Source organism: Acomys minous (genome assembly GCF_964271855.1).
Source record: "Acomys minous genome assembly, chromosome: 2".
NCBI classification, from domain to species: Eukaryota; Metazoa; Chordata; class Mammalia; order Rodentia; family Muridae; genus Acomys; species Acomys minous.
The window spans coordinates 19,812,585-19,881,306 of record NC_140484.1 but is presented as its reverse complement, the minus strand read 5'-3'; the positions used below and the strand labels follow the sequence as shown (position 1 = coordinate 19,881,306).

Below are 68,722 nucleotides of genomic sequence, written 5' to 3'. Positions count from 1 at the left end.
ACCTCCCCCCAAAAAGTGTAAACACCCCATCGTGGTTTTTAATTCTTTCCCCAAGGACTCACTTGTTGATGACTGGCCCAGAGAAAATGTTGTTTGTCACAGCACCTGGACCAACTGCTGGAGTGTTTTGCGTGACCAGTTTTCAAAGTTTTAGAATCTAATAGAAGATATTAGAATGTGCTAACCATGGAAGCATGGTTGTCGCCCATTTCTCTGGGGGCTGAAGGGTTTTACAATAAAGAACGTGGAGGGCCTCTGTGCTTTCCAAGCCTGATCAACATTAGCCACCAAGTGACTTACCTGGTAGCTGCATTGATGGAAAAAGTGATAGCGCCGGGTTCCCAGCTGAGGCACTCTGAAGAACAGGTTTCTCAGGTTCCAACAAATTAAATCACTGCGGCATTGTTCCTCCCTCAACTGCCCTGTAGTTTCTCTTTGTCTTGGTCCTAAGGACCTTTTCCTTAAACCATCACCCAATGTGCTTATTTTGTGTCCACTGTGCTTCCCACATTCTGTCTTCTTGGACACTGTGCCTTCCCGTTGGGATAATAGAGTGACTGTGCTGTCTTTTCAGCCTAAGTTGACAAGATTTTAGTAGCATTTTCCTGTTGGTCTGTGGGGTGCGAAAAGAGCAACGTCCTACTTTGGTGGCATGTCCCCAGCAGGATGGGCTACAGGCTACAGGCACAGGATACTGTGTTCCCTGGGGCAAGTATGAGCTGTCAGGATCCCTCTGGGAAGGCTTGCATGAACACAAGGAATGTTATCCTCACAATCCCTGGGTGGAGTGGGGTTAAGTGAGCATGGACAGGGGAGGGAATGTGGTCAGACCACCACAGTGCCTGGTTCTTACCACCGCTCTGCATTGCCAACAAAACTGCTATCAACCATAGGACAGACATTTTTTTAAAAAATCCTAGAAGCTGTGTGGTGGCCGTGGTGGTGCACACCTTTAATCCCAGCACCTGGGAGGCAGAGGTGGACAGACCCCTGTGAGTTGGAGGCCAGCCTGGTCTAGAGACTGAGATCCAGGACAGCCAGGGCTACACAGAGAAACCTTGTCTCAAAAACAAAGCAAAGCAAAACAAAACAAAACAAAAGTCCTAGAAGGCTGGGAGCCTTTGAGGCTGGGAACGTCATTCTTTTTTTTTCTTTTTTTTTTTTTTTTTTTAACCCTTCTGCCAGGCAGACGACACTGAACTTCTCGGTCATTCCTCCCTTTCTTCCTACCACCTCCCTGACTAGTTGCTGTCTAAAACAATAATGCTAAAAAACCACAGACCCGGGATTCTCACCGGTAAGGTAAAAATTTAAAGCTGATCAGCTCTAAAGAAATTATAAAGATGCAACACTGAAACATTCGCAAGTCTGAGTTGTGTTGCCACAGCAACCAGGCCCCCACAGTTTAAAAGCCCCTTCACAGCCACGGATGCACTTGAACGTGTGCACGTTATGGCACGGCGGCACATGGTGCCTGATGTTTCTGTGCACCGAGGAGAAGTGAGCTCAAAGCAGTTGTGTGTCTTGCTCACAGTTAGTGAGCAGGAGAAGAAGCGGGATGGCGTTCTGATTTGAGGGCCGTGTTCTTTCCATTCTCCCACACAACTGTTTATTGAAGTGTAACGTCACCTTGAAGCACCTTTATTTCTTCTTTTTCCAAATGAGGAGAGGCACAATGGGGCTGTAAGCTGCGCCTGAAGTTCTGACCTCACAGTTTTCTGCTGCCAAATTTAGAAGTCATTGACCTATGTGGATTCTTTCAAAATCTAAGAAGGTTTCAGGCCAGGGGAGGAAATCCAGATTATTCCTTGATAAAAGAATCTAGGACAACCAGGAAGCTCTTGAGAGGAAGAGAAACGTGGGTCCAGTACCATACTTTGTTCATAAAAATAGACTTCAGGGGGTTGATGATTTAAATATGAAAATAAAACCATTTTTTTAAAAACCCAAGAGAGATTATAGGATTCCAGCTCCTGTTTATAATCTCCGAACGAGAAAGGGCTACATGGGATGCAAAGCCTAGACACCATAAGATGCCTGCAAAGTTCTACCACTAGCCGTGTTAAAAATCTAAGAAGGGGGCTGGAGAGATGGCTCAGAGGTTAAGGGTACTGACTGCTCTTCCAAAGGTCATGAGTTCAATTCCCAGCAACCACATATTGGCTCACAACCATCTATAATGACATCTGTATACATAATAAGTAAATAAATCTTTAAAAAAAAATCTAAGGAGGGCTAAGGAGATGGCTCAGTGGGCCCAAGTGCTTACTGTGCACTCGTGAAGACCTGAATTCAGATTTCAAGAACCCACAAAAGCCAGGGTGGGGATGTGTACACCTGAACCCTCAACACTGGTTGGCGGGGGGGGGGGGGGGGGGGCGAAGGCATAGACAGGAGGATGTCAGGGGCTTGCTGGCAGACCGTCCAGCTGAAACGGCAATCTCCAGGCTCAATGAGAGACCTGTCTCAAAAAATACAAATACAAGTGTTGGAGGAAGACATTTGACTTCTGGTGTGTGTGTGTGTGTGTGTGTGTGTGTGTGTATGTGCACGTGTGCGTGTCCACATGCACACATACAGTCTGTGTGAACACCCATATGCACACACACACTTTTTTTTTTTGAGCCAGAGAACACATTAGAGCGATTGTTAGTAAGCAAAACATGGAAAGAAAACTAATTTTTGTAACTGTCAGGTCCAAAGGAAACCCTAATCTCTCAAACTCCAAAATGCAGCTCAAATTATTGACAAACACGCTAAATCTGGACTATACGAGGATTTCTGGTGATTAGATAAGAGCCAGAATTCCTCAGGAACTTTTGAAACTGGTTCCCATCTGCCAAAAGGAGTCATTTCTTTTACCACTGGCAGAAGGGACAGATGGACACCTGCCTACGCAGTATACAAGCCTTCAGTTTGTGTTCATGAGTACAAGTGACATCATTAATGTTTTAATGAAAACACTTAACGGGAAGTTTCAGGTCTTATAGCAGAATTAAGAGGGAGGTAAGGAGGCACTGTACATATGCCAAAACACACAGCCTCTCCCATTACCAATAGCCCCCACCAAAGCAGTATGACTGCTGAGTTGGCGACCCTCCAGAGACATATCAAAGTCCACTCTCTACATTAGCGTCCACTCAGTGTTGCACACGTGTCATTTCACAGATGTGAACAAATGTTTAATGACCGTTCTGCCAATCTCCTCACTCAACACCTTTAATTTTCAAAACCAGGTAGAAGGCAGGTGTTTACCATGCATGTTGTATGTACAAGGAGATGCAGCTATAAGAGAGAGTTAAAATGTCTTACCCATGGTTGCCCAGCTGCCAAATGGCAAAGCCAGGCTGAGCACTAAGCTGGGCTTCCTTTCCCACAGAATGGCCACTTCCAAGCCTTATTTGGCATCCAGAATATCCGAAGCTCTGTAGGACGCGACACTGTGTTACAGGATGCTCTGTAGGACGTGACACTGTGTTACAGGATGCTCTGTAGGACGTGACACTGTGTTACAGGATGCTCTGTAGGACGTGACACTGTGTTACAGGATGCTGCTTGTACATGAAGGTCTCGGGGACAGCTCTGCTGGTGATCTTGGAAGCAGGGGGACCCGAGTTGGATTTCCATAAAATGTGTTTCTAATTCCAGTGTTGGTGGTACAGGGGCAGGAAGACTCCTGTGGCTCATGCCAGCCAGCCTAGTCAGCTTGGCAAACTTCCTGCAAGAGAGTGAGATGAAATCTGAAGGTTGTTCTATGGCTTCCACACACAGGCACTCACACACTCTCTCTCTCTCTCTCTCTCTCTCTCTCTCTCTCTCTCTCTCTCTCTCTCTCTCACATGATCACACACAAAACATGTTGGCTAAATGGAAGCTGGGTGAAAACAACTAAAATTCATTATACATGTATGAAATTGTCAAATTGGTTTTTTTTTTAACAGAATGAATGGTACACACCCGGTATCAGCCTTTGCAAGTAAATGGATGATTTCTGCACATGGAAAAACACAAACAGAACGTGAAGCAGCAGGCATAAAAAGGGTCACTGGAAACCCCTAAAGTTATTTCATCACTGTATAGTTCACCAGATTTTCCCCCTCAGGGACTTGGCTGACAAACCTGAATCCTTCTACAGTGGCTATGCTGACCTCAAGTGGTGACAAGGAGAACTTCCTTGCCTGTTCAGCCAGTTCAGGAAGCTGCTGTGTTACTCTGCAAGTCAGAGCGTTGGCACCACTGATGGGTTCGTTAGCAGCGTTTCTCATGGGGGTAAGTCTGGATTTGCTTCCTGGAAGCTGGCATTTGGCCTCTGCCCAACAGTCTAAGACCAGGCTGGTGCTGTTAATGAAGTCCTTGTTTGCACTGCCTTGGTCTTCAATGTGTGCCTGTGTGTGTATGCCTCTGTGTGTGTACACCTGGGTCTGTGTTCCCGTGTGTGTGTGTGTGTGTGTGTGTGTGTGTGTGTGTGTGTGTGTGTGTATACCTGTGTGTGTGTATGTGTGCCCATGTGTGTATGTGTGTGTTTGCCTGTGTATTTGTGTGCCTAGAGGCATGTGGATGGATGTACCTGAGTATCACAATTTTCTATGTCAGAGAAAGCAAAATCGCTAACCTTAGCTGAGGTGCACAGAGAAAATGTGAGCTTCTTTCTTTTGTCAATAGAGGGCGCTGCTTTTCTTTTCTTTTTTTTTTTTTCCCCTATGATAATAACTAAAGCTTATCCCCACCTTGTCGGTTCAGCCCAGTATGATCGAAACCAACCCATTAAGTGACTCCCTTTTCTGCTTGAGTGACTGCAGGAGATGTGACATCCTTCAGATTCTACCCTAGTGTGGTACCGGGATATGAGCCATAGGAGAGCAGCCATGTGTCTTTGTGACACCGTCTTATACAGGGAGGCTGACACCTTCTTCCGATGTCCTGCCACCTGCCACCTGGTGAGGTCTTGGTGGTGAGAATTTAAGCCACCCAGAGTATTGATGAAAATGACCCAGTGGTTAGGAACAGATCCTTCATTAGCAAGCTCAGGTGTCAAGAGAGAGCAGGGAAGGAGCCTGGAGCTCTATCTTTTTGGATTTCTATTAAGGAGATCAAAACAGAGTTTTCCATCTCAGCCAAGCTCAACAGAGATTCTACACCACCATTTTCCCAACATTGAAACAGGACAGGATAGCCGCAAGTTTGTGAAACACACACACACACACACACACACACACACACACACACACCTTCAGCTTCAGATTTTAATTCCTCTAGTCTGCAACTGGGCCTGGCCACTGTAGGGTGACTAATTTTATTATGTAGCCAGGTTTGTGAACCAAAAGTCTGCGTAGGAAACACGTATTTAATGTGACAGTGTATAAATTTAACAAGCAAACAACATATGTGCGTGTTTGTTTTCTACATTGCTATGGCCTGAGTGCTTATGTTGCACTGGGAGGCGAGGACTTCAAAAATTAGTCAGTTCATAAGGGTGGGGCCCTTAGGGATGAGATTAGGGCCCTTAGAGGAAGAGACAGAGTGGGGCTAGTGGAGATGCATCAAGCCACAAGACCTACATAAACACACACACACACACACACACACACACACACACACACACACACACACACACACACAAAGAAGAGAAAGAAGCAATCTCTTCTTCATGAAAGATCTCAAGGGAGGATCTAGTGTGGTGGTTCTCAACCTTTCTAACGCTTCGACCCTTTAACACAGTTTCACATAGTGTGGTGAACCCCCCAACCATAAAATTATTTTGTTGCTACTTCATAACTGTAATTTTGCTACTGCTGTGAATCATAATCTAAATATTTGCTATTTCCCATGACCTCCGGTGACCCCTGTGAAAGGGTCATTTTACCCCCAAAGGAGTAATCACCAACAGGTTGAGAACCACTGATCTAGTGGGGGGGGGCCCTGGAAACAAAGAGCTGAACCCTCATCAGGGATGATCTCCTGGCACTTTGCTCCTGGACCTCCCAGCTTCCAGCCTCAAATGAGAGATAAACTGTTGTGGTAAGCCTCCTTCCTCCCTCAGCACAGGTTGCTCAGGGTCTCCTGTCTTTAAAAACTATTATGCTTATAACACTTTTCTATTATTATTTGTGTGTTCATGGTGTGTGTGTGAATCCGTGTGCCCCTGTGTGCCAGTATGGAGGAGGGCCTCTAGTGTTCTGCTGTATTACACTCTACTTTGTTCTTTTGAGACAGAGTCTCTCACTGAACCAGGAGCTCACCATTTTGGCTAGACTGGCCGGCCAGCAGGCCACAACAGTTATGCCACTAACCCCTCCCCCAGCTGAGGTTACAGGTATGGGTAGCTACACCTGGCATTTTACAAGGCCACTGGGGATCCGAACTCCAGTCCTTATGCTTACATAGCAAGTGCTTTTACCCACTAATCCATCACCCCGGTTCCTCTTCTATGCTTTCTAGCAGAGTCTCAGCTGACCAGCAATGTAAAAGTTTTCTTCTTCTGCCATGTAGCAACTTGTTGCCTTAGAATATATATATATTCAATATAGAGATGATATTTGGCACATGACACAAGCTGAACTATTGTCTCTATAACTTCCTAACATTGAGTTTTACTTTTATTCAAATTTTAGAAAGGAGAGGACTATTTGCGTTTTGAAAATGACTGTTGCGCTTCTCCAGCCCAGCAAGATGCCCAAGGGAAAGAAGACCAAGGGGAAGAAGGTGGCCCCGGCCCCTTGCCGTCGTGAAGAAACAGGAGGCCCAAAAGGTGGTCAATCCTTTGTTTGAGAAAAGGCCCAAGAACATTGGCATCGGGCAGGACATCCAGCCCAAATGAGATCTCACTCGCTTTGTTAAATGGCCCCGCTACATCAGGCTGCAGTGGCAAAGGGCCATCCTCTGTAAGTGGCTCGAAGTCCCTTCTGACATTAACCAGTTCACCCAGGCCCTGGACCGGCAAATAACTACCCAGTTGCTTTAGCTTGCCCACAAGTACAGGCCAGAGACAAAGCAGGAGAAGAAGCAAAGACTACTGGCCCGTGCTGAGAAGAAAGCTGCTGGGGACGTCCCAACCGAGAGACCACCTGTCCTTCGAGCAGGGGTCAACACAGTCACCACCTTGGTGGAGAACAAGAAGGCTCCGCTGGTGGTGACTGCCCATGACGTAGACCCCATTGAGCTGGTGGTTTTCCTGCCTGCCCTGTATCTAAAGATGGGGGTCTCTTACTGCATCATCAAGGGAAAGGCCAGGCTGGGGTGGCTGGTCCACAGGAGGACTTGCACCACTGTTGCCTTCACACAGGTTAACTTGGAAGACAAGGATGCTCTGGCTAAGCTGGTGGAAGCTATTAGGATCAATTACAATGACAGATACGATGAAATCAGCCATCACTGGGGAGGCAATGTCCTGGGTCCTAAATTGGTGGCTCGCATTGCCAAACTGGGAAAAGCAAAGGCTAGAGAACTAACTGGCCACTAAAGTGAGTTAAATGGACACTGCTAAGTTTTCTGTACATAAATATAATTTAAAAATTTAAAAAAAAAGAAAGAAAATGACCATTGCATTGAAAATGATTTCCCATGCCACTCTCTCTCATGAATTTTTCTTTCTTTCTTTCTTTCTTTTTTTCTTTCTTTCTTTCTTTCTTTCTTTCTTTCTTTCGAAACATTTAAACATTAAAAATAAAGTCTCAAGGTCGCTGAGCTTAGCATCACATTCGCGGATTGTGTCTGCAGGGCGGTTGAACCCCTTTTCCTCCCAGGTGCTGATAAAAGACTTGTATTTCCTGGGGAGGAATAAGAGCACTCAAGGTGGGGGGTGGTGTTGGCTACATCACCAGGGGGGAGAAACAGCCTTAGAGAAATGGTTTGGCAAGGCTGCTTGTGGTCCTGAGCCTGCTGCCCTTCAGCATCTGTGTCAGGAGCTGAGCGAGTTGCTATGGGTCTTTCTGGACATAACAGGAATGGCATCCTTAGGTGTGTAATTAGGATGCCCGGTCCTCCAGGGCATGTGAGGCTACACTCTAAGTGGAGAGAGAAGCTATACTTGCCTGTTTATAGAGTGGCAGGTAGGGGTAAGAGACAAATCAAATGCATAGTAAGGGTGTGTTCTCTGCGGAAGTCCGCCTGACCTGAGGTGAGGGATGTGTGTGGGACCAGCGTCTCCGGAGCAGGGTGAGAGAATTGGTCAGGAGGAACTGCAATGGAGTAGCAACGTGGGCAGCTGCCAGTGGCTTGGAGCTTGGTGACAACTCAGAGCTGCCAGCCATGGCAACGTCCTCCCCTGACTACTGACTGGTAGTGGATGTGGGTTTCTCCAAGGCAAGTCCTGACCTGAGGCAAAGACGGCTCAAACTCCTGGAGCTACAATCATCCCTGTAACCTTAGGTCTCCTCATAAAACTCTGGAGAGAAAAGCCAAGCAAGCCACTTAACAGGTCTCTTCAAACTGCGAAGGTCAAAATACACACCAAGCATAGTTTAATTTTACACACTTTTACTATTTTTGGTTAACAATTCTATTTTGTCTTTCAGTTAATTATCAAAAGACTACAGAAGTCGTTTTTGAAATTGCTTCTTTTCTGACTTGACCCCTTATCCCAGCAAGTCTGTCCTCCAGTTCCCCGTTCTTATGGCTTGTTTCTCAGACTTTTACTTAAATGTCACCTTCTCGGTAAAGCTTCTCAGAGCAACTTGGTTAAAACAGACCCAGTCCCATCTGTGGACTCTGCCCCTTTATTCCTTCCCGTAGCACTTACACCAGGCAGCTCTCATGGTTTACTGGCTTTACTTACTGTCTGATTTTAACTAATAGACTCCAAGTTCCAAGAGGGAACTGTGCATTTCAGTCTGCTTATCTAGAGCCTGGAAGAATTCATCTTGGATCCTGGATCCTGGAAGAACTCATCCTGAATCCTGGAAGGCCCCCAACAGAAAAGCACCCACAGATTGAATTCATGGCTGGACTCTCAGCTTCCATCAGCAATATCTCGGCCTTGGCGACGGTGTCTAGCTGGAGTCACAGCTCTGGGTCTCCATCCTAATCCTCCAGGCAGATCCTGCCAAAGGTTGAAGTGCTTCCTAGCGTGGACCAGCCCTACAGGTGGCCACTCTTACTAGTAACTTCAATATTTCATCAACTTCTCAGCTAAAGGCTGCTTACCCCCCAAAAGTTGGGAGCCGAATAGAGTGGAATTTTTCAGGTGATGGGTAGTGGCATGGGCTGAGCGCTTGGTCATCTTCATGTGTAGGAGCCACCTGAGCACAGCCACTGAGCACCAACAGCTGAGAGTCCAAGTTAGTGAGCCACTTGTCATATCCACCTGCTGTGTCCGCTGCTCTCTGATCCTGTGCTCACGCCTTATCTGCAGTGTGGAGGGAGAGGGTGTTTAGCTGCTTGCCACAAGAGTTTACTGAGCAAGAAAGAGGCTGGGAAATATCTGGGACAGAGTGGAGAGTGGCGGGGGAGTAACTCTGTCCTGGGGTTTTGGAAATGTTCCTAAGTGAGATGTGAATAGTCCCCCGGAAGTCAAGACAGAGATGCAAGCCAGGCACTCAGGCTCGTGTTTGCCTTTTCCGCACACAAGAGGTAGAGACAGAAAGATGACAAGTTCAAGGTCATCTCTGACCACACATTGAGTTCAAGGCCAAGAAGCCTGGCTATGGGAGACCCTGCCACAAAAGGGAAAACAAAGAGAGAAAGGAGATAGGCTGGAGGTACAAATGTGAAAGGGGCCCCGCCCCCCCCCCCCCCCAGGCTCCCAGGGGCCATGGCTGACAACCCCTTCCTCCCAGCCAGTGACCAACACACAGCTCAGCCTGTGTCTGGGGCTGTCGTGGGACCTGAGACTCCATTCCTAGTCTCTTTGTCTGGCCCTAACGTACACCTCACCACTATTAACTCTCACCCGCTTCCTTCTCCTCTTCTCTGATTCATCCTTGCCTTGTTAGTTTTCACAAGGCCCCACATAGTTCAGTCGGTTGCCGCCCAAACTTATTCAATAGCTCCTCTGCCAGTGAATGAGGCCCAAACTCTCCTAGACTTTTTTCTGTGGGCAAATGCATGCTGTTCCTCCTCGCATCCATGGGGAAGGTGGGGGGCAGTGCTCAGGGTGCAGCCTGCTCATTTTGTGTTCCTCTGGACTTTAATAAATAGGGTGGAATGAAAACTAGATGCCACCAGTTTCTCACTTAATGGATAAAGATGAAATAAAGCACTAAAATATAGAATATTCTTGCATTTAGGTACTCAGAAGATATATATTGCTATGGATGGCTTCTCAGTGAGAAAAAGCATACTGCCTGAGAATTTTGTCCTTTGAGGAACCCTACAGCTTTCCTCAGCAGGGCAGTTCTACACTCCAGAAGACACCTGCTGTGAAGAACCCAAAAAAAAAACAGCTGTGCAGGCAACAGAGGAAGCTGGCACTCACTCAGAAGAAACCAAACCAAAACAAGCCCTTGCCTGCAGTTGGATGGCAAAGTTCCCAGATGGGCAGCCTGAAAACAAGAGGTATTGCGAGGTGTTTGATATAAAAGAAAATAAAACTGCCGGAAACAGACATCTCCTCTCTTAAACTGACTCCCTCGATGTGTGCAAAGAGCAACGGGGGCTCAGGTTAAAAATAGTGTTTGTTGATGAGGGAGGAGGTATTTGTCTATCCAGGGCAAAGCTGAAGCTTGCCAGCCTCCTACCTGCCTCAGTGGAGAAGTCTAAAGACCATCCTGTGGGTGACCAAGGAGAGGAGGACAGACAGACGTGGGATCAATAGTAAACTCAGAAGAGAAGCAACTGCACAGGAATATCAAAATGGTGGCCCTCTGGCCAGATGTGCCCTTTGTTTGCTCACACCTGTCACACTACATCCAGGCAGGACCTTCTGTCACGTCAGTTAGAATCTGGGAGTGGCAGCGTGGGAAGGCAGGAAGAACAGTGAGTGGCACCCACATGGCTGGGCAGGCAGAGGAAGTTCTGTCTTAGAAACCTATGGAGGTCAGTGCTCTGACGGTCATCTTACAAGTTGGAAGCTGACAGTCCCACTGGTGACAGAAATTGCTCAGGTAGACACACCCAGAAAGTGTTAGGTGGCTCAGACTTGTCTGAATCCAGGGTCACTGATATGCCTGACTGCATCCAATAGAATGTGTAAGTATTGTGCAAAACAGCGAACAGAATAGGACCAAGTTGACCATGCTCCAGACTCAACAAACAAAGCAGGATTCTTTAGTGCAGGGCTTCATGGGAGTGTTTGACGGTCTAATACGCTCTGCATAGAGCTTCTCTGATCTTCCTGACTACAGAATCATCATCAACAGTCTCACTATATAACCCAGGCTGCTCCCAAACTCATGACCCTTCTGCCTCAATTTCCTACTTCTTAGATTATAAGTGTGTGCCACTACACCCTGCATGGAAGAATGTTTCGTTTGTCTTGGAACATCCTCCTGAAACCCTGGGGTCCTTGCAGATCTTTTCACCATTAGTAAGAGGCAAAGTCAGCCTTGAGTGGCTTAAACACCAATTCTGGAAGGATACACTCTACAGAAAGTATCACAGGCACTGGGAAAAAATAGTAGTGAAGTGTGTAGGGACACAGGGAAGTGAAGGGGGACAAAGAAAAGTCACAGCCTTTTAGCTAATAGCACTGTCTAGAGCAAGCGTCACATGCCAATACTCTTGTTTTTATGTAGTCTTCATAAGCACTTGTAAGACAAACTACTGGAACCTCCACTGTGCAGATAACGGACTTGAGGCACAGAAAAGTCTGGCAACACACCTGTGGGTGCATAGCTCATAATGCTGTGGGTGCTGTATTTGAGTGGCCTAGCTCTTTAACGCCTCTTGATAGTTCATATTGAGATGACACTTAGTTGGACTCCCGGTGGGTAAAGAAGGGTGGCTGTGGCAGAAAGTGGACCACTGCCCAGTGTAAAAGCTTAAGTTCATGTGTCAGCTGATGCTTGGAACCTAAGCTGTTCCATGAACACTTGGTGGCTCTTGCCTTGTCAGCCACTGTGCTGAGCATGGCAGGTTCGCCTGTGAACACTGAACACACAGGACTTCTAACCCAATGAAAAGCGCACAAAGAATTAGATCGTGGCAGCATGACGTCAGAAATGGGTCTGGGGTCTCAAGAAAATGTCTACATAATCCAAAGTTTTTAGCAAGGTCAAAAGGTTTACTTCTGCAGAAGGGTGGAAAGCCCCTCTAGATCCTGCAAGCAAGCACACAAGGTGGGGGTCCTGCTTCTTACTGTAGAAAGGTCCTGTGTTTCCTTCTGAGTAGCCAGACCTTGGCCTCACATCTTTACACAGCTGCCTAACTCAGCCGAGAAACACAGGGTCATCTTGGAGACCAGGATGCCACCACATGCACATACTTTTACCCTGAAAAAATGCTAGCAGAGGAATTTTTGCCAGGTGATACCTTTCCTAATTTCTTTAAAGATGGGGCACTCTTTGTCTCATTTAGCCCTTTGATAGAAAAGGCCGTCCATCTATCTCACTTACACTTCATGCATACAGGATGGTGTGGATGGTTATGGGCAAAGAAATAGAGATGGTAGGGGCAGGAGGGGCCATGGCCAAGCCCAGGGAAGCCTCTTCCATCACTCTGTTCAGGAGGCTCCCTCCAGATCATGTTTGGAAGCACTGGTCGGTGTGGAAGGAGTTCCGGGAGACACAACCTCCTTGTTTGTTCACATCAGCAACTCAAAACTCTAGTCTGAGAGTGGCCTGAACACAGGAGTGGGTTCTTCCCCTGGGGTGGGAGGAGGGTGGTTCTGGAGCCTCCTTATTCTCTTCCCTGGCTGGGTGAACATTTACTAAGCTCCCCTTGACATCAGCCAGCGCGTGATCCTGACCTGTCAGGAACATGGGTTCTCCCACACCCCACATGCTCTACTGCACTTCCCGGCCCTGCTGAAGAGAAGGAGAACCTTGAGACTAGTCTGACCAATGGGTGATGGACAACAGCAACGTGCATTTGAGTGTGGGTACAAGGCAGTCCCAACTAAGATCTCTCTCCAGATGCAGCAGTGGCTGAGTCAGTCCAGATGTTGCAGGCACAAACACACCAAGCCTCCATTTAGCTTAACTCTAGAGCAGAGCAGAGCCCTCTACCAAGTATCCTGAAGCAAAAGACTTTGATATGTTTAATCAACACAAAAAACTTGGACATTATTGGCCAGTGGACTGGAGCAAGGAGCCACTTAACACCTGATGTAATTAGTGCAGAAAATTACAGTATGGAAGGAAGAAATGATCAGGAATGACAATGGAATAACAAAACAATTGACTTTTGTATAGTGTTTCATAATATGTGTGCAGGTGTGTGTGTGTGTGTGTGTGTGTGTGTGTGTGTGTGTGTGCATGCATGAATGTGTGTGTGTGGGGGGGGGGGTGCATGCATGAATGTGTGTAGAGATTAGAGGACAGCCTAAAATGCCATCCACCTTGTTTTTGAGACAGTGGCTCTCACTGTGACCTCTCCAATTAGGAGAGGCTGGCTGGCCAAGAAGCTCTAGGGATCTGCCTGTCTCTGCTCCCCATACCGGGTTACAAAGCCTGTGCCATCACATCCAGCTTTTCATATGACTGCCATGGATCAAGCTCATGTCTTCATGCTTGCGTGGCCACACTTTACTGACTGAGCTAATGTTTCACAGTGTTCAAGGTACTTCATGAGCAGAGTTTAGCTAATTCCTAAAGTTGCCATCGTGATTCCATACCCCCAAACCCATTTTAGAGTGATCCTGAGCAGTTTTCCAGCCTCCCTCCACTTTATGAAGCTGTGACCGTGTCATTCACTTTCAATTGTTAGAGCAAATTGTCTGAAACTGAGTAATTTATCAGAAAAGGGAGTCTGGGATGTCAAAGAGTGTGGAAGGGCTGCATTCTTCTTCCCATGGTGGAAACAGAAAGGCAAGTGTGTGTGTGTGTGTGTGTGTGTGTGTGTGAGAGAGAGAGAGAGAGAGAGAGAGAGAGAGACAGAGAGAGAGAGAGAGACAGAGAGAGAGAGAGAGACAGAGAGAGAGAGAGAGACAGAGAGAGACAGAGAGAGACAGAGAGAGACAGAGAGACAGAGAGACAGAGACAGAGAGAGACAGAGAGAGAGAGACAGAGAGAGAGAGACAGAGACAGAGAGAGACAGAGAGACAGAGACAGAGAGAGAGAGAGATAGATGAACTGTGGAGGGTGGCTGCACGTTTAATGACCACCATCATGGTACCCAGCCTCACCCAACCTGCAACAGAAGCACTAACCCCTCTTGATGTCCAGTCACCCTTCACAGACCACCTCCCAACAATGCTCCCATGGCAGTAAAGTTCCCATATAGGTTTCGAGACTACAGGCTACGTTTAAATCATATACAAAGGCCTCAGACTACACGATGCCATTACAAAGAACCCTGTGAGTCAGAAAAAATGGAATTAGAAGTCTCAAATTTCCTCCCCAGAGCTTGTCAGGTCAGGTGAAATGCTGAAGCAATTCTAACTCTGAGCCTCGTTTTCCTCAACATAGGACCCCTTGATCAGTGGAGTGTCTACTGACAATCAGGTAGGACTATACACGGAGTGGAACCGAGACATGTCCACCCTCTAGTCAGCTCACTAAAAATATTCTCACCGCCCTTGAGTCACGAAGGAAACATGGTGTAGACACAAGATAGTTTTTTAAAAGTAATTTATTATTGTGGTTCAAATACAATTCCCGTCTATGGCAAGAATCTGTTAAACAATAGCCCGGCTTGGTGTGTAGTAGTCCAAGTTGCTGCGGGAGGTTGAGTTGGGAAAGGCCTGTGAGCTGCTAAGTTAGACCAGCCTGGAGAGCATGTGAGACTCTATATCAAAGGGGGAAAAAATAAAGAAGGAAAGGAAGGGGAAGGAGAAGAAGAAGAGATGAAATAAATCTGTACAAGAGAAATGCACAAAGACAAAGCTAAAACTCCAGCCTAAAGCCCATGAGCTGTGGGGCTCAGTGTCCCAGTGTAGCACTTGCCATGGGCCTCCCTGCTCTTCTCACCTAGGATTGGCCACAGCGTATTTGTGAGCTGGTTTTGTAATTGTTAGATTGTGAACATCTACCCATGCTGCTTATTAGCACATGGCATAGGTAGCGACAAGTGTCCTGCCACGGTTTATCCAACAGCTGGCTAGTAGACACTCATGTTGCTTCTAAGACCTACTGGTACGGACCAGACCACGATGAGTTGCCTGGTATGTGAGTCTTTGCGAGTCTCTCTCCAGGTGGATTAGGCCTCCAGTGGTGTGGCTGATCCCCTGTCTGCCCCTCTACCCTCATTGGAGGTTGTGTTACAGATTCAGTTGGCTATTTCATATAGTGGCCATGTCAGAGAGGAGAATTTAGCTTTAATGGGCATTGGAAAACTTGGGGGCTGGAAATCAGAAAAGGACACTGGCACAGCTCAGGGTAACTACAGGAAACATGTCCCACCCTGGGGTGTGACAGTAGTTAATATTTGGTCAATATGATACTTTGATAATTTAATAATTTAATAAAATACAGATCCGATTTTAGATTGAGCTAGGATGACCCTCTGAACAAAACAGAAGTTACTATTGGCTCTTCGTCTCTGTCAAGCTTTCTGTAAGGGGATGGGTTGGGCTATGTCAGTTCTTTAGAGATGTGAAAAACAGGCGTAAAGAAGTGAAGGAACTGTGAGAGGTCACAGCTTCCCAGCTGTGCGGATGGGAGGGATCTTACACATCCCTGGCTGCATCCCTGTGCTGTCATCTCTCCCTGTTGCTTCTTCCGTGGTCTTCCATTGCTATGGAGATGATACCAACCCCAGGCCCTGGCGAGAGTCCTGCACTCTGTTCATGCAGTTGGACCACTTGGTAGCTATGACTAATTCCATCATGTAGCTGTCCAAAACCAAACATCTAACAGAGGGCCCAATGGGATGCCTGTCTCCACTTGTTGATCTCAATCAAGCAGTGGTACCCCAGTCTCAGGGAGCTGCATGAAAAGCCTTTCAAGACATTTAAGTCCCTTCTGTGACACACAAAGAGCTCATGCTGTCCTGTTGACAGGTGTAGTTAGTCAAAAGTTCTTACTTGCAGAGAGCCGAAACCTGTGACCCTGCAGCTCTCTGCCATTTCTGATTTCACCTTCCTGAGTTGTGGATGCTTGAAAGGAGCTGTCATATCACCCTTCCTCAGCTGTGCTGAGGCACTCATGCGCTCATGTGCTCCTGCAGGCAGGAAAAGTCCCCAGTGCTGTGGCAGAATGCATGAGAGGAAACCAAATGTCTTTCTGGGTAAGGCATGACGGAAGGATGCTGTGTGTGTGCATGTGTGCATGTGTGTGTGTGTGTGTGTGTATGCATGTGCCTGCACGAGCTTGCACATGAGTGGTCCTTCTGTGGAGATCAAACGACAACTTGTGAGAGTCTATTTTACTTTCTATCATGCTGGTTGCTGAGATGGAACTCTCGTTTTCAGGATCAGAAGCCAGTGCTTTTACTTACTGAGCCATCTCACTGGCCCCAGGAGTCTATGGATTTTGAAGTCAGGCAAACCTGACTCCAAATCCTGACTCAGTTTCTTAGTTGTGGCAACTTATTGCTCCTGTGGCTTTGAGCAGGTTGTTTAGATCTTCTCTGCTACGTCTCGTTGCCCATATGGTACTTTGTGGGCATTGGCCCCCTGCTGTACTATGTGGGTGTCTAGCTGACAGTGTGGTCTTGTAAGGGTTCAGTAACAAAGGCTTACCTACTACCTAGGTCCTGTAATAGGTATTCAGGAAGTGAGACTTGTGACGTATGTTGACTAAAGATGCAAATTCCATTTTGCACAGAGTTATGAAAATGCCCCTAACTTCATGACACTGACCCTTATCTAAACGTCATCTCAGAGATCTGTTAATTATATAATGGAGCACTCTGTGGAAAACCTCAGGCACTGAAAAAACTCAAACCAAACCAGACCAAACCCAAACCAAGCCAAACTAAACTAATACCCCCTTATTCTGTGATGTGCAGTGACACAGCCTTCGCCTTCCTTATTTATAAACTGTGCGCACACACGGGAACCTGTGGTCCTGGACCCACCACAAAGCAACAGTAATTAAAGCAGCAGAGTGGAACATTCATGTAAAACCAAGACAGCCACATGTAATGGGACACCAGTGCAAACTGCAGGCATCCAACATACTGTAGCGTAGGTCCAAGCGAAAGAGAATAAAAGTAAAGTAAAAGAGGAATCAGTAAAGAAAGTCAACAGGAGCCAGCAAGGTGACTCAGTGGGGAAAGATGCTTGCTACCAAGACTGACAGCCCAAGTCTGATCTCTGGGACCTACAACTGTGGAAGGAGAAAAATGATGACTGATTTCCACACTCATGCCATGGTGCGCACGCGCAATACCCTCTTGTCCAGTAAGTGAATGCAATAAAAGAAAAGTTTTAAATATCTTTTAAAACTACAACATTAAGGGCTGAACACATTCAGAGACAAGCAATAGCACAGAGCCGATGGTGGGCTCCCACTCGCTTCACAAGTTTATCGTGAGGTGCTGCAGAGATCAAGCCTATGAAGACAGAAGTTCAACTATTCCTTTTGTCAAGAGCACCAACTTGGGCAAAGGAGTCGATCAGAGTTAGACATTCCTGTGGCAGGAAGCCGTCACCAGGGTGGCACCATGGCTTCAGAGTCTCCTGATGAGATGACATCAGACCCCTCCCCCTACAACTCAGGAGACACCACTTGATGGCACAGGCAGAGACAGACAGTCTGTGTCCATGGATCCACTGCAAGCAATCCACCTGGGTCCTCGGAAGAAGAGACCCAGGCACACGGGCACCTCAGTGGCCTCCATGCCTCATGACATCAGGTTCCGAGACTTGGTCCTCTTCATCTTGGAGAAGAAAATGGGAACCACTCGAAGAGCCTTCCTCATGGAGCTGGCCCGAAGGAAAGGGTTTAGGGTGGAAAACGAGCTCAGGTAAGACAGTCCTGCTCCCTTTGCAAGCATGCGGGGGGGGGGGGGCCCTGAGGACATCTCCAGGGGACCCAAGGAGCCAGTTGGCTAAGGGAGACAAGATGAGTAGGGGATAAATCAGATTATATAGAAATTAATTGTGACCAAAAAGGTAATTTTTTTTTTTTTTAGAACTTTGACTGACTTTGAGATGAACTACCCAGGGGTGATAACCAGAAAACTAGTCAGACAACTTCACATGGAAACCACTCAATTCTATTCTTTACTAAACCAAACTGACACCACTAGGCTCAAGTTTTTAAGTGGCTCCTTTGGGGTAGGGCAGGTGGCCTGACTGGCTCTGACTTACACATACCGGTTGTGTGAAGGGTCTGTGGTGGACTAGGCTGACATGGTTTACCACAGGCACCTAAGTGGCCTTGGTGATGGTTTTCCAAAGAGTGGTCCAAGTGAGCTTTGGGGAGAGATGCCGGTTAAAGATGTTAGTCTAGAGGGTGACAGATGGCACCCCAGTGTGATATGATCAGAGTCGGTGTAGAGAGGCAGTTGAAACTACCATTTGGACCCAGCTAGACAGAGTCACTCAGTAAGCAGCAGCTGGCACTCTTTTCTCTGACTATTCTGTACGTCCACTATCTTGAATCGGAGATTCCAGAAGCTTCAGTGGAGACCCTGATGTGCATGACGGCTGCAGAGAGAGCTGCTGGGGATGCAGTGGGGAGTGTGGGGGAGCCATTCAGCTCATTGCCCATGACTGTGCAAGCGGGGGCTGGAGCATAATGTCACACGTGATATGACTTTCATGTGGCATTTTGAAATTTAAGTCTTTGAATTTAAAAGGGAATTGGTCAAACATTCCTTGCTGATGAAATGCTGGCTTTGGAGCATTGTGGGGACACATTTCCAAGGTCAGTCATCAGGTAGGTATGTCACACTCCACAGTCCAAGCCGAGAGGGTATCTATTCTTTTACTAAATATCTCCAATCAAAAATTCCTGAGTCTCTGGGGTTCTCTCTTTTCTGAGTTTTTGTCACATGCTCTCCTATTTTGTTCTGTTTTAAATCATTACAGCCACTCTCAATTTTGTTTCCTCATGTTCTTTCCTCACAATCCTATGTTTCATCTAACTAATCTGTTAGACTTAAACATATATAGTGTTAGCTTTAAAAGAGAAAGAAATTAGATAGGTAAAGGAGGAAGGCAAAAACAAAGAACAATTTTAAGGAGAAATTTAAAAACAGAAATAAAGTTTTTTAGCGGATATGAAGCTGCTTTCCATAGTAAAGAAACGGAGCAGGGGCCAGCCAGGGAGGGGAGAGACATCAGATGGGGTGCCACTTACTCAGAAAGCTCTCTGGCAAAGGGTCCAAGCTCGGGTGGAGGTCACTGACTGAGTAGCCAGTGGAGCAAATTGGCTGAGGCAGGTGATCAGGAAGCAGAGAACTTGGTTGCCAAGGTGAATTGAGAGGCGGAGCGGTGGCCCAGATGCTGGCTGCCAGCACTACACCAGCTGCTCAGGAGACTGAGGAAGCCGGTGCCTGGTGAGCAAGCCACTGCAGTGCACATGACAGAGCCAAGTTCTCTGGCTGAGAGCACTGACATATTCAAAACATGTGTGTGCTGGAGAACAACGAACCACAGGAAGCAGAAGCAGGGCAACCAGCAGAGTCATCCATCGCTGTAGGCAGAACCTCTAGACTTCCCCTTGGCACGTGGGCCATGCTGTAAGTCCCCCTTTTCTCCCTAACATTCAGGGCAGTGTTCTGTCTGGCGTGAAGCTGAGATGAGAGGAAGGTTGTCAGTATCCCTTGACAAACCACCGTCGTTCAAGGGTGACTCTGGTTGACTAGTTAGATCCACTGGTCTGTACAGCCAAAGAGAAAGAAGCTCATCTTTCCACAATATAAACGAGGTCCGATATCAGAAGCCAGCAGAGCAAAGACAGGAAGGCAGTCCATGAAAATGCTATAAGCAGCTATCTGGTGTGGGAGGGTATAGGGTTATATTTCTGTTTTCTTTGTTTGTTTGTTTGTTTGCTTGTTTGTTTGTTGAGACAGGGTCTCTCTAGATACCTTGGCTATCCCGGATCTCACTATGTAGACCAGGCTGACCTCGAACTCACAGAGATCCTTCTGTTAATAGGGAAAGAGAGAGGTGAGGGGGGGAGGGAAAGAGAGGGAGAGAAAGAGGGAGGGAGAGAGAGATGGATGGAGGAAGGGAGAAGGAGAGAGAGGAAGAGGGAGGGAGAGGAAGAGAGAGAGAGACAGAGAGAGAGAGAGAGACAGAGAGACAGAGAGACAGAGAGAAAGAGACAGAGACAAAGAGAGAGACAGAGAGAGAGAGAGAGAGGGAGAGAGCGCTAAGGGCTCAGCAGGGGAAGGCCCTTGCTGTACAAGCCAGACAGCCTAGGTTCAACCCTTGGAACCCCAGGTAAAGGAAGAGGGGAACCAACTCTACAGAGGTCATTTCCAACCCCCATATGCGCACCATGCCATATGTTAGTGTGCATGCTCACATACAATGATATTAATTACTACTGGTTAATTAAAAGGAAAAATGGCCAGGGTACTGATTAACAGTGGTGGCTACACTTCTTTCTTAGTTTGTAAAAGTCAGGTGCTAGCGGAAGCTGGTTCCTGAAGATGAATGAGAAGAGATGCCAAGTCCCTTGTATAGTTTTGGACAGTGAAGAAAATGATACTGAATTTACTCTGTGACCTGCATCCTAGACTTTAGAGCGCATTGCTACCTTCAGCCTACCAGATACAGCCTCAACAAGGGGAGCCCAACCTCGTGTTTCCCAAACCCTGATTGCATCCTGAGTTCTCATAGACGAGGATACTTGAAAGCTTTCATCTGTCACACACCCCCTTCCCTATAAATTCATTTGCTAATCTCCCCTATGTCTTGAAACAAATCACTGTCATCAAGGCAGAAAGATCTGCAGGCAAGAAGGATGCTGATCCATCTTCTGTCCATCCGGGAGCTTCGTACTTGCTAACGTTGCTCAAGTTGTTGCAAATGCACCAGAGGACAGCACTGTCCTGCCGAGTCCATCACAGCTTGCCTGCAGTGGAAGACGCTGTCTATGCTGAAGGCGAGAATCATGCTCACATCATCACAAAAGCTTCTGGGTGCCTGCTCTGTCCAATACCTGTGGAGCTCTGGAAAAACTAAACAGAGGAAGAGACGAGTCTTGCAAGCAAAGAGTTTACAATGAGATAGAGGAATTAGGAATTATATCTTCATTGCCATTATCTTAGTTTTCAATCTTTATTTTTAAAAAAATTTATTTTTACTTTGTGTATCAATCGATTATTTGCCTGTATGTATGTATATAGTATGTATGTATGTATGCGTGTATGCATGCATTGTGTGCACCACATAGGTGCAGTACCTTAGGACACAAGAAGAGGGTGCTGGATGTTCTGGAACTGGGTTGTGAGTGATGTCATATGTCAGCTCTAGGAATCTAACCTGGATCCTATACAAGAGCAGCAAGTGCTCATAACCATGAGGCCAACTCTCCAGCCTTCCAGGCTTTTTGTTTGCTTGCTTGCTTGCTTTTCTTGTCCCTGTGATAAAGGACCCTGACAAAAGCAACTGAAGGAAGAAAGGGCTTAGAGCTCACAATATATAGTCCGTTGTATCAAGGAAGTCACAGCAGCAAGGGCTGGAGCTGCTCACCTCACACATAACCAAGTACAGAAAGCAGTAAGTACCTTGCGTGCTGTCGCTATCCTCTTCTGATGACTGCAGACATAATGTGACCGATCAGCTAGCGTGAGCCTCCACAGCTCCTTCCTTTCAGCCTGTGTCGGGTGTAGGTTGTCTAACCTGGCTGCCTCTACTCCCCATTTGTGCAGTTTGACTTTTGCAGTGTGCCTCCCCTTCACCCACCCTCTCAGGGCTACTGCCTTCAAAGTCCATGGGGATCTCATGGTAATAAAACCCGTATCTTTTCATTTAAAAAATTACAAGCCTTAAGTTGATGAGAAATTCCATAATACTGCTAAAGGTAGTTAAAGAATCAGGCAAGATGCTGGCCAGGGCTGGAACAGAAAGCTGTCTCTATTGATACCTCTGCTGCCTGGCTTTCAAGGGCTCTGAAATACACCGGTTGCTAAGAGACCTGGCAGAGCTGGGGTGGGCGTGGGTTAAGCTGGCTTCTTCAAGCAGCTAGGTTAACTATAAATACGGCTAAAGTCATTGTGTACAAAATACCCAACCTGATCCCTCCCAGGCAACAAGACTATCACGGAAGCGTGGCCATCCATGAGAGATCAAAGTCACGCTGGAAAGGGTGGCGGGTAACAATGGCTGTCTCCCCTGTTCATAGAAAGCTTCTTTAACTATATGGGACCGAGCAGTGCCAGCCAGGGAAGAGAAAACAAGAGCAGGCAATTGATATATGAAAAAAAAAAAAAACTACTCAGGGCTAAGTTTTGTGACTTAACTCTATAATCTAGTTTCTGAACTCCTGAGCCCACCTGATAATCCTAGCAATATTTTGAATTTCCGCATGCAATTCTATTTGTCATATATATTCTAGTCAACATATAATAACTGCACATATTTATGGAGTACAGAATAATAATTGAATGTGTGTATGCAGCGTGTAAGGACCAAATTGTAGTGCTTCTATCTCTTTATAGTTCTATCATTTCTGTGTCTGGAGCCAACAAGCAAGACTTTCCTGGCTCTCCATGATGTAAAGGATGGCTATTGTGAACTCCTTATCCCCTCTGCATGCGTGTGTGTGTGTGTGTGTGTGTGTGTGTGTGTGTGTGCTTTCAGAGGGAGGTGAACATTACAACTTATTTCTTTTAAATGTATTTTGGTTGTCCAACTCAAATGGCTAGTGTGGACACACACACACACACACACACACACACACACACACACACACACACACACACGTATCACTTTTACAAATGGTGTAGAATCTTTACAGCATCGTTTTTCATGCACCCATTTTTGTCTTTGTTGTTTGTTGTTTCACAGAAGTTCCTCTATGCCCAGGCATTCCCAAAGCCCATGTCAGAGGCATGGTTTTACCTAGAGGCAGGCTAGGTAAAGAGGTGCTGGCCAGAGCCAGGTGGTGAGAGTGCTAAAGTACCCTGTGTGATAGAGGCCGCATTGTTTGCAAGATGGACCTCAGGTCTTCGGCACTTATCTGGCTCCCTCAGAGGCTTAGGGAGAACCAAGAGAGCCCAGAGCAGCTGGAGAAACCCTGATTTGAGAAACAAAACAAACAAACATTCTTCTTCTTACCTGATGGGTAGGCAGTGATGCAGTCCTGAACTTGGCATGACTCTTAGGGCGGATCACACATGACCATGACCGTGACTTTTCTCACTTCTCTTGATTGCATTGGTGGAAGGCTTGCTGTTAGCTGGGATGCACACGTGGATGATGTGGCTCCCCTCTGCTCCCTCTTCGGGGTGTTCTTGCAAGGTGCCCATCTGTTTCTCCTTTGCTTTCTCTTCAAGTGAACCAGCAATCAGTCCACTGTTCCCCACATATCCTCACCCCAACTCTTTCCCTTGCAAAGCTCTGTGTGGATCAGGTTGGCTTTTTTAAACGGCGCACTAACACTACCGGTGCTCTGCTCACAAAAGTCTTATCCCAGCTTCTGAACAAGACATCTAAGACCCTTGCCACTGCTGGCTCAGCCTTTTCTACAACTAGCTCAGCCTCTCCCGTCCAGCCCCACAATCCTCTCCTGTCCCCTGACCGATGAACCCTTTCTTTCAGAACAACTCCCACTTGCCTCACGGCTCACCCAAGCTCCGCTCCTTCTCTAAACCTGACTCAGGTCTCACCCTGGCCTCTTGTCCTTTCAGAATGTCCCCTTTCTTCTGCACCATTTGTCAGGAGCGAGCCCTGCTTGACTTCGAACCTCTTGGCCCCCAAAGCCTCATCTCAGGCACATCCAGCTGATGCAGACAGCCGTGTGTGCACACATACATCTATTTCTCTTTGAACTTTGAGTTCTCATATCAAAAATTTTAACTCGGGTTTCATCAGACAAGTTGGAAAGCTACTGAGCTCAAGTCTTCCATGAGCAAAAATGAAACAGTTCAGCAAAAACCACCTACACTACTTTGAGGACAGCTTTGCCTTCCATCCTCCTGGCGCTTCTGTTTTACACAACTCTTGCTAATATTATTATTTTTTCTATTTTTAATCCAACCTGGGATGTAGGGATGTAGTCCACTGCTGGTTTGCTAATTAAAACAGAGCTGATTCCCTCGTGTGACAACCCATGGTCAGGCCCAGTGTGTGCCTTTAATAGGCTGGAAAACTCTGGGACCTTGAGGAGAGAGGGCAGGGTCTCACCTTAGCAGCTCCCTTTACTGACCTGGCGGCTTTGCCTTCCATTTCTAGTGATTCTGTCACCCACATTGTGGCGGAGAATAACTCGGGATCAGACGTCCTGGCGTGGCTGCAGCTACAGAACATCAAAGCCAGCTCAGAGCTTGAGCTCCTCGATGTGTCCTGGCTGACTGAATGCCTGCGAGCCGGGAAACCTGTGGCGATGACAGGGAGACACCAGCTGGTTGTGAGTGTCTCCTTTGCTGGGTGGCCACGGGTATGGGCATCGGAACCCACATACTTGGGTCGATGACCATCTTTTCTCATGGAGTTCACTTAGCTCTGTTGGGCTCCCTTGACTCCTCTGTCACATAACAGTAAACCCCACCTCCGGGGATGGTGTGAGAACTGAAGTGACATACACGTACATTATCCACAATGCTGGCGTGCTAAAAGCACTGAAAAGATGGGAACTACTTTTTAAAAATTCTTATTTTTAGGGGTCTGTGTATATGTGTGTGTAAGTATGATTGTGTGACTGTGTCTGTGTCTATGTATTTACACATGTGTGCAGATGTGCACAGAGGCCAGAAGAAGGCATCGGATCTCCTGGAGCAGGAGTTATAGGTAGTTGTGAGCCATTCAGGTCTTTGACAAGAATAGTAGTCACTTTTAACCACTGACCCATCTCTCCAGCCCCATAACAAGAACTATTTTTATGAATGCATTCACACAAAGATATTTCAGAATATCCACCTTGATATTCAGAAAAGTCAGAAAAGTGAAGAGTTCCTTTTCTTCTCATTCTGATAACTCATGAAAAAAATTAAAGAATATGAGTTTTTAAACCCAAATCTTTGGCCAATAATGCTATACTCTCTGGGAAAAGGATTTGGATCATCTATAATAAATTCAAACACACAAACACACACACACACAAACACACAGAAGAAATAAATTTTAATTGCTGGTTCTTTCTTATTCTTGTGATTTCAAAAATACATATCCTGTACATACATGACATGTCACAATGAAATTCATTATCTGGTGTGGTTGATATGTTCCAATAAAAAGAATAATAGTACATGTCTATGATAGGACCCTGGAGTGTATGCGACACATTTGAGTCCTCTGTGATTTTGCCCTCTTCCAGAGCCAATTGACATAAATTGTCTTAAAGTAAATGTTTTCTTTATATTTGAGTAAGTATTTATAGCTATATACACTTATTAACTGTCACTCAAAATGGAGCCTAATGCCTTTGTGTAGGTGAGAAGAAACTCCTCCCTGAGTCCCACCCCAGGACCCCAGGACACTCTGCCACCTGCTGTGCAAAAGATCTCCCAGTATGCTTGTCAGAGGAGGACCACATTAAACAATTACAACCGAGTATTCACGGTAATGAGGCTTTCTCAACACCAGGGCAAAAGGGGGAAGGGGGTTGAGGCTTTTTTCCATGACTCTGCAAGTTAAATTATGATTTTTCTGGAAATCTGAGAATGTTTCTCCATGCCTATCTACCTAACCTGACCTCTGGCTCTTAGTCAAGTGAGCCTTTTTCATGGACTCCCAGCTGCTCCAGGGCCAGGGTTCGCCCGACACAGTCAGTAGAGTGTCAAGCACAGAACTTCTTGTCTCTTTGTGAGGAAGAACAGGAAACAGGTGGCAGCCACTGGGCCCACTGAGCCACAGCTGCAGTCTCTGCCAGGAAGGCAGCACACCTCACCTTAAATAACCCTGGCTTTGGGTCTGGGTGGTGAACACACCCTTCATTCCACAAGCACCGGCTGTTTTCTGCCTAAGCTGAGAGGCCTGAATGTCTGGGGATCATGGCAGAACCCTGGCAACAGTCTGCAAAAGACACGGCTGCTGAGCCATTGTGGGCACTAGGCCACTACGTGGTTAGGTTGCTTCTAGATGTCTCGTGATGCTGAGGTCAGTTTCCTCATAATTAATTAGACACGTGCCTTCTCGGTTCAATGGCAGTGTCCCACAGGGGAGAAGGCAAAGGTGCAGGACTTCGATGCTGACTTCAAAGGTACTCCATTAGTAAAGGGGACAGGAGGGGCTTGTGAGTGACTCTGGCAAGTAGACCTGATGATCTGGTTTTGTTTTTTTAGGATGCCTTTGACATCCTGGCTGAAGATAATGAGTTTAGAGAGAACGAAGGCTCCTGTCTGGCATTCATGAGAGCATCAGCTGTACTGAAATCGCTGCCATTCCCCATCATCAGCATGAGAGACACAGAGGGAATTCCCTGCCTAGGGGACAAGGTGAAGTGTGTCATAGAGGTAAGGGACAAGTGGAACTTGCTACACCTCCAAATAGGTGAAGGGGAGACAGGACAGATCACATGGGTATGGGCTCCGCCCTCATATTTATCTATAGATAGATCACATAACACCAAGAGATAGGTATAGATGTGTAAAATCCATACCCCAGGATGACCCAATAGGACTATGTGGACCCAAGTAGTAGGGAAAAGAACTTTCTCAGATACCGACTTTCACCAGCAATGAAAGACTCAAGCCTTAGAGCTCAGAGCAGCAGAATGCTCTGGTTTCCATCCCAGGCAGTGCAGGAGGCTCAAGTCTCACTCAGAGCTCTTCCTGGTCAGCACGGGGTGACATTCAGTGAGTTGGTTCTGCATCTATATGCTCTGGGAAAAGACTGGGCAGTAGTTGCATGTTTAGCAACATTTAAGGATTCCCCCATAAGGCAAGTTTGCCATCCAGTAGCAAGTTTCAATCTAGTCAAATGCAAGGTACATTACTCTAGAAAAATATCTCATCTCAGACAACAAAGGCTCCTGAGGGCTTGACAGTGATGGGCTCTTCAGTGGGCCAGCACTAACCGGGTGGATTGAACAGCTCTCTTACTTCAGAGTGTTGAATGGATTGAAAAGAAGAAAATCATCAGGACTCTCTGGACAGCACTTGTCAGTGAGTGTTTTGTCTTAGGGTCTATGCATGCAAACTCCAATCTTCTGCATCCTGGCTTTCTCCAGAGCAGCCACGGGAAATGCTCAACTTATCCTTCAGTTTCATGAGAAACCATCAAGTCGGGGCCTTGGGTATGAGACTGGCACTGCCATTATGCAGGGACACAAATCAAAGCCTTTTCTTCAACTCTCCTTGCAGGGAATTATTGAAGATGGAGAGAGTTCTGAAGTTAACGCTGTGTTAAGTGATGAACGATATAAATCCTTTAAAGTAAGTGATTTTACATTTGTATATGGTGTGGGAGGATGGTTTTCTATTTGTCTTCTTACTTGCTGTGGGTGGTTATACTAAGTCAGGCTGCTGTGGCAAAACGCCACAAACTGAGCTGCTTAGACATAGAAGTTTGTTCTATGCCAGCTCTGGAAGAGAAAGCTTAAATCAAGTTTCTGTGGAGGGTTTTCCTTGTGGTTTAACAGTAGCCAACCACCTTCTTGATGTGGCCCTCACAGGCAGAGATAGAGGTGAACAAATGTACGAATCCTAGTTTGCTTGTTCTTGGCTAGTTTTCTTTACTCTTAGTGTATTAAGCATGACTTCTTGCTTAGGGAATGGTGCCTCCTACAGTGGCCTTCCGATATCAGTTAACAGTCAAGCTGTCCCCTACAGACATGCCCACAGGCCCGAGTACTAGAGATAATTCCTTATTGAGACTCTTTCCCCAGGACAGTCTAGGCTATGTTGAGTTGATGGTTAAAACAAACAAGCACACTTCCCAAAGATCCCATGTGCAAAGGCCATCAATCACACTGAGATTACCTACCAAGGACTCGCATTCACAAATGTCAAAGGGACACAAGGTAACAAATAGAACAGACTCAGTACAGAAGCACCAACTCCATTGCATCTTCAGTTCTGAGACTCAGATTTGCTCGCCTCCCAACTTTCATTACCTTAGAGTTTTTGGCCAGTTCCTTCAGTTCGTAAATGATACAAGGCCTAACTTAGGGTCAGGACAGGAGCCCAGGCTTGGAGTACAGACAGACCTAGGTTTAAAGTCTGTGCTTGTAAACGGGGTGAGTATGTTGAGCTTCCATGAGCATCCTTCCATCAAAGGTGTGGTACAGGACTGTGTGTAAGAGACTGAGCATCCTGCAGACAGACAGACAGTGACTCACACATTCACAGAGCAAGTGGTCTGTCACTAAGGTTATATGGAAGCCTTACTCAGTTTGCCTCTCACCTCTGTCTCATTCTGTGACACTATAGCCACAAAAGGATTCTCCAGAAACAAAAATCCTCTAAAAGCTACCATCTCTGGGATCAAGAGAAAATTCAATAAAGTGCTGACAATCAGAGTAAGAGCTTTGGAACCAATATAAAAAGCTATGCATAGTAGCAAGCCTATTAATCCAGGCACAGAGGAGGCAGAGACAGGCAGATCCCTGGGCTCATCGGCCAGCCATCCTAGCCTGAGGTTGACTTCTAGTCTCCAAATGCATATTTATATATGCCTATGCATATCTGTGCAAGTACACACACATACACACACACACACACATGCAAATACACCACACACATATACAGATCACACACACATACACACCACACACATACACACCACACACACATACACACCACATACATACACACACACACACACCACACACACACACACTACACACACCACACACACATACACACAGAGACACGCGCACGCGCACATGCACCACACACTACCCATTTCTTTCGTGAGAAACTGGGCCAAAGTTTTGCTTGCATTTCTTATCCAGGGCCTGGGGCTTTGGAAAGTGTCGCTCTGTTGTCATAGCAATGATTTGGGAGATAATGGCCTGCCTTTCCCTCCCTCTTAGCTTTTCACATCTGTGTTTGGAGTGGGACTGAAGACGGCTGAGAAATGGTTCAGGATGGGATTCAGAACTCTCAGTAAAATAGAGTCAGACAAAAGCCTGACATTTACGCGGATGCAGAAAGCAGGTAAGGGTCTCGGGAAAGTAGTGGGCTGCTCTGGGCTTGTCAGGGTTTAGTGACGTGGAAGTCACTTGTACTCCGACTCTAGTCTTGGGAGTCGGGTAAACCTCGGCTTCAGCGCGTGTCATCAAGTGGTCTTGAATAAGCTGGTTAAAACCTTGCATCTTCGCTACCTCATCAATGAACCTGAGACAACCAGGGAATACATCCAACAGCACAAAGCACTGAGCCTGGCCTAGAACAGGGCCTCTTCCTGGGGTGCTGGGATTCCCTTTACTCAGACACTAAACCAGCGTGGGACTTGTCCTGATACCTATAGACTCTAGACACTTGGGTCTGGATGTCTCCCTGCATAAAAAAATATGCATGAAGAGTTCAAGACAGAAGAACATAGAGGAAGGAGAGAAAGGTATCAAAGCCCAGCTTCAATATCAACTGGGGAAACTGAGGAGAGGTATAGATCTTGCAGCCGGCTGGTGACCCTGCACACTTTCCCTGAGGGCAACTTTCCAGGCTAGAACTGATTGTTACTGGCAATGGCTTCCACTGAGAGTGGTGGACTGAGGGACCAGATTTAAATTGCCGGCAGTGGGCCAGTGCTGATAGCATCCTGGCAGGGCCTTACAGCTACCATATAAAGGGGATGGAGGTTCGGGGTGGGGTTAGGGCTGATGGCTCCTAGCAGTGGCTTCTCCTTATGGCAGTAAGAGGCTGAAAAGGAAAGGCAAAGAAGGAGAGAAAAGAAACACACACACACACACACACACACACACACACACACACACACACACCTATACTTAATGATGAAGACAGAGTCCAGAAGATAGATTTCAACAAGCTTCTTCTTTCAAGCCTCTCTTACTGTACATATTTACATACATACACACATAATACATACATACATGCATACATACATACATTCACATATTGGATGGATGGAAATAGATTCTAACAACCTTATGCACATACATATGCTCATACATACATCTTTGTGGATGGAAAAAGATTCCAACCCAACCAGCTATTGTACATATGTATATATATACATACTTGGTGGAGGGAACAAACTCTTAAGAGTGACTCTCAACAACCTTATTATTTCTCCCACAGCTTATATAGCCCAGCAAGATCTTTCAAGCAGTACAAAATCACAATGTGTTTACATTCTATTTCTCTATAAATAAATGATTACAATGGATATATGTAAGAAGATCATGTTCCCCAGTACCTCCACATGGTCAGTGGTTTTACTTACTATGGGTGAGAAACAAACATAAAAAACAAGTTACTTCCAAGAACCCACATACATTTGTAACTAAGCAACTTGTTATATATTAACAGAGTATAAGCAAGCAAGGTGATTTCTCAGCCAGCTTTTCTCTACTGGCAGGCTGCAATTTAAGGTTACAAAGAAAGAATCAATTATCTTAAAAAGTAATCTTATAGCAATCTTAAAAGAATCACAAATCTAAACTTCTATATAAAAAACAATCAGCCAAAAAAAAAAATCAGCCGTTTCTATTTTAAGTCCTAAAGATGCTCATCTACTCGTTAGTATTTTTTATTAATCATATCAGGAAGCTGAGGGCAAAGATAAGAACTCAGCCACCTTGGATGCAGCTTCGGTGAGAGTCATATCAGCTGTGCTAATTGGAGTATTGTCTTTGCTCACCAACCTCAAAAGGTCCCTAGCTTTACTATTTAAGAATTTACTTTTTCTTAACTTCAAAGTGTTCCCTAAGATTTTCTGCATCAGAGCCAATAGCAAAAACAGCTTTACCTAACCTTGCTGAACAATCTTTTTTTTTTCCAAATTCTTTCTAAGGGTCATTGTTAGCAATCTACATCTGCAGGTTCTTTTCAAGGGTGGTGGTTGAATCATTAACCTGCTCCAGCAGCAAAGCCTGAAAGAGATCAAGCATTGCTATTGCTTATGCCAAAGATACTGCCCAGTGAGAGGCTGGAAGCCCCCTTTATAGTACTCACACAACTCACGTATTAGGAGGACTGTGAGGACCACAAGGGTAACAAGCAGAGCTGTGCTTCACAATGGCATGAAGTCCTCAGGACACGGAGTTCTCAGGCTTATGTGAGGCACGCCCATCGCGGGTGTGCTCACTGGTGTGCAGTATTCCATGAGTTCTAGAGCTGTTTTGTTGTTGTTCCTGCATGGTCCCCCAACAGAATGGAGTATCTGAGCAAACTATATTTTCAATGGGTTGGTTCACAGAAGAAAAAATGACAGAAATGTAGATGCAGCCTTGATCTGTCCAACCATAGCCTTATAGCCTAGGAAGAGACAACAGTCCAGTGTGGAGGCATAAGAGCTCCCCCCAAGCCTCCGGCACCCCCAGCCCCCAGCCTCCCACTCCCACAACCCCCGCCTTAGCCACTATAGTGGCCAGGTCACTTTCTTCCATGGCCAGTACTGGTACTTTTTCCAGAAATGCAATTTATAGCCCCTTCTAAATGTGTGAGATTTAAATGTTAGCTTTTAAAATATTTCCCAGCACTGTAGCTTCTGGAGTTATGGAGAATGGTGAAGTTAAGTTTTTAAATATGGAAGCAATGGGGCCTTCTACCAGGGGTATTGGATATGTGTGAGTAACCAACAGCTATCTTCTGTTTAAGTGATAACAACAGACAGACAGGTAGGCAGGCAGGCAGGCAGACCAACCAAAGATAATGGCATCACAAGAAACAGTAGAGGTGGTGAATCATATCTTGGGGTGTCCCACCAGTGACCTCACATATAGGAGATCCTCATTCATCTTGTAAATTTATTTTTAAAGGATTTTTATTTATTTTTAGTTTATGTATATGGGTGTTTTGCCTGTATGTATGCCTGTGCACCACATTTGTGTAGTGTCCATGGAGGCTGGGACAGATCCCCCTGGAACTGAGGTTACAGATGGTTGTGAGCTGCCATGTGGTTGCTGGGAATCAAACCGAGGTCTTCTGGAGGAGTAGCCAGTGCTCTTAGCCGCTGAGCCAGCTCTCAAATTGTCGGCTTCTGAGTGATTGTTAATAAGCTTTGTACAATGCCACACAGGAAATAAACAAATCTAAGAAAAGAACATCCAGTATTTCTACTCTGGGCCCCAGAAAGTGTATATCTAATAAGCGTGTTTTACACCAGCTCTAGAGATGCTTTAAAAATAAATGTTTATAAGTACTAAACGGAAGTGGCGAGAGCTGGTTTGGAATGAGGACTCCTAACCCTTACAGAGGCAGGGAGGAGGCAACATAGTATTCCGTTCAGATAGCCTTGAACTTGTGATCATCCTGGTCCTGTGCCCCGAGTGCTGGGAACACAGGTGTGAGGTGCTGGTTGACAGCGACATACTCTTAAAAAGTCATAACTTCAGGTTCACGCACACCATCGAGTGAGTGGGCATAGGGATTTCCCGGCACCAACTGAGTAGTGCCTGAGTGCCAGTGATGGTGCCAATGTCTGTGTTAGACCAAACTCCCTACACTCATAAAAAGAAAAGCAGGGGGGAAAGCCATGTTCCCCTGCCCAAAAAAAAAAAGGCGACAGTTATCAGCAGAGCAAGAAAAGGTACTGCTATGAAGACGGGGGTTCCTCAAGCAACCGGCTTGGTGGCATCAACATCTTTTTCTTGTTCCTGTCAACACACTTCTGCGACTGTCCCACTTAGAGGTCACAGGTGACTTTGAACCTGGAAACTCTGTTCACAGTGTGCTCAAAACAAATGGTCTCCTGGCCACCTCTCATCCTGGGGTGAGAAACGAGGAGCCAGTCAGCAGCCTCTAGAGGAGCACAGCTCCCATTTATCAAGTGACATTCGGGTGGTCCCCTTTGGGGACCCTAAGTGAATGTAAAGTGCCTCCTATGGCAGCAGGGGCAACTGTCATCAGACTGACTCTACAGACATCCCCAGCTTCCCTCCAGTACTTCAGCCCAGTCCTTGGCGACAAGCCTTCCTCCCTCCATCTGTGCTATGGTGATAGCCAAGGGCTCTGCTTCTCAACAGTGAATGGTGAACAGTCATTAATTCTTAGTCCTCAGGCCAGGAAGCAGCACGCCCATCCCTCCACGGCACGTGACACTTTGCTTTGAACACGGATGCACCCTCTTCCTCTCATTGCCTTTCCTTTTGCTAATGAAGCCATCACTTCCAAGTCCCGAACTTCCCTATCTCCCCTTTAAATAGTAGGACACAGCTTGTTGGTCCAAAAGGCTGGACCCCGTGCTGCACACACACATAAGCTTAGCACTTGGGAGGCAGAGGCAGAGGAATCAGGAGTTCAGAGACAGCTGGGCCTTTGCTGAAAACAGAGAAAGAGGAAGAAGAGGAGGTGGCAGCATTGGTTCTTCATAATAACACCAGACAGGAGCTGTTTAGATTCCAGAAGGATTTGAATGCTTTCTCCTTAATAAGGACATTGTATACCTCTCTGTGAGAAATCAAAGCTCCTTTGTATCCATGAAAAAACCCACAAGCAAATGGACAAGGCAACACCATAGACTACTGTGCTCTGTACAGGGTCTGGTCAATGCCTAGGAATGCTGTCTGAGACAGCATCCTCTCCCATTGACGGCTGGTCATCTTACGTATCACTACTGTCTCTCCACTGGCTTGTCAAATGACCTCTTAGGATTCCTCTACTATGAAGACCTCGTGAGCTGTGTGAACAGGGCAGAAGCAGAGGCCATCAGCGTGCTAGTGAAAGAGGCAGTTGCAGCATTTCTTCCAGATGCTTCGGTCACCATGACTGGAGGGTTCCGCAGGTAAGTGATGTAGCTGTTTTAGCATCCTTCTTCTGCCTGCTTCTGAAACGGTGCAAAAGATGACTTCTGACCTGGTACCAGCATCTCTCCATAGCTTTGCCTCCTGCCCCCTAACTTTCATGTCAGGAGCCCCAAATAGCTTGACATCCCATGCATGCAGAGCTGTTTCTTGCCTCCGTGAATTTGCTCAGGTGAAACTTTCTCATCTCTTAAAACTTATTTACTTACCAAGAAAGTGGATCAGAGCAGAGGACATCCTACTGAGACTTTAGGCGAGAGTAGCATGGAAGAATGGGGAAATAGTAGGACCCACAGGGTCCTGGAAACCTACAAGAAGAGCTTTATGACAGGCAGATCTGGGTCCTGGGGTCCTCCTCAAACTAAGGTACCAGCCAAGGAGAGTATAGGCAGTAAACTTCGAACCCCTACCAAGACCTAGCCAACGAACATGATATTCTCCACTGTTGAGTGGAGAGTGAGATTTGACTCTCACACGAACTCTGGTGCCCCTTTTCTGACCACGTCCCCTGGATGGGGAGGCCTGGCGGCACTCAGAGGAAGGATAGCAAGTTACCAAGAAGAGACTTGATACTCTAAGAGCATATATAGGGGGAGGAGGTCTTCCTCAATCACAGACATAGGGGAGGGGAGAAGGGGGGAAGTGGGAGGGAGGGAAGAATGGGAGGAAACAGGGGAAAGGCTAACAATCGAGATGTAATATGAATAAATTAATAAAAAATGTAAAAAAAAAAAACAACTTAATTTAGATGCTGCAGCCTCCAGCGAGCCCTCCTTGACTCCCTCTTGCTCTGTGCTGGATTGGGGTCTTTCCTCAGTGCTTCCTGGATGCCCACTATGTCACGTGTGCTTTCCCTGTAGAGCTAGTAGGGCTTGGTTCCCACTTAGGTTCCCAATGGGTGCCCACTTGAAACTTTGAGTCAACGAATGACAAAACAGACAAGCCTTCAGGAATGTTATGTCGTCATTGGTTGGATACTAATGTCACTGTTTCAGAAAGGGCCTCGTCCCTCCTGCCCCTCACCCACTGCTAAGATCTTACCTGACCACAGCTCTTGGTCAACTACTTATTATCATACATGTTTCTGTGTGTGTGTGTGTGTGTGTGTGTGTGTGTGTGTGTGTGTGTGTGTGGTGTGGTGTGATGGGTATTATAGTAATATTTGTTACTATATGTCTTTCCACCCATATACAACAATATACATACTGCATACAGCATTTTTCCATCACAAATTTGTTTTGTAAGAAGTAGAGTTGTACAGGCAAGAATTAGCTGGTTTAAAAATACAGTGAGCATTTTGCACCACAAACCTCACACTTGGGACACAGAAACAAAGAGGGTTGTTTTTTTTTTTTTTAAACGAAGGGCTAAGAGTTGAACTGATTTCTTTTTTGTGCCTTTTCAAATTAGAGGTAAGATGACTGGACACGATGTGGACTTTCTGATTTCCAGCCCAGAAGCCACAGAGGAAGAAGAGCAGCAACTCTTACATAAAGTGACAGACTTGTGGAAACAGCAGGTAAGGAGACCAAGACAGGCACTTGCAATTCAAGACCATCTTAGCATTGCTTTTTGTTTCTTGTGTGTATGTGTATGTGTGTTGTGTATGTGTATATGTGTGTGTATATACATGTGTGTGTTGTGTATGTGTATATGTGTGTATGTACATGTGTGTGTGGTGTGTATGTTGTGCATGTATATGTGTGGGTGTTGTGACTGTGTGTGGTTTATATGTTATGCATGTGTCATGTAAATGTTATACATGTATGTATATGATGTATGCTGTGTGCCTGTGTGTGCATGTTTTGCATATGTATAGGCACACATGTATGTATATGTATGCGTGTGTATATGTGTGTCATGTGTACATTATGTGTGTTGTGCATGTGTGTATGGTGTGCATAAGTGTGCATGTTTTGCATATGTATAGACGCACATGTGTGGGTGCGTGTGGAGCCTGAGATGGATGCTGAAAATCATCTTGGATTACTCCTCTACCTTATTCACTGAGGCAGGGTCTCTCAATCAAACCCAGAAGTTGTTGATACGGGCAGACCTTCTAGCCTGTTCGCTCTGGGGCTCCCTTGTCTCCACGTCTGAGGCTAGAACTGCAAGCAGGCTGTCATGTCTACCAAGCATTTAGGTGAGTTCTGGGCATTTGAAACACAGGTCCCACACTTACACAGCAGGCACTTTGACCACTGATCCATCGCCCCAGCCCCCAGCGTTGTTGATTTGATGTGTCACATGATCCCTGAACAGTGACTACTATTCTCAATTCTGGCATGAGACTGACCAGCTTCGGTCCTAGGCAGCACATTCCAGGTATGCATCTTGTTTGAAGAAGGAAGCCAGTGAGGGCAAGCTGGGCCCTGCAGAGGTCATGGCCAATAGCTACCAGCCAGGATGAAATCAAACCTGCCACAGGGCAGCCTATTGCCAGTGGTCAAAGCTGAGTTAAACTAACCCCACAGCCAAAGATTTCTGGCCCTCTAGTCAAGTGCCATTTCCTAGAGAGCCCAAGGGCTCTTCCCTGGGGATCTGTAGGTCTGACTGAGTAGGGGAGGCTGTGCCAGAGTTTTCCTAGCACAGATTTTCCCCTTCCTGGATAGATAGTATCTGTTGAGCATGGCTGAGCTCACTGCTGTACCAGAAAGAAAAGACCAGATAGTGAAAGTTAGAAATAGCCAGCCCGGAGCCATGGGCACTATAAGTAAAAACTAGATTTTGCATTCAGATCCAAATTCATCTGTGAGACTATACCATGTCCCTCTGTCCCCCTGTTCCTCTGTCCTTCTCAAGAGAATGGGCACAGAATATCAAGAACCCTTGAGAGTAGACAAGAGAAGTTCAGCTGGGAGAAAACATCCCAAAGAGTTAGGACACTTGCCCAGTCCTCTGCTCTGGGGGAACAGAGGGAGATGCAAGGCTCTCACTGACAAAGAGTACCTCTCGCTCCAGGCTTGTTGCCAAGGTTGGAAACTCATTAATGTTTGTGACTGTGCCGATGTCCTCCCGCTAAGACTTTCTGTGACTGCTGGGGTGGAGAGATGGCGGGGAGCCCTCTTTGTATGGCTGGGTTCAAGGTAGTCCTGCTGTGGTCCCTGGACAGAGATGGACGTTACAAGCCCAGGCTCTGCAATGGGGGCTGATAACAAAATATGTCCAACCCTTCAGACTTCAGAAACACAGTTACTGGTGGTGCAACCTGGGACGGTCCCTAAGGGTTCCTTGTCCATTTCCTGTCTGTGCTAACCAGGGAGTCAACGGGAAGTCTCTAGAATGCCTGACAAAGGGTGGCTGTGACAATCACCAGCAGGATTGCTTATTGAACCCTAGTTGAGAGCCAGGCACGGGGGTGCAGGGGACTCAGGAGCCAGCAGGTCAGCTCCTCCCCTTCCCTCACAAGGTGCCAGATGATTCGGTGTCCCATCGCTGGACCAACCTCTGAAGCCCTAGCCCCGCCCCCAGGATCTCAGCTGTGAAATCAGCAGAGTCCTTCCCATTCGGCTTCCTCTTCCACTCCACTCCCCTTGCCTGCCGTCCTTAGCCTGAACTTCACTTTACAGACTGCGATGAGCACAGCTTACACAGCGCACACACGTGTGCTCACAGAACACGCACAACATGCCCATAAGATGCTTAAATGTCTGAGACGCGTGCTGGGCAGCCCTCAGTGTACTCTCCCATCAGGCGACCCTATACAGTGTCCTTTGGAGAAAACCCTTAGTCAGAGGTAGGAGAAAGGGAGGTAAACAGCTTAGAGATTCTGATTTCTGAAGAGGCCATCGTTTCTCGGACACTCACTCTGCCTGAATTCCAACCTGGCTGCTGGCAGCTTACCTCAAAGGAAGGAGACTGCGTGGCTCAGGTTTGGGGTCATGCTTGGTGAATGGGACCCGAGTACAGGGACCCTAACTGCTTCATGTGGTCACCCCTGGAGTTCACAGAACTTCTGAGAGATTCAAAATGTTGAGACTTGCTGCAGAGTAAGAGTATAAGTCAGAACTAGGCATGGCTGTTCACGCTGGTCGTCTCAGCAATTCAGGAGGCTGAGACTAAGTTCCATTCCAGGCTACGCGGAACCAAAAGGAATTTTAAGTCAGCACTCTATGACCATGACCTTGGGTTCTGAATTCACAGATTCAACTGATATCGGATAGGAAGAGGTATTAAAAAAAAAAAAAGAACCCAAAACCCACACCTATGTTGAGCATGTATAGATCACTTCCCCTTGACAGTCTCTAAACAATACAGTATGACAACGATGTATGTGTTTGCATAGTATTAGGTAATTGATCTAGAAGTGATTGAAAGTCTACAGTGGCTCGTATACACACCACTTTGTGTTGTGGACTTGAGCACCTGTGAATTTTGCTACCAGGATGACTGTGGGATGGCTGCGGGGTGACTGCGGGATGGCTGTGGGGTGACTGCGGGGGCGGAGGTGACTGCGGAGTAACTGCAGAGTGACTGTGGGATGACTGCGGAGTGACTGAGGGGTGACTGAGGGATGAGTGCAGGATGATTGCGGGGTGACTGCGGTGTAACTGCGGGGTAACTGCGGGATGGCTACGGGGTGACTGCGGGGTAACTGCGGGATGGCTACGGGGTGACTGCGGGGTAACTGTGGGATGACTGAGGGGTGACTGCGGGATGACTGCGGAGTGACTGCGGGATGACTGACTGCCCTCACTTTGGAAAACTGACTTGAGTTTGAATAGTAGATTGGTTCCTCTGAGGAGGAAATGGAAGAACCTGAAAACAGAGGACAAGAGGGGATCCTGGTTGGAGGACTCCTCACACGGCCCCCTAACGACCCTTTCTGTCTTACACCATTGGTCCCACACCCTGGGAACAGGAAATGCCTCCGTAGGGGACAGTGGGGAATGCTCCTTCCTAGCCAGGACAGACACTCGGTCTCTACCAGGAAGACACTGTGGGCAACCGTGATGAAGCCTGAGCCCACCCGCAAATCAGCTTCAGAGGACAGAAATCACATTGAGAGAAGTGAGGACAGGAAGGGAAACTGCAAACAGTGAGGACACACAACAGAAAGCTGCCCTGGAGAGCTAGGGCCACATCTGAGGTGGTACCAGGATCCACTGCAGAAAGCACCCAGAGCCAGATGGAATACCCCAGTCAAAGCTCTGCCAAGATCCGGATCAATTCATCCAAGAATGTTCCCATTGTTACCAGCCAAGTGCTACCACTGTGTGCCGCAGAGGGACTCCTAGGGGCTGGCAATTGCCTGGTATTCCTTTGAATCATTTATTAATTTTCTGAACCAAAACTCAAGATGAACCAGACTTCATGGGCCTTCTCCTACTGCCTCTAACATAGGCAGGCAGTTCTTTCAGGAGAAGTAGCATTTCCAGTGCTGGGGAGTACTCAGCAATAGAGTGCCTAGCTAGCAAGTGCAAATCCTCATAATCTCTAGCACTGCAAAAACAGCAGAAGCAGCAGGTCACCATGCCCCACACTGGGCACTCCCCCACAACCCTTTGACCCAGCCCAGGCAATCAGCAAGGGACACACATAGGGAACAGTGTGGCTTTTTGTCCATGGCGGCTTTGCTTTTAAAGGAGCAAGGCAGTCCCTCAGAAGGAAGCAAGGACAGGTGAAAGCTCTTTAGTTTTCTCATTGAGGGGGTTGGGCTCAGCCTTTCTCGCGGGAGAAAGACCTCTTCTGTAGCCAGAACCTGAGACCCATGTACTACTCCGCCCAGCAAGGAAGTACAAGGTATACCTATGTCTTTTCAGCTTTGAAAAGGCTTCCTTAAAAAAAAGAAAAAGAAAAAAGAAAAAAGAAAGAAAGAAAGAAAGAAAGAAAGAAAGAAAGAAAGAAAGAAAAAGGCTTCCTTAAGAGCAACTGTAACTCCACAAGGGTGTCCCGTGTCCCGTCGCCCCGCCCCTTCCCTCCCTCCCGCCCCTCCCCCGCCCCCTCCCCCGCAGCCCCCGACTTTTTCTAAATTCTCCCCATCCCTTTTCAGGGGTTGCTTTTGTACTGCGACCACATAGAGTCGACATTTGAAAAGTTCAAGCTGCCGAGCAGGAAGGTGGATGCTCTCGATCACTTTCAGAAATGCTTCCTGATTCTGAAGCTGCACCATCAGAGAGTGGACGGTGACAGGAGCAGCCAGCAGGACGGAAAGGGCTGGAAGGCCATCCGTGTGGATTTGGTCATATGCCCCTACGAGCGCCGGGCCTTCGCCTTGCTCGGGTGGACTGGCTCCAGGGTAAGCTGTCTCCTATTAGCTTTCCTGGCCTAGGAGAGAGCTGATGGCAGCAGGATTGATCAGAGCGAGGGGACCATGCCCCCAAGCCTCTAATGCTACTGACACATGGTCACATGAGTTAGATCCATTTAGAACAGTTATTCCCAATGTGTGGCTCGCCAAGGCAGCAGAAGTGGCCTTACCTGGCAACAGGTTAGATTTATAAATTCTTCACCCATTGTATACCACTACTTCGGGAACTCTAGGCAGCTAAGCTGAGACTCGTATGTTACTAGGAGTTGTCTTAGGTAGGGGAGAGCCACTGAAACCCAGGAAGCCGCAGAGTGGTGAGTAACTCAGACAGACTCAGACCCTAGCCCCAACTTGGACAAGTTTCCTAAGGCCCACAAGATTGACGTGAGTGGCGCCCTCCAGGGACGGCAGTGCACAGCTACACTGTGATACCGCGGCTTCTACCTGAAGACCACGTGCTTGGCCCCTGGCTCCAATGCTGCTGTAAAAAACGAGTGAGGGTGAAAGAAAGAAAGAAAGAAAGAAAGAAAGAAAGAAAGAAAGAAAGAAAGAAAGAAATTAATTAATTAATTCTGGGATTCAAGAGGCCAAATCCTGCTCTAGCCCTGGCTGTGTAGTTTTCAGGTAAACAGTACTCTCCCGCCCTTCTTTCTGCATCTGAAAACTGGGGCTGTGCTGAGGGCTGTCCCAGACAGCAACTTTATCAGCTCCCCTTGCAGAGGCAAAGCTCCTGACAAGTAAGCGTCTACAGACACGCAGCACAGCAGGGAATTCACAGACCAGAGCAGCTGGGCAGAGGCTCAGGGCTTCATAAACACCAGGGTGTTGCTGCCTATACCATGGCAGAGCCTTCCTAAAGGTCTTCTTTGACCCTAGCCTGAAGCCACAGATCCTCTTAGGACATCTGACACCCCTTAGTGTCCACCCACCCCCTTTAAATCAGGTTAGCACCCAAGACCACTGGTAGACCAGGAGGGCCTGCATGCTCTGCCACACCTGCTCTGCCTTACTGTCTACACCACCGCCTTCCTGAACACCCCACCTCAGGCTCTGGCCAACTCACTGTTCCTACTGAGGGGAGGCATGTTGGAGTTTTTTCTATGAAGGAAGAGGGAGTGGGTGCAGCCTGGATCCCCCAACTCAAATGAGAGAAGCAGAAATGGGCAACGGCAGTCAATGACAGCTGACGTGACTCAAGAGTGGCCACATACTGTCTGAGTCTGCAACATCCAGAGGTAAACTAATCAAGCTAGTATTTATCAAGGCCTCCTAAAAAACAAACAAGAAAAAAAAAAACCAAAACAACAACAACAACAGAAAAACCAATTGTTTCCCTGGTAGATTCAGTTCCCAGCATGATGCCCTCCTCCCAAACCCCCCAGTAAATCCCTGGGGCTCAGCAAAGGACTGGACTCTTGTCTTAGTTAGGGTCACTGTTGCTGGGATGAAGCGCCATATGATCGAAGAAACTTGGGGAGGAAAGGGTTTTATTCAACTTACACTTCCACATCAGAGGAAATCAGGACAGAAATTCAAGCTGGGCGGGGACCTGGAGGCAGGAGCTGATGTAGAGGCCGTGGAGGGGTGCTGCTTGCTTACTGTCTTGCTGCTCCCTGTGGCTTGCTCAGCCTGCTTTCTCATAGAACCACCCGCCCAGGGATGGCACCACCCACAATGGATTGGGCCCTCCCCCATCAATCACTAATTAGGAAAATGCCCTTCAGCTGGATCTTACAGAGGTGTCTTCTCAATGTATGCTTCCCTGGTCAGATAACTCCAGCATGTGTCAAGCTGACATAAAACTATCCAGCACAACTCTCTTGACCATTCTGCAGCCATTTTGGTTTTTAATCAACCTCCTTCAAGACCTTGTTCAGTGATGCCCACCATGGTAGCCCTGCTCAGTAAGTCCACAGCACTGGTTTCCTATCAGCCCATAGTTTGCTTATTTCTTCTGTTATTATAAATCATCTGCATCCCCTGCTAGACTCTCAGCTCCCTGAGGAACTGGCACTGTGCGGGTATTTGTTGAGTGAACTGAATTTCTCTCTGCATGTGCAGAAACACTCTGAAGGCCTTGGTCGAGGAATTCAGGAATACATTTTGCATCCCCAAACCACACAGGGCTGGGAGCTGGGAGTAGCCATTCATTGACGCGATTTACACCCCCTCGCCCCATTTACTCTCCAGCCTTTAGCCTCTCCAGATGCTGCCGAACCAGTGTAGCTATGGGCAGACACTGTCCAGGCAAGGGCTGGGGTGAGCGAAATGAGACCTGGAACTCTGCAGACCTGTGCTAGCGAGTCTCCCCCTGGCAAATATTCCACTAAACTGATCCAGTCGGCACCTGCTATAAAGAGCTTCGGCCCGCAAAGAAACTTTAGCCCCAGAAACTTTCCAGCAAAAAGGAAATCATTTCTTGCCGCTAGAGGGCGTGACTGTCCCAGGCGTTCTTCCTAATCCGACCGAAAAAGACAACATTCTAGACCTAGGTTTCTCTCAGGAAGCCAGCAGCAGTGTAATTCGCTATCCTTGTTTCTAGGGTTCGCTTGTCACTGTCCTAGGCTTCAGATTTGCTCCCTGAAACCTCAGGGGTACTCCTGACCATAAAGATGTCACTCTGTGGCAAGTGACTCAGTATGGGTGGACATCAAAGACGGAGGGGCTTAGCGTGCACTCCTCCACCTTGGGACAAAGCAGGGTTTAAAGAAACTGGGTATTGCACCTAGGGACACATGGAAAGGCATAAAATCTGGGCCAAGATCTCCATATTCCTCATTCTCCATTATAATAGTGATATTTTGAAACTTAAAACTATTTAGGCAGCATTTACTCTGGACCAGGCATTACTCTAGAAACAATGCCCACACTGTCTGCCAACAGATATTCACAACACCATCTGTTGCCTGCTGACCACTGACTGACAAGGGACTAAGCCAATCAGCTTTCTGTTTACACTGAGTTGCTGTTCTAGTACAGGGAGCCCAGAGCTCAGCCACTCAGGAACTTTGCCCCAGGGAAGAACATCACCACAAGGATATGTGCTAGAGACAGCAGTTTCAAATACCCAAGAACATGAGCTAGAGACGGCAGTTTCAAATACCCAAGGGCATGTGCTAGAGACGGCAGTTTCAAATACCCAAGGGCATGTGCTAGAGACGGCAGTTTCAAGTACCCAAGGGCATATGCTAGAGACGGCAGTTTCAAATACCCAAGGGCATGTGCAAGAGACGGCAGTTTCAGACACCCAAGGGCCTGGGATGGCTCTTAACATTGCATACCATAGTGATCCACACTGGACAGTAAGTTACTGTAATTCTCTTTGCAGCAGTTTGAGAGAGACTTGCGACGCTATGCCACACATGAGCGGAAGATGATGCTGGATAACCATGCTCTGTATGACAAGACCAAGGTACTGTTTCCTTCCCGAGATGGATTACTGACACTTACCCACAAGCCCTTCCCTTGAACAGATTTTTTTTTTTGTTTCCTCTTTTTTTGTTTTTGTTTTATTTTGTTTTTGGTTTTTTGTTTGGTTGTTTTTTGGTTGTTTTTTTTTTTCTTTCCGAGAATGAGTTTCTCTGTGTAGCCTTAGCTGTCCTGGACTTCCATTGTAGACCAAGCTGGCCTCGAACTCACAGGGATCCACCTGCCTCTGTCTCCCGAGTGCTGGGATTAAAGGCGTGCGCCACCACTGCCCGGTCCTTGAACAGATTTTTAAAACAATATTTATTTTGTTTTGTTTTGTTTTGTTTTGTTTTCAAGACAGGATTTCTCTGTGTAGTCTTGGCTGTCCTGAACTAGTTTCATTTATTTATTTATTTATTTATTTATTTATTTATTTATTTATAGTGAGTGAAATGAGTGCACATACATTGGCTTTGGCAGCACAACCTTCACCTGCTGGACCCTCTTACCCCATCCCTGCCCCAACGCAAACCGATTTTAGTGTCCAGGTTCACTTCTCTTTCCTACAAATGTTCTGTTCTCTGCAAATCACAGTGGAAAGGAGCTGGAAAGCTCTCCTCAGGTCACAACCCTACCTGGCCCAGGGTGAAACACCAGGGCTCCTGCTCAGATAGCGAGCTGATGGGGCGCCAGACCCAGCACAGAGGTGAGCGGAAGTGAGTTAGCTGAAATCCCAGTGCCTGTGGTCATTTTCTCCAGAGAAAATCAGGGATCCCCACAAATCATATATGTCACAGGAATACCCATCAAGGCAGGGACAACCACATTCTGCATGGTCACTCAGGGGCATCCCATGTCCCATGCAGCAGAACCACACAGGTGCCCAGAGATGGACCAGAAGCCATCAGGCCTCAGTCACTAACCATGGGGGACACAATTGGCAGCAGCAACTTGTTCAATTCATGCCTCAGAAAAGGGACAAGTTACCATGTAGCTGATGAAGAATGAGCAATCCTACTGTTAAACCACGAGCAAGAAAGTCTGCTGTCCTTACAGTGGTCAAGGGCACCAAATTTGGCTTGGAGGGAGAAGAAGTCATGAAATCACTAGAAGCAAGAACTGATCTCCTTGACCTCTGGGGGTTTATTATGATTTATTAATAGTTCCTATTGGTCAGGCTTGGGTCACGTGCATCTTCCTAGAGATGTAAGCCATCCTACATCTTCATGGATGGAGGGACAGGAGAATCCTCATAGAAATTCAAGGTACTTCTCACAGAGGAGGAGGCAGGAGGTACTGGCAGAAAAGCCTCAGAAACTGAGCAAATGGGTTGAGGCAGAACTGTAGTTCAATTCAGGAAGACTTGCAGGAAAATGTGTAATAAGTAATTGGACAAGTGTCATCTCCGGGCCCATGACTGTGCTATGTAGTAGAAGGGACTCAGGGAAGAGAGGTTTAGTCTGAAAGAGATCGTGGGGTGGAACCAGAGGGTGGAGCCTGTGGGCAGGCGTGGAAGAGAATGCAGAACATACGGTAGCTGCCATCACCAGCAGCTGACCTTTCTGCTGCACAGTAGAATAGCCTAGACCTTTAAATACTTTGATAACAAGACCTCTCGGGAGCTTTTGATTTCACTGGACTGGAGTGTGCTTCAAGCTTCAGTGTATTTTATTAAGAAAAAAAAAACTCAAAGAAACAAAGGAAGAAAGACATATTAAGAGGTTCCAAAGAGCAATTATGGCTAAGAATAGGAGTCACAGCTGGGGTGATGGCTCAGTGTTTAAGGGCACTTGATGCTCTTACAGAGGATCCAGGTTTGATTCTCAGTGCTCACATGGTGCCTCGGATACCCTTTCCTGGCCCCTTCAGGCACCAGGCATATATGAGGTATATAGACATGTGCAGGCGCGCGCGCACACACACACACACACACACACACACACACACACACACACACACACACGAAGAGACCATGCCAGCATGAGAAACTAAGTTCAGATCCTTAGCACCATGTAAAAACCAGGAGTGGTGGGCATATCTGCACCCTAGAAATTGTCAGGACCACGGCAAGCAGATCCCTGGAGCTGAATAGTCAGATGGCCCAGTACATTGTAAGTGACTCAGTGAGAAACCCTGTCTCAAAAAAAAAAAAAAGGCAGCAGACTATTAGAGGAAGACCTCCAAGGTTGACTTCTGCCCTCCATATGTAACACACAAATGCACACGCATCACACACACACATATGTGTACACATACATAAACGTGCACTCACACATAGACACAAAGAAGAATTAGGGACTCAGGAAAAATATGTGTCATTTGCTGACTGGGGAAGACTGTCACAATTTTACCTTTGGATGGGAAAGTGTCAAAACTTCAGAAAGTAGTAACTCTAGCCTTTAGGTTGTTGGTTTTTTGGTCTGTCTGTCTGTTTGTCTGTCTGTCTGTCTGAGTTAAGAGCTCACTCCACAGCCTAAGCTCCTGCCTCTGCATCCTAGGTCTGGGGTACCAGATGTGACTCACCACACCTGGGCTCCCTCTGACCTTTGATATTCAGGAACAAGGGGGTTGGGGGGGAGACACACGCTTCTGCTTCTGCTTCTGCTTCTGCTGTCACTCACAAGCCTCCACTGAGGCGCACAGGGCAAGCTCCTGAGCAGCAGTGTTTCTCCCTGTGCTTCCAGAGGGTGTTTCTTGAAGCAGAAAGTGAAGAAGAGATCTTCGCCCACCTGGGATTGGAGTACATTGAACCATGGGAAAGGAATGCCTAAGAAGGGGGCGTTGACACTTTCATTTCAGGTTAGACGAAGCGCTGTTTGCTAGTAGAGGATGGCGTGGGGAAAGCTGGGATTCTTTAGGCCTCAGGAAATGCAGGCAGCAAGCGGATCCTAAGTATACCATGCATAGAGGATAAACTTTGGAGGCTCGACAAACCAGGATGTGGCCATGGGTCACATTCTCAGGCCATCTGTCCCACTGCTACATAGAATTCATGGTTTGTTTGTTTGTTTGTTTGTTTTTCCCAATAAAAATGGTCTTGTCGTCAGTGCTTCATCCAACGAAGTGCATCAAAGCTCACCTAACCCCTGTGGATCTGAATCTCTGTATATCGCCAATAAAAATAGTAAGCAAAAGGATGACATATTCTTTGCCTTGCTCAGTTCTTATGTTTCTAGACACAAATGGAATCGTGGAAGAGTAAGAGCCCATGGCTGATTTCAAGGGGACCCTTGAGTGTAATTAGTACGTCGATCTCTAAGGCTCCGGGAGTGCAGGGAAGCAGTGCTGACTCCTAGTGGTCTTGGCTCTGCTCTGAGCTGGTACCTTTCCTGGCCAGCACTGAGCTGTATCAGGGATGCTCTCTCACTGCTCTTTCTTGGATGCACCTGGAGCTCTTAAAGAGACAGTGAGGGTTTCTTCACTTCAGGGCCCCCAAGGGAGGGAGGCAGCCTCTGGAACATCCCTCACCAGATCCACTCTTACCTCCTGCTTCCTCCTGGAGAGCACAGACTAGACAGACCCTATGCCCTGAAGGGACCCAAAAGGCCACCTGCTGTAGGGAGGTCAGGGTCCTCAGCCTGCAGAGGCAAAGTGATGAGTGTCGGCCTGCTTCCAGGGGATGGCGGCTGGAAGGGCGGCATGCAGAGGAAGGAAGGGATCTGAGGAGAATGCTCTTCCCCATCGAGACTTAAGCAGCATTACCCAGATGCCTCTTCTCTGCTTTCTTAGAGGCCACTGAAACTTTGTCCCCCTCCACCTCCCATTCTGCAGGTAACCTAAGAAAGGTGACCGGCTCTGCCATTTCTTGAGGCCTGATCAAAATAACAGAATATTTCCCGCTTTAGGTGGCAACAAGACAGTCCAGTCTACCCCCAAAAGATTAGACTAATTCACACGATTGGTCCTCCCTTAAGAGATCATCCATTTGGGCCTGTCAATCACTTGGCCAAGAGGCCACCACCCTGTAAGGCTGCTTCACCCAAAACTTCAGTAAGGAAAAGGGAAGGATAGCTGCCCCTTCAAAGGCAGCGAGCGTGCTTTCCTCCCAGAAATGCCTCTTCTGTGGAGTCCTCAATTGCCAAGCCTGTCTGCTTTGTGGAATTTCTCAGAAAAGCCTAACTTTTCTTTAAGAAGAAAAGAAAAGAAAAGAAAAAGACGACAACAACTCTTTTTCTTTCTTTTGGATACTGGTCGAAGCCCGGGCATGCTGTCTCTGATGCTCTGGGCTTTCTCTGAAGCTATACCCTCCCCTTTCCATGTGATTGCTCGTCTGCCCTCCATGCCTAACTAAAAGGCCTGGTTTCCTCTCTTCCTCTTCATCTCTCTCTTCCTTCCATCTATCAAGATTTATAGCTTTTTTCCCCCTTAAATGCTAATAAAAATGTCCCCAAGCTTCCTTCTGAGCTGGTTTTGTTTTTAATTCTTTTATTAACAAGATTAAGAACACAAAGAGGAGACCCTCCCCCAAATTCCCTGGTAACATCCAGATTTCGGCAGAGCACCCCAAGGGTGGGCTTAGGCAGGACTGGGGGAGATGAGACCTCAGTATGTGGCAGCACACAAAAGCTCTCCAAGCCCTTGGAATTGAGATTGATAGCATCAGTCCTGCGAGAGCCCAGGTCTCATGGGCATCCAAGCCACAAGCCTGAAGCACATGGGGCCCTGACGTGAACATGGGCACAGGGCTGCTTGAATCCAAGCTCCTCCCAATACCTTAAGAGTCTAGAAACAAAACCTCAGGGAACCCAAGGGTTGACCCGCAGGCTAGCAGGACATGCTGCAAACCCACCTGGAGGAGACAGACCTTCCCACCCCTGACAAATGACAGATGCCTCTCCAGCCACCTTAGCTCTATCCATCCATCACTCCCTGAGCCTCCCATGTCCCTGTTTGGAGATGAGAGAGAAAATGGTGGGGGGCGAGGCGGTTGGAGAGGGCCGCACTGGTTTTAACCTATGCCATGTAGCTGGTTGCCATTCAACCAACAGACAGCTGCCGTGGGTTATGTGTGAGCCTTTGATATAATAACCCATGACTGTGGCAAGTCCCTGCATGGAGAGGTGCTGAGTAATTTTCTTTGAATGAGTGACTGTGGCCGTGCAAGTCCCCAGGAAGGTCTGCTGTTGAGGATAATATAAACTAAATTCAGGGAGGCTGGAGTCCCAGGGATTAGAGGCTGGCGGAAGGTTGGGGGGGGGGCCGCGGAGGAGGCTTCCCTGCCCAGCCAAATTGGAGCTAGAGATGCCAATCTACCACGGGGTCTTATGACCCCCTCATGACCAGAGAAACCACTTCCTCAAAGCCCACTGAAGAGTCAACAAGGACAGCTGGTGAATCAGAACAGGGCCTGATGAACGGGCCGAATCCTGATCTTTTCAATATGTCGGGGATTGAGGGGAAGAGAATGGAAGAAAGAAGTAAACACAACCACAACACTGCCTGAGTTTTCAGCATGGAGGTCTCCCCCTACCCCCACCCCTCACCCCTGCCCCCTCACCCCCCCACCGCCAGCCCCCACCCTCTCACCCCCCATGCCCCACGCCCACTTCCTACCTCCCCTACCCCCACCCCTACCCCCCACCCCAGCCCCTCACCCCTACCCCCACCCCCTTATCCCCATGCCCCACCCCCACCTCCTACCCTCCCTACCCCCCACCCCACCCCACTGCCTGTTAGTGGAGCCCTGCTACAAGGCAGGGAGGGGCTTTAGAAAGAGAGCAGAAACCAGCAGTTCTGGAGAAAGCACACTTAGGTTCTGGCCAGCATCTGAGAGAAAGAGTCAGAAAAGAAAAAAGGGAAAAGTTGCCTCCTTAACATAGGGAAAGAAGAGCCACAGGTACTTTGTAGGTTCATACAATGGCCATTTATTTTCACCTTATTACAAATTAAGTTTTTGTACCAACAGAAGTACTGAACTTTGAAAGTTTAGTGAAAACAATTTGAAATAAAGAGTCTAAGCAATTGATTATAAGTAGGATTAGAATAAGGCATCCAAGCCAGGTGTGGTGGAACACGCCTTTAATCCCAGCACTCAGGGAAGCAGAGGCAGCAGATTGCTGTGAGTTCGAGGCCAGCCTGGTCTACAAAGTGAGTCCAGGACAGCCAAGGCTACATAGAGAAACCCTGTCTCAAAAAACATAAAACCCCAAAAATAAATAAATAAGAATAAAGTATCTAAAACCCAGCTACACCTTACTTCTATGTTACAAGGCTTACTGAAATGTATATTTTACTCAGGCCTCACAGCTGCCCTCTGCTGTCACTTTTATTGTAAGTATAGGACTGAGGCTCTAGGTGACCAACATTCTGGGCTGGAGCTGACACCCAGATATGTCAAAGCCACAGTCTCCTCAAGTTCTCAGGGAGTCCAAGGTCTTTCCACGCCATGAATGCTCAGCATCCCTGGGCATGGCTTGAAAATGTCCAAATGCACTTATCTAAGAGTTGGGCCCATGAGACAACACTAAACTGAACTTCAGAGGGGCTTTGTTAGTGTACAGTGGTTACTGGGTTTATAGAACCACTCTCTGTTGCTCAAGAAACTGGACCATTTCTGAACAACCAGAGACCCCATGTGAGAAAAGATGGCTCCCCAGGATCCCATGGAGATTGTTCCCCAAGATGCCGTGAGATCTCAGCTCTCCCGCCGTGAAGCACGGCCTACTCCAAGGCAGTGACCATGCATGGGAAGGAGCTGTGACCAGGCCACCAGGAGGCCATCTGGGGAAGTGAAGGCAAAGGTCTGGCCCAAGCTGGTGAAACTGTCCCTCGATTCCCTAGTATAGCAAGTGTGGCTATGCCAACCCATCCCTTTGGTTCTGTGTTTATCTTTGGTCTTCCTGATCTCTCTCCCTCATAATCATCTTTTCTTTATGATACTTCAAAACAAAATGCTTCACTCCAAAGAAAAGTCATTAAAACATGAATATCAATTTTATATTACTTCTCTCGTTATGGTAAAATGCCTGATAAAATCTACTTAAGATTTTATGCTGGCTCACAGTTTCAAGAGCATGGTCCATCACAGCAGGAAAGGCATGGTGGCAGGAGCATGCGGCAGCTGGTCACACATCATCTGTAGTGTGTTTTCAACTTGAATTCCCTTTTATTCAGTCAGAAACCCCAGGCCATGGAGTGGTACCGCCCACATTCACGTAGGTCCTGTTGCTCAGCTAAATCTTTCTGGAGGTGGGTTTCCATGGTGACTCTAAATCCCACCAAGCTGGCAATGAAGATTACCCACCCAAGACTTCAGCGTCCTGAAGGTTAAGGTGCAATGTGTAATATGGGTCTCTGTACTTGGATTTTGGAACTTGGTTGACACATAAGGACAAATGCTGCCCAGAGCTGAAGTGAGTAGACTGCTAGTGACAAGGAGAGTTGTCTTAAATGCCAACAATCCAGACTGCAGGCCACGGAGAAAGTTTAGAATCAAGATTTCCTTGCTGTCTGTGTGGCTATGTGACTAACAGTGCTGCAGAGCACTTGCCTGGCTTGGTCAGACAAGCAGCATGAGAGGATGTGGGAAGACCGGGGTAAAAGGGTGGGCATCAATAATCCTAATGTCCACTAAGTGGAAGCCACTCCCCTTTATTTCTTTTGCAATTTTTCCAGTGGCCAAATGACACACAGAGTAGTCTCCCCTCTTTTATAAAATCCAAAACAGGGTAGGAGACTTCATCAGAATTCTCACAGCGGCTCAGTGGCAGGTCTGACTTGGAAGTCGGTATCCCCTTCTCTGCCGTGTGACACGAATCGGCCTGATGCTTCCTTGTGTCGGGGCACCTGTGGGCCTTAGCCTGAGATATTCAGAAGGAAGAAATGGCTTCTTTCACATGTCTTCTGTAAGTTTCACTCATGTCCTAACTTGTGCCGAGCTGGCCTTGGCCAACACACCCAGAAAACCCAACTCCCAGAGCTCCCCCCCCCCACCCAAAGGTAAGAGCTGGAGCAGGTAGAGGAGAAAGCAGGATGCTCAGCAGTCAAGCCTATTTCCCAAAAGCTAACTTCTCTGGATTCAGAAACACGACATAAGGGGCTCTTCTGGTATGCCCAGCGACTCACCTGGGTTGTAGCACTGATTAAACCGCAAGGCCTGAGGTTGAAGGACCCTATTGCAGCCACTGCCTAAAGAGGCAAAACAAGCAGGTGTGTCCCGGCTCTATAAACAAAATTCATGTGGAACAGGAGGCAGCAGGGTCCTCGCCTCTCCAAGCACGGAGCCCAAGCACAGAATCCCGAGGTTTTCAGCCCTATTGTAGCTCTGGGTCTGCTTCCTGAAGGGGTCATATCATTCTAGGCTCAGTCTGGGCACGAGCCACCACAGTCCCCTTCTCCTCTCTATTTCTTCGGGAGGACGGTAGGTGTCCGGCAGCGGCTCCTCAGTTCCAGAGACAGTCTTCACGTATATGTGGCCTTCTTGGGCACCTCGTGGGTTCATTCCGTGTGTGGGTGACCGCCTAGGAGTCTTGAGAATACAAACAGAGTTTTAAAATAATATAGCAGAGACTTCAGCTTCTGGCCAGGATAGGCTCAAACAACCAAATTGACCCTTGCAACGGAAACAGCCAAAACTGAGACCAACCATTTGGAACAATGGTTGGCAAGATAGTGGGAATTGGGAGCGTGAAGACACTGATCCGTGAGGGCCAGGAAGTGAGTGACGTCTACAGGTGCCTAAGCTTGTTGCCTTCAAGGGTTTTTCATGCCACACAACTCTCTCTGGTTAATTACTGTTGGCGAGGTGTCTCCATCCTTTAACTTTTAATCTACTCAAGCCTTTATATTCATGAAGTAACGTTCGGTAGATTTTTATAAAGTCAAGTACTGCTTTTAACAGCCAAGCTGACCGACTCTGCCTTGTAATCGAAGCGACTGAGGCCACTTATATCTAATATGATCACTGATATGGTTGGGTTCAAACCTACTGTAGAGACCACAGCAACACCATTTTGTGTTCAGGTCCTGAGAACTTGATCCCCACCCCCTGGAGTTTCCAGGAAGAGCCACAAACATACAGCTAGTAACCATTCCGAGGAGCTTGTACCTGGGGCCAAGCAGTCAGAGCTATAGGTCACAGTGACCAGAAGAAACAAAATATTCCCTCCTGCAGTCTCGCCCTGGTCCCTTTGTTTAGCACTAGCCAATCAGCTTAAAGGGCAACTTTTCTGTATTCAACTAACCTATCATGTAACAGCAAGGCTTGGAAGCCCCTCCCCACGCCCCCCCCCCACCCCCATGCCTGCAGATTTTTCCTTTAAAATCCTTGTTCCCCTAGCACTAGGGGCCACCATTTTCCTTCCTCATGAGGGGGCTGACGTCCAGGATCTGAGCTTGAAATAAACAAGACCCGGTGTGATTTGCATCCAACTGATTCGTGGTGGTCTTTGGGGGTTTCTCAACCTGGGCATTACACTATTCCTGTGCATTTCTTTTTCATTTGTCCTATGCAGTCATTACTTGTTAGTTGTTGGAGGTTGGTCTGACGTGTTCTGATGCTGTGTTAGCTCACAAGATCTTATTATTGCCCTGAACCTTGTCTCCCTGATTGGCTGAATAAATACACCTGGGCAAGGCAGAAGGAAGGGGCGGAGTGAAGGTTCCTCGGGCTTTGGGAGAGAGGATCTTGGGAGAAGAAGAGATGGGATGGAGGAAGAAAGAGGAAGAGAATGAGCATAGGGTAGGATTAGAGCCACGTGGGCTCAGGGGAGGAATTCTGAAGTTCCTCACAGGAAGAGATGGAGAATGTTGCCAAGTGTTTTGGGATTATGGGTGGGAGGTAGCCCAAATAGAACAGATGGAATGGGATGGAGACTGGGAGTTATCGGAGGATGGCTTAGGAAGTAACATCTGCCTTGCCCCGGGTAAAGGCTCATTCTAAAATACAACAGGCGTCTGTGTTCTCATTGATTGTTTGAGGGTTAGAAAATACCACTGTAATAGTAATTCACCTAAAATAAACACTTATCAGGTCATACTTCTAAATTAACCACAACAATTAGTCTCCTCATACTTTATTCCCTACAAACTTTTGAACCTTACTAAGTGCTGGAGGCCAAGTACATGGAACAGCAAAACAGCTCTAGATCTCATGGAATGCAGCCCACCAATTAGCACACCCGCGATGGGCATGTCTCGGCGAGGCATATCCTGGGGAACTGCGTGTCCTGAGGACTTCATGCTATTATGGGGCACAGCTCTGCTTGTTACCCTTGCTGTCCTCACAGTCCTCCTAACACAGCAATTGTGTGAGTACTATAAAGGGGCTTCCAGCCCCTCACTGGGCAGTATCATTGGCATAAGCAATAGCAATGCTTGATCTCTTTCAGGCTTTGCTGCTGGAGCAGGTTAATGATTCAACCACCACCCTTGAAAAGAACCTGCAGGTGTAGATCGCTAACAATGACCCTTAGAAAGAATTTGGAAAAACAGATTGTTCAGCAAGGTTAGGTAAAGATGTTTTTGCTATTGGCTCTGATGCAGAAAATCTTAGGGAACAATTTGAAGTTAAGAAAAAGTACACTCTTGGACAAAAGGATTGAACTAGAAATGATCATAATGAGTGTGTTAACCCAGAAGCAGAGAGTCAAATGGTATATACTCACTTACATCTGGACACTAGCCCAAGGGGCATGTCCCATGAAAGTCTTCACTTACCAGGAAAGTGAGACAGAGGGGAAGACTTACTACTGGGACTCAAGGTGAGAGAAGCAAGGGAGAATGGGGAAATAGAAGTATCCAGAGGGTCCTAGAAACCTACAAGAAGAACATTATGACGGGCAGATCTGGGCCCAGGGGTCCTGCTCAAACTATGACACCAGACAAGGACAATACATTCAGTAAACATCGAACTCCTACCCAGATCTAGCCAATGGACAGGACATTCTCCACAGCTGAGTGGAGAGTGGGGACTGATTTTCACAAGGACTCTGGTGCCTCATATTTGACCACGTCCCCTGGATGGGGAGGCCTGGTGGCACTCAGGGGAAGGAGGAAGGATAGCAGGCTACCAAGAAGAGACTTGATACCCTATGAGCATATACAGGGGGAGGAGGTCCCCCTCAGTCACAGTCATAGGGGAAGGGAGTAGGGGGGAAGAGGGAGGGAGGGAGGAATGGAAGGAGACAAGGGATGGGATAACAATTGAGATGTAATATGAATAAATTAATAAAATATATATTTTTTAAAAAGAAAAAGAAAAGGTACACTCTTAATAGTAAAGCTAAGGACTTTTTGAGGTTGGTGAGTAAAGACAATACTCCAATTAGCACTAGCTGACATACTCTCTCACTGAAGCTGGATTTCATGATGACTAATTTTTTATACTTATTTTTGCCCTCAGCTTCCTGATATGACTTAATTAAAATACTAATAAGTAGATGAACATAGGATTTAAAGTAGAAATGGCCAATTTTTATATAGAAGTTTAGATTTGTGATTCCTTTAAGATCTTTATAAGATTACTTTTTAAAATAATTATTTCTTTCTTTGTAACCTCAAATTGCAACCTGCCAGTAAAGAAAAGCTGGCTGAGAACCTACTTTGCTTTCTTATACTCTGTTAGTATGTAACAAGTTGCTTAGGTACAAATGTATATGGGTTCTTGGAGGTAACTTGTTTTTCTGTTTTTTTTTCTCACACGTAATATGTAAAACATTTGATCATGTGGAGGTACTGGGGAACATGATTTTCTTACGTATATCCATTGTAATCATTTATTTATAGAGAAATAGAATGTAAACACATTGTGATTTTTGTACTGCTTGAAAGATCTTCCTGGCATATATAAGCTGTGGGAGAAATAATAAAGTTGTTGGGAGTCACTCTTAGGAGTTTGTTCCCTCCACCAAATGTATATATGTATGTATGTATGTATGCGTGTGTATGTATGTATGTGTGTATATATGTGTGTGTGTGTGTGTGTGTGTGTGTATGTGTGTGTGTGTGTGTGTGTGTGTGTGTGTGTGTGTGTGTGTGTATAATACCTGGTTGGGCTGAAAGTCACTCTGCAGAGTTTGTTCCATCCATCAAGATGTGTATGTATATATGTATGTGTATATGTCTGCATGTCTGCATGTATGTATGTATGTGAATGTGTAAAGAGAAGCTTGAAAGGAGAAGCTTGTTGGAACCTACTTGCTGGGGTCTGTCTTACTTCATCATGAAGTATAGTGTGTTTGTGTGTGGTTCCTTTCTCTCCTTTTCCTTTCTGTTTTAGACACTTGCCACCATCAGTGGAAGCCCCACTAGGAGCCATCAGCTCTAGCCCCGGCTTGCCATCATCAGTGGAAGCCATTGCCAGTAAAAATCAGTTCCAGCCTGGAAGGTTGCCCAAACAGCAGGCAGGTCCCCTATAACTACTAAGTTTATTGAAAAGTATTTTGGTATTTATGTCACAAATATATTTATTTTAATTTTTAAAAAATGTTATCTATGTGAACATTTTGCCTAAATGAGCATGCCTACTATCCAAGGAGGTCAGGAGAGTAAAGATGCTCTAGAATTAGAGTTGTAAACCATTGTGCACTGCCACACGGGCACTGGGAACTGAACCCAGGTCTTCTGAAAAAGCAGTAAGTGCTTTTAACTGCTGAGCCATCTCTCTAGCTCCACAACTACATTGATTATAGAGATACTGACCATACCAGGGATGTGTGGGGCTGACATCTTTACTGGCTTGGGTCTTCCTATGCAGGACCACAGTATCTAACCATCACAACTTAGATACTGTTGAATGCCTTTTACTATGGTTTATTATTTCCATGATAGGATTAGACATTTTATCAGGTTTGTTGTTTAGCATTGTATGCATTTTATTACCACTGTAAAATAGGGCATTATAATATTCCCCTTTTTAACTCATAGCTATTGATATTAAGCCATACACATTGTTTTTTAATTTTTTTCAGTGCTGGAAATCAAAACTAGGCCTTTGCTCATGTGCAGTGAGTGCTCTACCTCAAAGCTAAATCCTGTGTATTGTTTTTATATGCAATAAAATTATTGAACTATTGTTATAAGCCAAATAATTTATCTGTAGATTATTGAGTTTTTCTATGTTGACAGCCATATATAATCTGAAAATTATGATAATTTTACTTCTTTCTTCTCAATGTTATGTTTGCTTTTTCTTATCCCATTCTGTAGGTTAGGACCTACAGTCCAGTGATGAATTCAAGTGATGAGCACTCTTGATTTATTTCTGATCTTAAAGACATATTCCTTTAGGTATCACTTTTCAAGTTAAGTTCCTATTCTAGCTTACCTTGAAAAATCTATATCAAGGGCTGGGGAGAAATGGAGCTTGCTAGCAAGTGTAAGGATCTGAGTTTGAATCCCCAGAAGCCACGTAAAAACCAGACATAGTGCAAGCCTCTGTAACCCCAGCACTTTTACATGGATATGGGAGGCCGAGCCAAAAGACTCCTTCAAAGCTTGTGGGCCAGCATCCACCACAGAGGAAAACAGCAAAGAGACTAAAGTGGCCATATATCTGTTTCTTTAGCTAAAGCATATTGAGTTGATTTCTTTTTTTGGCTGCTGCTGTGTTAATTTTTAGTACTGGGCACAGAACCCGATGGCTAGGTCAGCACTTTACCATTAAGCTACAATCCAGCCTCTGATTTTCTAATGTTAAATCGACTTTGAGCTCCTGTCTGGTCAGTAAAGACACATCGATCACCTCGTTTGTACTTTCACTATATTTGGTTGCCTCACTTCCACAAGGTCTCACATGGCACCTGTGTGCAAGCGAGGTTTAAAAACCCTCATCTTGCTACACGTGGGGATATAGTCAAAAGTTCTTACCTCGGAGATTTTGGGATTGTCATAGAGTTCTGAAATTTCACATGGCGTCTCACTTTCCTAACATGGTTACAAATAAACAAACAAACAAACAAACAAACATGCAAATATTAGAGAGGGGCCATAGCTGTAACCATTCAAATCATTGTGTTTAAACCACAGTGCACAACAGAATCGCCAGAACCCTTTAAAAGCAAACAAACATGCAGATAAGAGCCCACCGTGAGCAAATTGAACAGAGACTCAAGAAACATCACTACTCGAAAACGGTCCAGGGCTGGCGTTGTGAAGACGTGAGCAGGAGTGGACACGAAACAAGGCTGGCTGTGAGCCGATACTTGCATCCTCCATAGTGTCCTTTGCACATTAACGTGTGTTGTAAGTCACAGTAATCCCCCTGTGCGCTCGCAATGGCTTCAGTTACCAGGTGCCAGCGGAAATCTTAGGATGCTAATGGAAATTCCAGAAGCCGAAAGTTTTAAACTGCCGTTGTGAAAGCATGACAAAACCCTGAGCCACCCACTCTCTTTCATCCCTCCCCCTTGCCCAGTGTATCCACGCTGTGTACGATGCCTGCCCTGTGATAGTTGACAGGGAGGTCAAGAGACTTCACTCACATTAATTGTTCCGTTTTAAGCCATCCCACTTTATTATTAATTGGGGATGTTAACCCACCAGCGTGACTAACTTATTGCTAACGTAGATGCGGGTGTATAGAACGCACAGGGTTAAGCAGGGTTCACAGTAGCAAGTGACCGCTAGGTGATCCTTTGTGAACGGTGTGCATAGAGACAATACACATAATAGAAATATGAACTGGGTCAGGGGTGCAGCTCAGTGAGTAGAGTACTTGCTTAGTACTCGGGAAATCCTGCACTTGATCCCCACTGCCACAAACAATCAAACCAACCCCCTCCCCAAATGTTTTTAGAACAATGACTTCCATCTGAAGTTCTTTCATTTATGTATTTATTCATTACTTTTGTTCTATGTGTTTGAGTGCCTGCCTGCATGTATGTATATGTACCACATACATGTGGAGGCCAAAAAAAAAAAGGGGGGGGGTGTTGGATCCCTTAGGACTGAAGTTACAGGTGGTGTGAGTCACCATATGGGTGCTGAGAATGGCACCCCAGTTCCCCTGCATGATGGACTAGTGTTCTTAACCACTGAGTCATCTCTCTGGCTCCAGAAATTTCTGATTTAATTGACTTGCTGGTTGACATATGTTAGCCTTCTAGGTCATTTTAAAGAGCACCGAGAGTTAGGAAATTACTGCCTAATTAGATAATGCCACCATTGCCCACAGTGCGTCTTGACCTGCGTCCAGTTTACAACTTGTCAGTACATCCGTATCCGCGTTGTAACGATACTTGCCGCCCATCGTCTCTGGCCATCCTCACAACTGCTCCCACCTCTTCAAATAGGAAGTGTTTGTGTTTGTGCGCCAAGGTTCGTTATTGTTGTTTGTGGTGCTGGGCTTGGATCCTACGCCCTTGTGCATTCTCAGCAAGCACTGTATGACAAGTTGCTCCCCATCCTGAGAGGGTGGTTTTGTGGCACCTGCTATAGAGCTGAACTAACCAAGGCTGAGTCACATGTTCCTGTTCACATAAATCATATGGTTCCGAGCCGGGATTCGAACCCAGGCTTTCTATCTCCCCATGTTAATACCTGATAGTATAAAGCCAACCACGATTGTTCATAAGTACAGAGAGAAATTAGAACCCAGAAGCTATTGGACACAGGCTTATCATACTGTGAAACCTCGTTGGATGGGGTGTCAGGGGTCCGTACGCACTCACTTGTAAGTCATGTGCATTTAGGCATAGGAACAGGCAAGGTTATTTAGTCTTAACGTACTCCTTTCATAGACACTCCATCACTCTTTTGTGTCTTGTCTTTCCTCACAGTCTTATCATCTGATGATGAAACTTGTGCCCTTTCCCTCCCTCGGTGTGGGTAACACCCCCTGCATAGACATATGTTTGCATGGCATCAGTCATCCACCTCCATTCCTATTTTTTGCCACCCCAAATGCCATCTTACTGCCAGAGGGACTAGAAAGTTATGTGCAAGCCAGCTCTGACTGAATCTAGCGACAATGGACAGTACAGTACAGAAACATTTACTGCCTTGGCCTCAGAAACAACGCAGGCTCTGAGTTCTGATATGCTTATCCCAGACGGAGACCAGTTCACTGAGATACCGATTCAGACTAAATGTTCACACCCAAAAAAAAGCAGCCATCACCTCAATGGGCCCCTCGATGTTTCTTCTTCGCTGAATCAAGGTAAACAGCAAGGCCACCAGCAGGGCTGTGGCCAGCAGGGATGGGATTCCGGCTGCCAGCCCAATCGAGGGACCACAGTCCTGGCACCAAGACATGAAACAGAGTCAGGGAAGCACAGATTCTTCAAGAACAGAGGATACAGTCAGTGATTCAAAACAAACAAAAAGATACATGTGCCCTGGATGCACTGGGGAAATGAAATATTCCAAAAGACCGATGCCTTGCTCTCCTAGGATCTAGTTTATATTTAATCCATTTTAGAATAGTGTCCATCTGCTAGAAAAATGGGAGACCAGAAACAAATGTGATCAGGAGTCCCGGGAAACAGAAGCACAAACTGCCCTTCAGAAGAAAACCCAAGCTACAGTTCAGAGCCACAATCAAATAGATGCTGTGTTGGCCTTCTGGCTGAAAAAGTCATGTTTTGCTTTGCTTTGATTGTTTCTTTCTTTCTTTCTTGTACTATGGACCGTGGTTAATGTAGAGACTCATGAGTCAAAGCACAGAGAGTAAATGTCTGTGGAATACTCAGCTGCAAATGGGATTTCTATATTTTGCCTCCCCCCTCCCCCCAAGGCTCAAGGACTGTTTCAGGAGACGGGGGAGGAAAGGTAGAAGGGGCCAGGATTCGAGGGAGACTTGTGCTCAAGACAGAAGCATCCCACCATGAACTCACAGCGCCTGGGGCTGTCTACACAAGATCAAGCTAGCCAGCGGTCTAGCAGAGCTTGAGGTGGGGCCCACGAGCCCCCACAACTAGCTGAGGAGATCGTGGCAGGTAATGGCTTTCAGCAGGGGAGAGTCAGTTTTCTTTAGAGGTCTGGTCCCTATTAGGTGAGCCCCACTCCAGTGGGTGGCTCCAAAACTAATGACAGCTCAAATTCAGTAGGTTATTAAAAAAATAAAAAATAAAAAAAATAAAAAGCCAGGCGGTGATGGCACATGCCTATAATCTCAGCCCTCGGGAGGCAGAGGCAGGAAGATTGCTGTGAGTTCAAGGCCAGCCTGGTCTACAAAGTGGGTGTAGGACAGCCAAGGCTACACAGAGAAACCCTGTCTCAAAAAAAAAAAAAAAAAAAAAAAGCGAGACATGAAGTTTCCAGGGGGGATGTAGGGATATTTGAGGGGAGCTGGAGCTATGAGTGGGGGATGAATATAATCAAAATATATTGTGTGAAAGCATGACATTTAAAAGAAGAAATAAGAATATTATATTTAAAAGGATAACATATTGGGTGTGGTGGAGCACACCTGTAATCCTAGCACTTGGAGAGACAGAGGCAGGCGGATCGCTGTGAGTTTGGCCAGCCTGGTCTACAAAGTGAGTCCAGGACAGCCAAGTCTACACAGAGAAACCCTGTCTGGAAAAAAACAAGACAAAACAAAACAAAATGAAAATAACATATATAAAGAGAATGCAAAAAGTCGGTGCTGTTAGTACATCCCATGCCATCTGATATTATTTTGAAAACATTTCTATTAACTGCATTAACTAGTTTTCAAGTGTCCACTTTGATCTGATGGTAACAGTCATGCTTGTAGCACCAGATTTTTTTTCTGGAAATACTAAAGACAATATGCAAATCTCTATAAATATGCAACAAGTATAACCCTGGGCTCCACGGTGTTGTGTGATCTTATGAAAGAGTAGAACTCCATGTCACAAATACACAGATTGAGGACTGTTTGCAGAATGGCATTTCACGCGCCTGACTAACACTTAGATCATTCCTAGGATGCTTCCCAGCCCTCATGTGTGACCACTATCCTGCAGTCTGTGGCTGTAGTTGGGTTTTGTCTGGTTTCCGACATACGGATGCAAACACAGGCAGCAGGTTCTTCTGCTTTTCTCTGTGCTCTGTGGATTTGTCTGAACACATGTGTCTGTGTGTATTTGCTTATTTGTTTGTTGGTTTTATTTATGTATATGTGCACCCTATGCCCCCAGGAGCCTGTGGAAGTCAGAAGAGCACTTAAAGGCCCCAGGAACTGGGTTGCAGGCAGTTGTAAGCTATCCTGTGAATGCTGGGAACTGAACTGGGGTCTTAGGTAAGCACTCTTTACTGCTGAGCCATCTCTGCAGCCCCAGGGCCTGTGCTTTCACGTTCTCTCTCTTGCTTTTGAGCAGGGGTAGTCATAGGAATAATTGTTGAGTCTAGTCCTGGGCTTGGTGACAGTTCACGAGTCAAACTTTGATCCCCAAAATAAATGCAAGAGGTGGGGGAACACTGTACCCTCACACTAGGGATGACAGAACCAAGGCTTGGTTGTTGAAGTAGATACTTACTGCAGCTTTGGCACTTGTGGCAGTCGGAGAGGAAGTCTGTGTGAAAAGAGAATATGCGATATAGGAAAACAAAATCTGTAGAGCGCACATCATGCAAAGCCACCTGTCAATGGTGGATCAAATCCCTGAAGGTCACTGCACTGGCTGGTTTTGTGTCAACTTTGACACAAGCTAGAGTCATCAGAAAGGAAGGAGCCTCAGTTGAGAAAATGCCTGCATAAGATCCAAGAGGGAGGCATTTTCTCAACTAGTGATCAGTGTAGGAGGGCCCAGCTCATGGTGGGTGGTGCGATCCCTGGGCTGGTGGTCTTGGGTTCTATAAGATAGCAGGCTGAACAAGCCATGCGAAGCAAGCCAGGCAGCACCCTTCCATGGTCTCTGCATCAGCTCCTGCCTCCAGGTTCCTGCCGTGTGTGAGTTCCTGTCCTGACTTCCTTCAGTGATGAAAAGCAATGTGGAAGTGTAAGCTGGATAAACCCCTTACCTCCCCAACCTGCTTTTTGGTTATGGGGTTTTGTTGCTGTAATAAAAATCCTAACTAAGACCTTTCCCCTAAAATAGCAACTACAAACACAGCCTGTGTGGCTGCTTCCCAAGTAAGAATTAGAATGAAATTAGGCTATGAGAAAACAAATTCTAAAAGTCAGGTGACGTCGTCACTATCCACCTAGTGAGTCTGCTGTAGCACTCTCTACATCTCCTGCCCCTAGCCTTCACGCTGGGGCCAGCACATGCCAGCCCACTTGTCCTCACTAGGAGAAAATACAAACACTGCAGTAGGCTTCGCATGGAAACTTCTTAAGGAAGCCATGCCTGATTTCAAACACACAACAACGGACAAGTGGCGCCTGTGGATTGTCCATGGGACTGAGGTGAGTCCGCTCAGAACAGGACGTTACATCTTTCTGGTTCATGTCTCCGCTTGAGGAAGCAGGGGTGCTCCCTGTCACTCCTGTCTGAGGTAGCTCAAAAGCATCTCTGAGAACAAAGCTTTACACAAGCGAATGTGTGCCCTGTTAAATGCATGGCTCTCGGGGTCAGTGGGTAGGAGGCACTTGCTGCAAATGCTGATGGCTTTAGTTCAATCCCTGAACCAACATGGTGGAAGGAGAAAAGTGATGAGCCCCTCTAGTGCGCGCGCACACACACACACACACACACACACACACACACACACACACACACACCGAGGGGGAAATAATTGAAATGAAAACACACACTGCTTTCAGCACTCCCTCAGCACAGACTGTACTTTGTCATGATATTCAGGGCACATGGGACAGGGTTCTGGTTCTGTACGTTTTACTCGGACCTTCGCTGACTTGCCTGGAGATAGGGGTCTGACTACTTACTGTATTCGATGGCAGTGTAAAGTTCAGTGAAAAACTCTGCAAGAGAGAGAAGGAAGCATTAAAACTCTCAGGAATGGTCAGCGACTTCCGGGACCTCGGCCTCCCACCGCATACTCAACCCAGAGATGAGCTCCACCAGCACTTCTCAGCTCCCCCGGGGGTGGGGGGCGTTCCCATGGCAGGGGGCCTCTCCCCTGCTGCAGCTCCCCAGCCCCCCCCCTCCCCCCCTCCGCTACACTGAGGAGCTCAAGGCATTCGAAATTGTCTTTTCCCAGAATGCCTTTCAAGGGGCCACCTGTGAACATTCAGAAGTACTTAGTAATAGTTTCAGCATAGAGCAGGTCAGCTCCCCCAAGCGTCATGGTGTTAGCCCTGACTATTAACCACCTACCCAGGAGATGGAAGCTGCCAGTTTGTTTGTTTGTTTTTATACCAAGTTTGAGATGAGGCTGAACTGTCCCTGGGCTGACTGTCAGGGTAACATGGAGTTGAATTTATCCCTGCTCTCCCTGGGACTCACTCTGCACCTGGCTGGCCCCTTCCCAGTTGTATGTGATCAATATGTAACCGTTCGACCCCACCGCATACCACATTTCCCACATTTCCCACACATGCCTCTTCCTAGGGGCAGGTTCTGCCAAGGCCTCTGGGTGGCTCCTCTCTTCTCTCTTGTTCCTGGCCGTCATTCCAGGCTGCGCTGATTGGCAGGGATTTCCCTTGCTCTACCAAGTCCTTCCTTGGTGCTGGGACCCTGCTAGGGCTTAGCCCTCCGCCTTCCCTAGCCCTGTCCCCTCTTTCTACCTTCTGGACTTCGTGAATCCTGAATCCTGATTCCTGGCTGAGGCCTCCTCTAGCCCCATCTTCTGACACCCCGTTCTCCTGCCCACTAGCTCTTGATCACCCCTGCAGCACCCCACATCTGGGCCTGTCACTCAATCAGCAACACATTCGCTGAGTGTTCACATTAAATGTTTTCCTACAACAGGAGTGCTGAGGTGTGGCGGGGGCGGGGAGGGGGCGGCAGAGAGATGGCTCAGCAGGTAAAATCCCTTGCCACACAAGCCTGATGACCTGAGTTCCCATGCCTGGGACCCACACAAAGGTGGAAGGAGACAGAGCCAACGCCAACTCCACAAAGTCATTTTCTTGCCCACGCATAACTGACAAGGCACAAGCATAGCCCTTCCCCACTAATAAGTTTTGATTAAAAAAAATAGAACTAATGAAAAAGATTAAAGTATCTCAAAGAACAGAAACATATGAGGCCTGAAGTGCCTCAAAGTACAAAAGACCTCATTGCGCAGGAGAGGAGAGAGGCCCAGAGACTCATGAGAAGTCATGGTACAAACAAGTGAGAACAGTTCTAGCTGCTCTCTGAACACAGGGATCTTGTCCTGGTCCTGAGTCCAGCTCACAGAGCCCCACACATGCAATACAGCCCTGCACCCCAAAAATCAACCAACCAACCAAAGAAACAAACAAAACCCCTCACCTGTGGGCTGGAAGTCACATGGGCTAAAGAATTGGAAATCCTTGCAGAATATCAAGCATTTTAAGAAAGTACAACCTACACTTCCCCTGACTCCACCCTAAAGGTTAGCCCCTTTACTAAGATGGCCCCATCACAGCGGTGACTTCCCACTGCCCTGCTACTTAGTAACAGGGGAAGCCCCCCGTGGCCCGAGCGTGTGGATGAGTCACACAACTAAGTCAGCTGTCATAAGAACTAAGTTCTCGGGTGACCCTTCCCTGCCACACACCACAGGACTCTCCTGCGGAGCCTCAGTTCTGCAGGGGAATCAATAAACCTCCTCTTCTGGGCTGCTAGAGCCAGGGTGGCATCTGGGACTCTCAGGTAAGGGTCTCCCTGCCCAAGAGCTCCAACTGCTACCCCTCGTGTTGGCACTACCAGAGCCTACAGGTGCCCCAAGGGTGCTTGCTGATCACTATGGTGTATGCAGCTGTCCTGACTTGTCTCATCAGTAGTGATGTCAGGAGAGGCCACAGACAAAGCTGCCTTTGGAGGAGATGGAAGAGGAGGGCTGTAAGCAACAAGCAGGCCTTTGCATGTGTTGTTTATTGGCATTTGGATGACGAAGGGTTTGGCCAGTTTTAGAAAGACGTTCATATTTTGTAGAAACACAGTGCCGAGCTGTCATGGCAAGGAAAGGATGGCACGGTGCCTTCTAGAGACGCAGCTGGAGGGAGAGGGACGTGGTGGTGAGGCAACCCTGGGCTCTGGGCCACCTGATCTGGGTGTGGATATAGCCGTTGCCACTTTGAAGTTGTATGATCTTAGAGAAAACGAACTTTTGGGACTCCGAATCCTCACAGGCCTTCTATCCTGCCAGGCTCAGATTTTCCATTCTGGAAATGGGGCACTGCTTATCCGGCCCACTTCCCAGGAAAAGCCCATGGGGCACACTGTCTGCGGCAGCTCCTCCCAACCTGCAAGTGCTCTGGGATGACGGGACTCACATGATGCCATGTTCTTTAAGCACAGAGCTGGCACGGGGAGCCACTGGGCGGCTACTTGTCGGATGGAATTGTTAGCACCAAGCAGCCAGAGTGAAAGGAACTGACTTGTCAGTCATTGTCACAGCTACAGAATGCTTCTAAAGGCCCATGGCCTCTTCCATGGCTGAGTATCCTTCAAGGGCTTGCTGCTTATGAAGGGAAAGAGGCAACAGGACAGTGACCGCAGTGGACACTGTTCTAATGACTTCCCATGAGGACAGCACCATCATCCTTGCAGCCCAGTAAGGAAACCTACATCAAGGCCAGTTTCCTCCAGAGGTCATGGTAAATATTGGGCCAGGTCTTAGGTCTTCTAACTCCTGGGATTCCCCATCACTTCTCTTCAAATCCCATGTGAGATCCGTGATAGTAGTTTACAGCATACCTCCTTCAGTGTGATGCCCTCCGAGCCTCTCAGGCTTGTGGCAACCTTCGAATCGCCTCTGTAAAGGCTGGGTAATATTCAGCCAGGGCTATTACATGCATATATATTTATACACACATACATAGAATATATATTTAATGTAAGCACTCCACCATCTCTTTAGTCACTCATCCACTGGCAGTCACCTGAGTTATTTGTAGGGAAGTTCACAAACTTTAGTGGCATTGAACCGGAAGTGCTATAGTACATAAACTTCTTCAGCCCACCCTGCAACAACAACTTGATCTTGGTTTGGTTGACTCTGAAATTGTTATATTAATGAAAGAGCTCATCTCTCATCTCAAGCCATCTGAGACAGTGCTGAAAAAAATACAATTTCCGCTAATGGGGCACTAAATGATCATAATTTGGTAAGATTTCGGCTTCTACATATTTTTTTTAAACTTTGTGTTGTTTCACCTCGAATAAGTAGAAAAATTAATCAGGGCTTATAAACTAATGTTTATAACTAAAGCCACCCTAACTTTTAAATATATAATGTTTGTATATAATATACTTATTATAAGTCCTATACTATTATGTACTTTTATGCTACATATTATATACAAAGCCATTTTCATATAAATATAATATAGTATACTTTGAGTAGGCCTCTGCTACCCATGATCTCCCCCCTTTAACCACTTCCAGGCAATTTTACCTCTAATTTTAAGTTTATATATATGTATATTAATATTACATAATATATTAATTATATATTTCAAGGATATATATATATATAATTTTATGCCTCTATAAACTCTAGGACTCACACACAGAAATAAAAAAGCCTCCTGATTTCCCTTCTGCTTTAGCCAACCTCCCCAGCCGAGTGGTGGAGTGCTCTGGTTCGCACTGCTGAGAAAGCAGCAGGCAGAAGACTGAGCGAGGGAAGCTGAGATTGCTGACGCAAAGCCAAGGCTTCCAGCAGGAAGTGAAGAGCACTGTGCAGAAGGCTTAACACGAAAAGCTTTACATCAAGTAAAAAGTGAGAGCAGCACATTTGCAGTAAGAATTTTTTTTAGTTAATATTTTACATCTAGGAAAATAATTAAGAGCCAAGCTCTAGGACTTTGTAAGGGTAAAGTCAGATGTAGTGAACTGGGAGCCTTGAGCCCTGAAGTCTTGGAATTGGCTTACAGTGAGAGAAAGGAAGGTTAGGCTGAGAAGACCTCTCACTTACCATCTCTCACCGGCTTCCTTGCAAGCTTCCTCTCACTGGCACTGTGGACCGGTGTCTCCCATTTGTAGGACACCAGCCGAGAACGCTAGGGAGGCAGGGCTAGAGGTAGTCAGTCCCAGGAAAGCCCTTGCCATGTATGGTCAGGGGAGTAGCCAGGCCCTCAGCTGATGAGCCTCTGTCCCCTGCACACTGCATGTGGCTTGAGTCTTCATTCTCTTTGTCCTTATTGTCTGTCCTTTTCACTTTGCAGTCAAGAAGCCACAAGCTGGCCTGAGAGCTTGGAGCTCTGGCAGCTGGCAGTTCATTAGAGCCAGTGGGTGACAGGGATAAAGAGATGGCACAGTAGCTGGGATCAGATACCACTGCTGCAGAGGTCCAGGGTTCAGTTCCTAGCATTCCGTTTGGACAATTAACAACAGTCTATAACTACAGTTTGAGGGGCCCTACATGTTCTTCTGACCTCTGTGGTCAACAGAGAGAGGGGGGGGGAAGGAGGGAGGGGAAAGGGAGGGAAGGGGAGGCAGAAAAAGAGATAGGGTGTGTGTGTGTCTTCTTTTTAAAAGGGGGCAAGAAGACTGAGGTTGAGTGCTCTACATCCCCCCCCCCCGCCTTGGCAGACGGGCATCACACTAAACATGTTCCTATCCATGACCTATCCATGACATGGGCAGCATGCATCACTATCAGGACAAGGTGTGCTGCATGATAGGCGCTGAGGCGCCTCTGTGGGAGGCAGGGCTTTGGCTGCCATAGTGAACAACACAGCCAGGAGTCCATGGCCAGCCTGGTGGCACCTTTGACTTCCAGATCCCGCTGCTTGCACCTTGAGTGCAAGTCTCCTAGAGCTGAGGCTTCTTTCAAGTAGCTTATGATTTCTGTTGTGAGTTTTCCCAGGACAATAGTGAGCTGTAGGGCTGTGAAGAAAGCTCAGTCAGGAGAGTGCCTGCCTAACACTGAAGGGAGGGGAGAGGCAGAGAGAGGTGATCTCTATGTTTCCTAGAGCTCACTGGCCAGCCGACCTAGCTAAACTGATGAGGTCCAGATTCAGTAAGAGACTCCTTCTCAAAACCTAAGGTGCCGAGAGACAGAGGAAAGCACCTCACATAAGCACTGACCCTTAGCCTCCACACATGCATGCACACGCATGCACGCACACGCACGCACACCACATATACACAAGCACACAAAAATAGTGAGTTGGTAACAAAAAAGAATTATAATATATAATCTGATCATTTAA

The 68,722-nt window shown here is 46.8% G+C and overlaps 2 protein-coding genes and 1 pseudogene across 8 annotated transcripts; 2 read left to right on the top strand and 1 right to left on the bottom strand.

Moving 5' to 3' along the window:
* The first annotated feature begins 4,224 nt into the window (after nucleotides 1–4,224).
* On the top strand, nucleotides 4,225–7,556 carry LOC311579298 (large ribosomal subunit protein eL8-like; annotated as a pseudogene). The gene is made up of 2 exons (XR_014783592.1): nucleotides 4,225–4,335; nucleotides 6,616–7,556. The product of XR_014783592.1 is annotated as a large ribosomal subunit protein eL8-like (transcript).
* Nucleotides 7,557–14,682: 7,126 nt separating this feature from the next.
* DNTT (DNA nucleotidylexotransferase) lies at nucleotides 14,683–46,760 on the top strand. 5 transcript variants are annotated; one of them, XM_084773039.1, is made up of 11 exons: nucleotides 14,683–17,943; nucleotides 24,332–24,506; nucleotides 25,529–25,657; nucleotides 26,380–26,550; nucleotides 27,400–27,471; nucleotides 29,073–29,196; nucleotides 33,814–33,946; nucleotides 35,376–35,484; nucleotides 39,958–40,203; nucleotides 43,547–43,627; nucleotides 46,308–46,760. In XM_084773039.1, the coding sequence occupies exons 1-11, from the start codon at nucleotides 17,741–17,743 to the stop codon at nucleotides 46,392–46,394; spliced, it is 1,530 nt and encodes a 509-aa protein (XP_084629165.1). In that variant the 5' UTR covers nucleotides 14,683–17,740; the 3' UTR covers nucleotides 46,395–46,760. The 5 variants fall into 5 exon arrangements, with proteins under 5 accessions (XP_084629165.1, XP_084629164.1, XP_084629163.1 ...); XM_084773038.1 differs by having other exon boundaries at nucleotides 14,685–17,943; nucleotides 24,332–24,503; nucleotides 43,544–43,627; XM_084773037.1 differs by having other exon boundaries at nucleotides 14,685–17,943; nucleotides 43,544–43,627.
* Nucleotides 46,761–49,471: 2,711 nt separating this feature from the next.
* Nucleotides 49,472–67,575, bottom strand: OPALIN (oligodendrocytic myelin paranodal and inner loop protein). 2 transcript variants are annotated; one of them, XR_014777287.1, is made up of 7 exons: nucleotides 67,483–67,575; nucleotides 63,359–63,394; nucleotides 62,007–62,042; nucleotides 59,680–59,799; nucleotides 57,430–57,486; nucleotides 51,688–52,090; nucleotides 49,472–51,422 (listed from the first exon to the last, which is right to left on the bottom strand). XR_014777287.1 is itself a non-coding variant. In XM_084772037.1 (6 exons), exons 1-6 carry the CDS (start codon nucleotides 67,483–67,485, stop codon nucleotides 51,914–51,916), a joined length of 429 nt encoding a protein of 142 aa, XP_084628163.1. In that variant the 5' UTR covers nucleotides 67,486–67,575; the 3' UTR covers nucleotides 49,472–51,913. The 2 variants fall into 2 exon arrangements, 1 of the variants encoding a protein (XP_084628163.1); XM_084772037.1 differs by having other exon boundaries at nucleotides 49,472–52,090.
* Between the last annotated feature and the right edge of the window lie 1,147 nt (nucleotides 67,576–68,722).

What these genes read in the sequence shown, in the direction of transcription:
- DNTT (XM_084773037.1), top strand. Translation starts at nt 17,741, where the DNA reads ATGGATCCACTGCAAGCAATCCACCTGGGTCCTCGGAAGAAGAGACCC. An exon ending in AGGTGAAGTGTGTCATAGAG is followed by an intron (nt 26,551 to 27,399) that starts GTAAGGGACAAG and finishes CTCTCCTTGCAG; the next exon opens with GGAATTATTGAAGATGGAGA. An exon ending in CAGACTTGTGGAAACAGCAG is followed by an intron (nt 35,485 to 39,957) that starts GTAAGGAGACCA and finishes ATCCCTTTTCAG; the next exon opens with GGGTTGCTTTTGTACTGCGA.
- OPALIN (XM_084772037.1), bottom strand. An exon ending in CCACAAGTGCCAAAGCTGCA is followed by an intron (nt 59,800 to 62,006) that starts GTAAGTATCTAC and finishes TCTTGGTGCCAG; the next exon opens with GACTGTGGTCCCTCGATTGG. An exon ending in ACATCGAGGGGCCCATTGAG is followed by an intron (nt 57,487 to 59,679) that starts GTGATGGCTGCT and finishes TAACCATGTTAG; the next exon opens with GAAAGTGAGACGCCATGTGA.